General features: G+C 32.1%; 7 protein-coding genes across 7 annotated transcripts; 4 read left to right on the plus strand and 3 right to left on the minus strand.

The window, feature by feature from the left end:
• The first annotated feature begins 16,706 nt into the window (after positions 1–16,706).
• Positions 16,707–17,749, plus strand: LOC133704093 (ethylene-responsive transcription factor ERF098-like). Its single transcript, XM_062128835.1, has one exon. It carries the CDS (start codon positions 16,935–16,937, stop codon positions 17,379–17,381), a length of 447 nt encoding a protein of 148 aa, XP_061984819.1. The 5' UTR covers positions 16,707–16,934; the 3' UTR covers positions 17,382–17,749.
• Positions 17,750–19,876: 2,127 nt separating this feature from the next.
• LOC133704314 (ethylene-responsive transcription factor ERF096-like) lies at positions 19,877–20,497 on the minus strand. Its single transcript, XM_062129112.1, has one exon. The coding sequence runs from the start codon at positions 20,428–20,430 to the stop codon at positions 20,014–20,016; it is 417 nt and encodes a 138-aa protein (XP_061985096.1). The 5' UTR covers positions 20,431–20,497; the 3' UTR covers positions 19,877–20,013.
• Positions 20,498–32,248: 11,751 nt separating this feature from the next.
• Positions 32,249–33,778, plus strand: LOC133706037 (RING-H2 finger protein ATL16-like). Its single transcript, XM_062131548.1, has one exon. It carries the CDS (start codon positions 32,555–32,557, stop codon positions 33,620–33,622), a length of 1,068 nt encoding a protein of 355 aa, XP_061987532.1. The 5' UTR covers positions 32,249–32,554; the 3' UTR covers positions 33,623–33,778.
• Positions 33,779–36,882: 3,104 nt separating this feature from the next.
• On the plus strand, positions 36,883–40,059 carry LOC133706038 (electron transfer flavoprotein subunit beta, mitochondrial). The gene is made up of 5 exons (XM_062131550.1): positions 36,883–37,055; positions 37,155–37,439; positions 37,534–37,614; positions 39,175–39,269; positions 39,774–40,059. The coding sequence occupies exons 1-5, from the start codon at positions 36,987–36,989 to the stop codon at positions 39,997–39,999; spliced, it is 756 nt and encodes a 251-aa protein (XP_061987534.1). The 5' UTR covers positions 36,883–36,986; the 3' UTR covers positions 40,000–40,059.
• A 655-nt stretch (positions 40,060–40,714) lies between these two features.
• LOC133704204 (transcription factor bHLH104-like) lies at positions 40,715–43,970 on the plus strand. The gene is made up of 5 exons (XM_062128985.1): positions 40,715–40,970; positions 41,261–41,338; positions 42,205–42,282; positions 42,568–42,730; positions 43,449–43,970. The coding sequence occupies exons 1-5, from the start codon at positions 40,882–40,884 to the stop codon at positions 43,695–43,697; spliced, it is 657 nt and encodes a 218-aa protein (XP_061984969.1). The 5' UTR covers positions 40,715–40,881; the 3' UTR covers positions 43,698–43,970.
• A 194-nt stretch (positions 43,971–44,164) lies between these two features.
• On the minus strand, positions 44,165–46,422 carry LOC133704203 (WAT1-related protein At5g07050-like). Its single transcript, XM_062128984.1, has 7 exons — positions 46,164–46,422; positions 46,019–46,081; positions 45,771–45,887; positions 45,413–45,647; positions 45,127–45,285; positions 44,876–45,027; positions 44,165–44,618 (listed from the first exon to the last, which is right to left on the minus strand). Exons 1-7 carry the CDS (start codon positions 46,367–46,369, stop codon positions 44,438–44,440), a joined length of 1,113 nt encoding a protein of 370 aa, XP_061984968.1. The 5' UTR covers positions 46,370–46,422; the 3' UTR covers positions 44,165–44,437.
• A 4,726-nt stretch (positions 46,423–51,148) lies between these two features.
• Positions 51,149–53,796, minus strand: LOC133704710 (CASP-like protein 5B3). Its single transcript, XM_062129633.1, has 3 exons — positions 53,123–53,796; positions 51,568–51,700; positions 51,149–51,449 (listed from the first exon to the last, which is right to left on the minus strand). The coding sequence occupies exons 1-3, from the start codon at positions 53,251–53,253 to the stop codon at positions 51,255–51,257; spliced, it is 459 nt and encodes a 152-aa protein (XP_061985617.1). The 5' UTR covers positions 53,254–53,796; the 3' UTR covers positions 51,149–51,254.
• Positions 53,797–55,109: the final 1,313 nt, after the last annotated feature.

Raw genomic sequence — 55,109 nt, forward strand, 5'->3', positions numbered from 1 at the left:
ACAGCTCAGGTGGCTGCTGCGTTTCCCTCCAAATGCTCTGCTCCGCTCGAGGAACCACTCTTTCCTTTGGTTTGTTTTCACTACAATGACTTGAGGAAACGAGTGGTTTTTCTCACTTGTAAGGTACCACAATGTGAATAAACCTTAATTTTAACAAAAATAATAATAATAAAATTACCATAATCAGAGTCGATTTAAGGTAAATGTAAGTCTCAATAAAACTATAAATGTATTCTTTTAAAATATTTAAGAAATATTTATTATTATTATATATATATATATATCTAATAAATAGGATCTTGGATAATTTTTATTATGAACTTGGGATTTTTTTTATTAACTGATAATAATTTTCATTTCATAAAGTATAATTAATAAATATATCTTTAAACATTGCTGAAGCAACCCTTAGCTTAAGCTACTTCTACCTTAAGCAACTTCTCACCATAGATGTGCTTTTCCATTTTATGAATTGTAGAGATTTCGGATTGTACTAAAAAAAAGTCAAAAAATCGTTATCGTTAGGGTTGTTGACCATTCTAAAGAATTATCGCTAGGGTTTAATTAATGACTCTCAACTAAGTTAGGTTTGAATGTGATGAAATTATTTATCAAACAAACGATAAAATTATTCCCCTTTAATTTTCTTGTCTAAAAAACATAAGATTAGGAATGAGTATTCTTGTGCATGTGCAGTGTTCTTTATAGTGAATTTGTGTTTGTGTGTGTGTGTGTGTGTGTGTGTGTGTGTGTGTGTGTGTGTGTGTGTGTGTGTGTGTGTGTGTAGTAACTTCCTTTTCTTTTCTTTTTTAAGATTTTAGACCTTTGATCTCGGTACTCTTTTATTGACACCTTTCTTTCTCTCTCTCCTCTCTCTAGTTTTTCTTTTTACTAATAATCCCAAATATAATGATTTATAATGAATTTGATGGTGTTTGGAGTTCAAGTTGTCAAAAAATCATTTCAACCCAATAGATTAAATTGTTAGGTGAGGTTTCAGAATACAATTTATATTATTCTCTAACACGTCCCTTCAAATGAAAACCCTTTAGGCTTGAAAGTTGCACAGACTCACATTACCTTGTGCTTAATTTTTATCAAATAAATGGGGGGTGATGAGATTCAAACTCGTGACCGCTTGGTCATCAAGGCTCTGATATCATGTCAAAGAATCATCTCAATCCAATAGCTTAAGCTGTTAGGTGGGGTTCCAGGCTCACAGCTTAAGCTGTTAGATAAGGTTTTAGGATATAATTTATATTATTCTCTAACACAAGTAATCACCCATAAATATCTTTTTATAAAAAAAATATTGATTCTAACCACTACTAGAAAATTGATAAATACAAACAAAAATACCGACAGAAATATTCTCTCGATATATACCGAGGGAATTACAGTAAGAAAAAAATAATTAAAATAAAACCAAAAAATACGATAACGTGTCATTTATACCAACGGAATTACCGATGGAATAAATTATTCCGTTTGTAAAATCATTGGTAAACTGTTAACATTGTTCATCATGTCAATTACAAAGAGAATCACTAACAGAAAATTCCATCGGCATTTTCCAGAGAACTTTAATTGGAATTGTTCACTTCCCAAACACACTGTTAATTATTATTCTTTACAGATAAAAATCACCAATAAATTAAAAGTCATTGGCGTTATTTGGTAGGTTTCTACAAATTTTGATTAAATAAAAAATTTAAATTAAACATTACAGACAGAATCACCAACAGATTGAAAAGTAGTCGATGATATTTGGCAGTTTCTAAATTTTTTTTTATTAAATTTAAAAATTAAATTAAATATTACAGACAAAATCACCGACAGAATAATTAAAAATATTAATATTTAATTATCCCTCAGTAAAAGTATTAGTAAAACACCCTAATAAAAAACCTAGAATCCTTAATTTCACAACAGACAAACCTTCTTTTTTATTATTATTCTTTTTCTTCCCCATATGTAAAAAAATCAACATCCCTTTCTTCCTCTTCTTTTCTCTTTTCTCGTCAACTCTTTCTCTTCTCTTCCATGCTGAGGTATGTCTTCTTCTCCTTTCTTCTTTTCTCTTCTCAATTTTTTTAATTAAAATACTTTATGAATTTTTTTTTTCTCTTCACAGCTTCTTTTGCAACTACATTAAGGTAAGATTTCTTTTTATCTTCTTTTTTCATGTTTTGTTTCACTATATTTGTTTTTTTATTTTATTTATAACTTTTTTTGTTCTTAATAACTGTATTAATGTTGTTGTAGGATTTTTTTTTCATATGAGATCAATTTTTGGTTGATTTATTTAAATTTTTAGCAATCGCAACTTCATTTTTTCCTATGAATTGTTTTTAGTTGAATTTATTTTTTTGTGTTATTTATTTATTGTAAATTTGTTTGGGTTGATTTTCTTCTTCTTTTCCCAGACAACTCAATTTTGAGTATTATAGAGTGTTAATTTATATTAATTTAATTATTTTATAGTTTCGTAAAATAGATTTTTAAAAAATATTTTTAAGCATCAATGGAATTACATATGGTATTTTTCCGAGAAAAATACCAATGGAATGATGCAGCAATTTTTTTTCATGCTCTTTCCGTCAATAAATCCATTGGTAATAATATTTTTGTATTACCAACGGACTTTTCGATGAATAAAAAGTTACGAATGAAAGATTTACCGGCGGAGCATTTTCGTCTGTGATTCTATTAGTAAATTAATTACCAACAGAATGATAGTACAAATACCGACAGAAAATTCTGTTTGTAAATATAAAGATTGTGATAGTAAACGTGATGTCGTTAGCTGGTAAAGTTTTAGTCCCAAATGTTGATTAGACTTAGCTGCACTTAGGCTCAGTAAGTAGTTGAACTAAAAAATGTTAAGTATGGTAGCTCGGTAGACATATATATATTTGGACTCAACACATAACAACTTACTATAATCACATCGGCTTGGGCTCAGCTTATAACTGACCCAAGAATATTGGATTTAGTGGTTCATCTCTAATATCTACTTAAACTCAACAAATAGTTGAAACCAATGATATTGGATATGACAGCTCACCATACCTATGACCGCTTAGATTCGGCTCGTAGCCAAGCCTAATTAAAAATATTGAGCTAGGAAGCGAGTTGCACGTAACTATTTAGATAAAATCAAATATATATCCATCATATTTGAATACCATTATAACCAATATCAATGATGGTAAAATAAATAAATATATATTAAATAAAATAGTATATCATTTAAAAAATAATTATCATCTCTTATTCTTGCTCCCATCTTTTTTTGTAGAAATGGAATTATGTTTAATTTCTATTTTTATTCTCATTCTTTACTATGATTTAAAAACAACATGCGTATTCTTATTTTCATAATAGCATTCATTGTTACTAGAGAATACTCAAAATCAAATGAAAGAAATCTCAAAATTGGAAGACCACTATCTCTGTATCTTTAATAATTGTACCACATGTAATAAAAGTGATTTCTTTAAAATTTCATTAAAAATTATAATGCTAATAGTATTGATGAATCTAAATTTAAGGGTCCAAAACCCCCCTCAATAACTTTTTTTTTTTGGATTCGGGGAAACCCCACCCCCAGAAAGCGGACTTTGTGGGCCCATGTGAGTGAGTAAAACCCCGGCTGTCTTAGGCTCTTACAAGAGGTGCACGTTCTGATTCGAACTCAAGACCTATTGTACAGATCTCAAGCCCTTTGTCATCATGCTACGGCCCTTGGGGACCCCCCTTCAATAACCTTCATTGGGCTTAACTAAAAAATTAATCTCATTTTCTTTGGGCTCAATATAAAAAAAAAAAGACATTTCTTCATTAGGTTTAACTAAGAAAAAAACTCGTCTTTCCTTAGACACGACTACATTTTAGATTATACTCTTCCTACACCTATTAGATATATAAAAATCCTCCAATGATCCATCTTATTTCCATAAACATTAATACATGCCAAAGATTTTTCTATTAACATTAATTCATATGTCTAAGTTATTTTTTTTTAATATTATCAAGTTAATATTACACTTTAGCTTCTCTTGTCCATATGAAAAAAAAACCATGGTTTATAAATAGATCAAGAATCCTTTAAATAAAGGGTTCAGAATCTTTATTCTCTATTGTATATTTATTTTCAAAGTACCTCTATATAATATTATTGCATTTTTATCTCAAAAGGTCATTAACTTAACTATCGAAGACTTCATAAATTCACTAAATTGAATCTTTTTATAAGTATCGGGTACCTGTTACTGGTCACCTTAAAGAAAGAATGGATTGGATTTCTGAAAAAAAAAAATGATGTCTCCTTTAAAAAAACAAAATGGTTAAACAAACACTAGGGAGTAATTTTATATTTTCATATTTTTATTACACAATATAATTATTTATATCACCTTGAAAAAAGAAAAAACATAGCTAATGTCCAAGAGGTTTTTTCAAAATTTCATAATTGTGGTACAGTCTAATTACCCATAACGCCTGCTGTCAACTTTTTTTTGTCTGAAATAAAAGGGTATTTTTTATTTTTAACCTTAGTATTTTTGCAATTATCACATGGAATTAAGAATATTATAATTTTTTTATATATTAAAAAAGAAAAAGTAACTAGTACACGCAGGACATGTATGAGCAAACAAGAGCCGTCTGCGACCGCACCTTTCAAGTGGCAAAGCCTCCACACGCGCCGTCATAATTTTTATGGAGCTCCCACACGCCTGATCTAAATCATTTAAATAAATATTATATATAGAGTAATCAACAGTGTTTTGATCTATATCAAAAGTAAAAAGCTGATACTCTAAGGTTTTTTTTTTCATGTATGATGATTTTGATGTATTTTAATTAATAAACTGTACAAAAGGTATGTCTAGAAACTCCAACCAGTAAAGACAAACCCATTTAAATATTAGTCTCGAATAATTAATTACACACAGGGAATTTCCTAGTAACTTCCGAGTTCATGTTGTTGCATTTCGTCACTCTACGTATCGGGATTCATGTGAAATGATTTTGCGATCCAATCATAAACTTGTGCCAACTTCGGATGAAAATGACTTCTTCCGATACGTAGAATGGTGCATTTTATTTCCCAAAATGCTAAAAAATTGTTCACCGCCGGTTGGTGATCCACAGAAATGTGTAGCCATCATCATCCTAGCTAGACATAGAGCCTATGGATCATAATCTTGAAAATCTTGTGACTGGAAATGGTCCAGATACACGGCCCCCTTGAAACCGAGGAAGTAATTCCAATTCGCCGAAACTCGGAGATAATAGTTGAATGCTTGAAAGTCCTCCAAAAAGAATGGATACTATGACGTGGACAGTGACCACCACCTATTTTTTTTTTTAGTGCTGTTTGGTAGGAATTATTTTTGAAAGTTTTTTTATTAAAAAAATATATTAAAATAATTTTTTTTATTTTTTAAAATTTGATTTTCATATAACTATATATAAAAAAATATATTAAAGTAAAAATATATAAAAAATACGTCCAACATCAAACGTAAACACCCTCACGGACAAGACGTTGTAATGTTATGTAGGTTCCATTTGTTTTTCATATGTAGCTTCGAGGAAAGCGGTTTCAGGAGAGCCCCCTCTTTTTCAGGTTTCTCATAAGACAAAATTCATACGTTTAAATGAGAACACCGTTAAAATCTTGAAGTCCCATATCCGCCCCTGTGTATTTTCGAGGACTCAAGTCTCTCAACCCTTGGTTTTTTTTCTTTTCATTTTTGTGTATCTAGCTATTAATCATCTCCCACAACGGGACAAGGGTGCGCATACCTTCTTCTCTAGAAGTTCTTCCCATTTTTACAGCATACATCTTTCTGCGTGTAATTAATTGAGAATCTCCTTCTTGATAATAAAAAAAGGAAAAAACCCCGATATTAAATGTTATATAAAACGTGTCTCTATAGCGACTAGCTAGAACAAAAACAAGTGTAAAAGGACTATATACCCAAAGGTTCTTCATACAATATTATCAAAGAAAAGTCTACTTTCCACTCTCCATTTTCTTTCCAAAACCTCACTTGATCAGATAGAGAGAGTAACATGTTAATATATGTGTGTGTACACACACACAGAGACAGACACACAGAACGTCAGTAGCATGTTTCGTTACCACAGATAGTATTAAAAAAGGGGCCCAAATCAATTTAGGCATGAGTGACTACTACTACATGACTGATTGGTTAGGCAAGCCATGATGCCAACAGATTCATGGTACATAGTCGATTGATAGATGTTTCACGATTCTCTTTGCATCCATGGCGAGGCCCCACTGCCCGTGCTCTTTCCACTAAGCCGACGTCCTATTTTCGAGCCATCCCAAGAACCTGTCCGGCAGGCTAGAAATTGCAGGGCTACCTCTGTTCCCATCTATGTTCTCTCTCGTTTCTTACTAAATATACGTGCATTTTCTTAATTATCTCCAGGGGAATTTGACAAAACACAAACTATTATTTCGGTTTGCAATAAGAGATGGAGCAGGGAGAGAGTGGTGTGAAAGAAAATAACAATTTCAAAAGATGTGGATGCCACGTAACTTTGCCGTGGATTTACTATATCATGATCTCACCATGGAAATTGATCCCACCCTCTCGTAAATCTTAAATTATATCAATTTTAATTATTTTTATAAAAACAACTTGCTGTCCCCTGTGTTTATGGCAATTCATCGTCTTCCCCCTTGTATTTCAAAAGAATATTGGTTAATTTGCCTCAATTAATATACAAGGACTAAATTGTTTTTTTACAAACAAAGAGACTAAATCAAGCTCTTGTTTTTTTTAAAAAAAAAAACCATTCTTGTGAGCTATTGTTCACCACTGATTCACTGCAATTCCATAACAGTAAATCACCTTATTAACTAAAACAATCCTTTAAACCTCCCAAATGACATTAAGACATAAAAAAAAGAATACTTGAATCAGAGTTCAATCCATTCCTTATATTTCTAAAAAAAATGCAATTTGGCCCTTTTTAAGTAACAATCACTAACTAGAGTCACTTGACCAGCATTTTGTCAATTTTGATGTCAAGCAATCAAAATTTGAAATACTTCAGGTAAAGACAATCAGTTACCATAAAAATATAAATGGCAAAAAGTAGAGGTCTTTTTTTTATTTTCATATAATTGTCAATGATTAATATTGTTTATTTTAAGTAAATTAAATGCGAGAAATAACAATTTTATTTATTAAGGTGGTGTTTGACATTCTAGTCCAATTATATTTTTTAAAATATTAAGAATTTTCTTTTTATTTTTAAATTATTATTTTTTACCTTTTAACATAAAAATAATTTTTTTAAATAAAAATATTTTAAAAAATAATATCCTTAAGCCATTTCTATTCCACTGTTTAAGATATGCTAAAAATATCTTAATTTCACAATCATCATCATTATAGTGGAGGTCTTTCTTTTCTTCTTCTTCTTCTTTCCATGATCTTATTACGTAGATCGGTGGCAATGATGGGGTAACAACTAACAAGACTTGCTAAACAGAATTGCTAGAATGCATGCACTTTGCAAATGGATATCTGACATCTATGACATCAGACGTCATTTCTGTCGGAAAAAGAACCAGATCGGTAACAGTAAAAGTGTTTACCGATTGCTTTCGTAAGACTAACAACAATATATGAACACCGATCTGGCACGTATCCCATGGTTAACAGAGAATTCAAAATATTCCTAACATAATAAAAATAATTATTATAAATTACGAAAGATCCAACCAGCAAAAAGATAAGATTGGAAAAGTCCTGCATTAATTACAGCTTAAAGATTCAAAAACCCACTGTTTCAGGATGTAACTGGTACATGAACCGATGCCAAATCCTTCTCCAACCAAGCCTGTAAAACGTATATAAATAATGCCAGTAACTGGAAAAAAACTCACAGTAGCTAACATTTCAAGGCTGTAATCAAAAGTTTAGCTTTAATGGAGTCAAAACCATAGTGCAGAAAAACTAGTTGTGAGGTGCGTGTCCATTCCTGTGACGAGTTCATGATGAGTTCAATCTTGAAACCTCTGTCCAGCCCCATCAACCTCAAACCCTTTATGTTGTTCACATGATAAACAAGCCAGAAGAAAGATGTTACAACACTACGACCTCTATTTTTCATTGTCTTGTGACGATGAAACAAAAACACTTTTCATTTTTTATGGCTGGGATCAATGCACCTAATATGAATTAGGCGATCAGTGCGGAATCATATCTTTTATCTTATCAGGGTTGATTGTCTATAATTTTGTATACCAGTAGAAATGCACAGGTACTCAAACTGCTAATCATCAATCTTGGAAAATTAATCGATTGGATTACCGTGACGAGGTGAAGAACTATATTAAATGCCCCGCCGCCTCTAGGTGTAGCAATTTTCTTTAATATGCACGTGGACTAATTAAAGATTTGGAGCCACCAGTCATAACACGTCTTACTTTTCTCTGTACAGAGTTGATTATTAGTCAAGTCTTGTTAAAAAACAAAGGGGGGCTAGTCAAGTCCAAGTTTTGTTTTTAAATTTGATCAAATTCTTGAGTAGTATAGTTCAATTTACATTGTTCTAGAAAAGAGTTGGGAACACTAGTAGCTTTATTCTCAACCCTTCTCCCATTTGCCTACTTCGTGCTCATAAACCACATATGTCGACAGTAAATTGGCACGGAATTCTCGAATTCTTGTTCATGTAATTTTTTCAAGTTGTGTCGAGAAAAAAAATGCTCCCTGGAATAAATAAAGTAGTGGTTAGGAGGACCGGTCATCAGATTTGAGAGGGTGGAAAAAGACGAGATTTGGTTGGGTTGGGCTGGCCCAGCACTCATCGTTCTATTTCTTAATCTTCACCTCTGAATGGTCTTCGATCGCCTCTTTGCCTTGTTACTTCCATGCGAAATTGACTCTTTTTTTTACTTGGAAAATTATATCATTTCAAATTGGAATATTGAGGAAACCTTTCGGTAGTAGCGCCAAGAGATCCGTCGAGGTGCCAGTGAGAGAGATCATTCGACTTTAGGCTAGCTTGAGTGTATCCAAATCTGATTAATCGTATATATTACAAGGAAGCATCATCCTAGATCTCGGATAGGAGTTATTTCAAACGTGTATAGATATAAAAACAACACTATTATTCCCTTATAATTGTTCAGAAACAACAAAAAGAAGAGGGAAGAATCATTATTGTGTTCATCAAACTTATTTTTACTAGTGTTGGCAGTCAAGATATGGTTATGATTTGTGTCAATTCTTTCAAGGTGATGCTGCTACGTACTAATTGTGAAATGGAATTAGAATGACTAGATTCGAAGCTCCCACTTCTTTTTCACTAGTGACCTTCATAAATTATTATTCATGGAGTCCAACTAACAAATTGGTTTCCATCTTTCTTGTATTTGCTATCTTACCTGTGTATTGGCTACTATTTTGAAGAAGAGTATCTCTCATATAGAATTACATATATATATATATATATATATAATGCTTATTTTCTTTCCTAAAATATATTATTTAACATCCTTGCAATATAATTAAAAAGAAAAAACAGCCATAAAACATAAATGAGGGATGAATCCAGCTCATGGCTCATGAAAATATAAATAACATATTACCAGCATTTTTTCCCTCTAAAAAATAAGATATTTATATTAACTTAAAATACGCAATATTTTCATCCCTTTGAAAGAAAACAAATGTATAATATTTGCGTTGTTTTTTCTCACTAATTAATAGCTTACGAATTTGTTTTTAAAAAATATATCCAATTATCTTTAGTCCTATATCTTCCAAGAAAATATGCCACAATCATATTCAGCTAAGAAAATTAAAGAAAAGTGGTAGATAAAAAAAATCATTATTTCACTTCACTAGGTTTTAGCTGTTAACCGCTTATAATTAACAGATAAAAATAATTTGATCAATCACTAGGTTTTAAAATTTAAATGTACATCGTAATCTTATATGTTGTGTTATAGAATAATATAAATTATATCATGAAATCTCATCTAATAATTTAAGTTTTTTTGATTAAAATGGTCTCTTGATATAATATTAGAATATTTGAGATCAAATATTCACAATTTCAAATCCCATCACCCTCATTCTAATTGATAAAACATACATGATCCAAGTTCTTATAGCTTTTAATTTTACCATTCAAATCAAATCTATGGTTGTTTTTCAATATTAATAATATTTTTTTCAAATTTATCAATTATTATATTAGCAATATTCATTATAATAAAAATAATAATATTTTTAATACAAATAATAATATTTTTAATATTAATAATAATATTAAACTTGCATGACCCAGTTTAAGTGAGTTGTCTACAACGCTAGGCCCAAAAGCTTTAAAAGTGGGTCTTGCTGCAAGGCTGTATTATGAAATTGTAATGACTAAATAAAAAACAATTTAATATTAAAGAATAAAATTAAAAAAAAAGATTAATTGAAATGAAGAAAACAAAGAAAAGCACTATTCCAATGAATAGTGCTTTGAGAGGAGAGGTACAATAAAATTCCCTTCTAAGATCACGATAATCTAATGAAAAGTAAACAAAACAAATCATGAAATTTAATTCTCAATCAAATTGATATTAAAAGATGAAATTGAAAGAAAAAAATAAATTAAAAAAAATCTGAATCAACTGAGTTAACCCATCAAACCAGGTCAACCCGTCAAACCCGAGATCTATGTCATAAGAGTGTGATAACTAAATAAAAAAATTAATAATAAAGAACTAAATAAAAAAAGATTAATTAAAAATAAAAAAGCAAAAAAAATATAACTAATAATATTTTTTTCATATTTATTAATTATTATATTTGCAATATTCATTATAATAAAATTAATAATATTTTTAATACAAATAATAATATTAAACTTGCAAGACTCAAGTTTAAGTGGATCTGATTGGAATTCCAGGCTCAAGAGCCTTGGGTCTGGCTGCAACACCAGACTTAAGAGCAGCTCTTGGGTCTGGTTGCAAGGTCGTATCATGAAAGTGTAATAACTAAATAAAAAAATTAATATTAAAGAATAAAATTAAACAAACAAAAAAATTTAATTAAAAAAAGAAAAACAAAGCAAAGTACTATTCCAATGAATAGTGCTTTACGATGAGGGGTACTGTAAAATCACTTTATGAGATCACGATAATCTAATGAAAAGTCGTTATTAAAAGATGAAATTGAAAACAAAACTAATTGAGAAAAAAAAGAATCAACCGGGTTAACTCGTCAAACCAAGTTAATTCGTCAAATCTAAAATCTGTGTCATGAGAGTGTGATAACTAAATAGAAAAAAAAATTAGTATTAACAAACTAAATCAAACAAAAAAAAGATTAATTAAAAAGAAAAAAGCAAAAAAAAACTATAACTAAAAGACACCTGCCTTTTACTGTGTATTTGCACAATGCAATCCACAGTGAAAAATAAGAACAAAAAACCTATAAATAATAATATTTTTTTCATATTTGTTTAATTATTATATTAGCAATATTAATAATAATAATAATAATAATAATGATATTTTTAATACAAATAATAATATTTTTAATATTAGTAATAATATTAAACTTGCATGATCGAAATTTAAGTGGGTGTGGCTGCAACGCCAGGCTCAGTAGCCTTGGGTCTAATTGAAATACCAGACCCAAGAGCCTTAGATGTGAGTTTAACTACAAGGTCGTATCATAAAAGTGTGATAACTAAATAGAAAAAAAATTTAATATTAAATAATAAAATTTTAAAAAAAGCAAAGCAAAACACTATTCCAATGAATAGTGCTTTGCAAAGAGGGGTACAGTAAAATCCCTTTATGAGATCACGATAATCTAATGAAAAGTAAACAAAATAAATCATGAAGTTTAATTCTCAATCAAATCGATATTAAAAGATGAAATTGAAAGGACAAAATTAAGAAAAAGAAAAAAATTTTGAATCAACTGGATTAACTCGTCAAACCCAGGATCCGTGTCATGAGAGTGTAATAACTAAATAGAAAAAAATTTAATATTAAGGAACTAAATCAAACCAAAAAAATTAATTAAAAAAAACAAAAAAAAATTATTACTAAAAGCATAATCCTTTTTAACTTATAATTAATAAATAAGAAAGGGAATTAAATCCTTAATATCCCAACCACTGGCATCAATCCTATTGTCAATTTAAGACTAGTTATTAGATCTTATAAAAAAAGAAATCTATTCATTAGAACTTTTATTTGGTAAAGAGATTCAAACCCAGCCTAGCAAGAAACAGGGACAGTAAACAATATCATACGGATTAAGCTACGATTCAAGTACTTCATTTTATTTAGAAAATTCCATTTAAAATATTTTTTTCTTAGGATTTAAACTATTTCATTTAAACCCAGTCTAGCAAGAGACAGGGACAGTAGAAAATAATTTTAAAATAAATTTTTATCATTATAGAAATAACAAAAAGACAATCTGGACTATCTTTATGTTTACTGTTCTCATAGTGACAAAATGGAGATAAACACTCTAAAATCACAAAAAAAATTCGTAAAGGTCTTCTACCATGAGGTTATATAAATTTAAATAGAGATTTAAAGCCCTGATAATACCTAGGATCGAAAGCAATAATATAAAATAAAGATAACCATATAATAGATGGTACAATGATAAGAACTTAAAATTAAAAAATTTATTTTCTCTTTTGTCTTAGGTTCGAGCCATGTGACTGCTAATATGATGGTCATTGGAGGCTTATATGATTATTAACTTCAGGGCCCGTGAGATTAGTCGAGATATGCATAAGCTGACCCAGACATTCATGTTAATAAAAAAAAATTATAATATAAAATAAAGATCCTAATAGATGGGTTTGGCAAAATAGATGCATGAATGGGGCTATTGGTATCTTTTATATATATATATATATATATATATATATATTGACATTAATACTATTAAAAAAATAAAAAGTAAATATTAATTTGATATTTTTTTCAAATAAAATACACTAAAATACAGAGGCTACCGCGCTCCTATATACTTATTTAACATTGCAACCACCCAAGTTTTTTTCCATGGCAAATTTGGTCCCTAGCTCTTGTATTTCCCTTCCCTACTAGAAATTAATGGTTTGTATATTTATAAAAATCGACCTTTCAGTAGCCCAGAGGTCGGCAGTCTCTCTGTAATAAATAAAATATTGGCATGAGACAGTGGAACAATAATATGGCATGATCTCCTTGTAATCTCATTTCAGTCATAGAAATATTGCAATCTTGTCTGTCTTTTAGTTTATTGTCATACTTTAACCCTAGCTCCTATATCAAATTCACACCCTGCATTCTTATCCGATACAGTAAATCCAAATCTAACTTATAAATCTCGTATTTATTCACGATATTATTCCCATGAGCTTCCTGTTCGATCCTTTTTTCTCTAAAGGCGTTCATCATCAACCCATTTTCTTGAAAAACAAATTAGCTCCCGATGTATTTTCATTGACGTGGGACACATATTACATGATTTTTGCTTTAAATTTTTTCATTGGAGTTCTTTAACTGTAAAGATTTTTCATAAGCTGTTAGCACTTAAGTAATTATCCAGGATTATATTTTATTTTAATGGAGATTTGAGCACCGAGAACTCATAGATTGGCTTGCTGATGATTATAACAGAGGGAGTTTGAGGTGAGAGATCGGCAGAGAAGGAGAAGAAACATGTGGTGGAGATCAAATTAAATGGAAGATCATTCTCGTGGTTGTCACAAATCATTACAAGGGAATGTTCAGATTTGGTTTCATATAAAACAAACCATGAGGGGATAGATTTATTCTTTTAGATTATAATGTCGAATATATAAATTATAAAGTTATTGTTGACACTAACATGTTTAAAGATTCCTCCTCTGTAGGATGTCTTGAGCCAATTGAATATGTGGTGATTAAGAAGCATCTCACCCTGTGCGCAATTCTGACAATTCTAGGAGATTAGTGAAGTTATGGGTGCTGACCTAACAAAACAATAATATTGTACTTGCCTTTAAGGACACGGATGAGAAGCTGAATAGTAGTTGTTTCCTAAACTATCAGTAGCACCAAGGAAGTTCATTAGATTAAATTTAATGGTTCTAAACAAATTTTTGAATGTTCAAAAACTCATAGTCTTGGATAATATGTTTGGATTCAATCGTTTGTGTAATCAGTTTAGAAAAAGAGTTCATTACCATACCCTCAACCTAATAGACTTAACCAAGAAAAAAAATCTAGCCCTCATCAGTTCAATATTAAAGAAAAGCTTAATATTATGGACTCAAGCTAAGAAAAAAAACACAATTCTAAAAGGTTTAGCTTTAAGAATAGCATAATGTCATGGACTTAGCTAAAAAAAAAAAGCTCGATCATTATGAGCTCAGCTTAAAGGATAGCTCAACTCCGATAGGTTTAACAACATTTTAAATCATACTTTCCTTACATTCTAGGTGTATAAAAATTCTCTAAAAATCCTAATATATTTTCATCGTATTAATATTTGTGTAATAAATATTTATTTTTCATTAAATAATACTCCAACCACCTTGGCCTACCAGGCACTAGGTGTCGTGACGTGTACCTCGTCGAATGACGAACCTGCCACCTTGTCAATTTTTTTTTGGTTACTGTTTGGTCAAAACGATACCATTTCATTTAAGAACACACTATTTTATTTAAATGAAATGACATCGTTTTGGCTTCAAGGCTTTTAACTTAAGGATTTAATCAAAATTCAATTTAGTCTCTCCAGTCTCAACTTTTGATTTCTTTTAATTGCATCCCCAATTCACCCAAACTTTTAATTTTATGTAATTTTATCATTGTCAAACTTCAATATCAACCCTGAATTTCAACATCTTTTTCATTGTGGTCTTTGGTCTTGGATTTATGTAAATTGACCCTTAATTGACCATTAAAAATTTAATTTCTTGAATTTTACCTCTGTATTCAACCGAATTAAGTCCCCAAAGTTTTGCGCCTTTTTAAAATAGGTCATTGGCTGTGAATTTCTTCAATTTAACCCCTTAATCGACCCTAAACTTTCAATTTTCTTGTAATTTTACCCCTGATTTCAATCAATTGACTTTGTAAGAATTAATTTTGGTTCTCTAAAATTTTAATTTTCTCAATTAAGACCAAATTGGGCTCCCAATCTTAATTTTCACCAATTAAGTCCCTAATAAAATTAATTTGACCCATTAAAAGTATAATTAAATTCTTACACCTAATTAAATCTTTTAATTGGACCAAAATTAATTTTTAAATATAATTAAACTCTTAATTTGGCCATGATTAAATCAAACTGTCATATTAAAAATCTAATTATGTCCATGGAGTTAATTTTTTTATGCAGATACGTCCAAAAATCATTTAATTTAACATTTAATTTGCATTGTCTCTCTAGTTTTAGGTACAATGAGGTATGATTAGGCTTTAAATTTTATCCAAAACTCCATCTTGATTCTTCTGTATATATCTGGAACCTTAGTTACCTTTTATTAAATTGTCAGTCTTCTTGTTATTATTGTTTTTTCATTATTATTTTTACAAGAAAAAACAATAAATTTAAAGAATAATCTAAAAATAGGTTATGACATCAAGCACAAGTTACCAGCCACTCTAATTAAAAAGAAATGAATAGTATTGATGGAATAAAAAAATTAATTGATTATTTATAATATAAGCTTTACTTAGTAGGACTTTATTAGGAAATCATAAAAAGTAAAGGAATATATGATTATGATGTAACCATGGGAGAGCATGCGAAAGCAAGCAAGTCTGTCAAAAACGCGAACAAATTAGAAAGAACAAATTTATCCCATAATATAGAGGAACTCGGGCTTGTTTAATTTGTTTAATGAGGCTATAAATGAAATAGACTTAAACTTTGACATGTTTATAAAATCTCATAAAAAATCTTATAGACATAATATATTTCAAGGATTTTTTAAAACAAATTATATTCATACTTTAATTTTAAGTCCTTCATCTAACACATGCATGTGTAGCTATTAAATTTATTATTAAGTTTTATTTTATAAAATAATACTTTTTATTATATATTAAATAAATTTATTTTATGAAGATTTTATATAGATGTGTATGTGTATCCTTTCAATGGCTTTCAAATTAACATTTTTTTATATAAATTTAATTCATGAATATATTTAAGTCTTGTTCAATAGGTTTTTTTAACATAAATATCTGGGGTAATTTACATGTATCTCGACTAATCATGCAGGTTTTAAAATTAATAATTAAATAAATATTTAATAGCTCTTATATTTATAAAACTGAAATAATAAATTTAAAATTTGAGTAGCTAGACTCTGAATATTAATTTTTAAGTGGTCTTGTCATAAACCTTGTGGGACAGGTGAAGTTAATTTCCTAAAATATCACCTTGCGGAAAAATAATAATAAAACGCACGAACGACCTGCAGTGCTACTTTAGCCGTACACTGTGCATGGAAATTTTATTCTTGCAAACAAATCAGATTAAAGTCAAGAATCAGAACAACATTAAAAAAATGCTTATCTGTAGAAAGCGATTCATTAAACTTTTAGAATTCCATCAGAGGAAAGGTCGAACAATCGAATTTATAGAATTCTTGATGAGAGAACCTTCCTAGAAGCTGAGAGGTGTGTTTTATGTTTTTCCCTTTTCTTTTATTCTTAAAACTCTAAATATAGATCTGGTCAGTCCACGTCCTGGAAAATTCAAACGTCTGTAGTCAGATAGCACCTCAACTCCAAAATCCATATATAGGCATTCGGCAAATTATATGGCTCGTATACCACCAACATTGAAAGCAAACAAATTTGAAAGCAAAAGAAAGAAGGAAGGTAGTACAGTAACCCGCACGCACACAAAGCAAGCAAGGGCATGGAAGAGCCTAATAAAGGGAAGGGAAATGAGGAGAAAGGGAGAGGAGAGGTTCGATACCGGGGTGTTCGAAGGAGACCTTGGGGAAAATTTGCAGCGGAGATACGAGACCCATCAAGGCAAGGAGGAAGGTTATGGCTAGGGACATTTGATACGGCAGAAGAGGCAGCTCGTGCTTATGATAAAGCTGCATTTAACTTGAGACGTCATCTTGCAATCCTCAACTTTCCTAGTGATTATATCTCTCAAGTGACGGAGTTTTCTCCTCGTCCTCGATCATTTTCAGCATCTAGCAGTAATGTTGGCGCAACTGAGAGTTTTGAGAGGGGAAGCTCATCAAGTACCGGACAAGGAAAGCAAGTTATCGAGTTTGAGTACTTGGATGATAAGATTTTGGAGGAGCTTCTTGAAACAGAAGAGGAGAAGAAGAAGCGGCGGCAAGATTGAGTTTTAGTTATTTCTATGCTATGAACTTTCTTTTTTGTTCTTGCTTTAAGCTTTTTCAGAATTTTTTCAAGGAGAACCTCTATGATTTTCATATTACAAGTTCTCACTCACGCAAGACGGATAGGATTGTTAGGGATGTCCTGAGTTACCCAACTGTTAGGGAGAAATGACATACCTGAATTAGTTGGTGAGATTTTTGAACTTCACATGTATTCCTACGTACGTTGCCCTTCGATTCACAAATATGTTAAACTGCTCACTCATAGCTCCTGGCTCTTCTTCAGTTAAGGAAGACATCGCCCATGCATGGACCGTTTAGTCACGAGCCTACTTATTGTAATTTAAATTAATCGCATTGTTGTTTCTAACCTTATAGCCTTAGCTACATTTCCTTTCCTCTTTTTTTTAACAGAAGAAGTTATTTCATTCATACAAATTCTGAGGAATCCTATCAAACCGGGACCAAATTTGTATAGTATATTGGCAGCTGGTTAGTTTGACAGGTAAAGATCAATACTTGCTCATACATGGATGCGAAATTAAAGAGACGAAGCGACATTGCAACAGTTTAGCTTAGTTTCTATAATGAAACAAGATGGTGAAATTTATATTGATGCGGGTATGATGCAGAGAGAGCTAGGGGCCCAGGCCGAATTTGTATTTTGCTATATAAAAACTCTAGCAGATTTATTCAGAATCCGAATAAAGCAAATCTCTTCTTCTTTATATCAAATGTTATCTAGAATCGGAAAATAAGAATAAAGGATAAGATAAATTGCTGATTATATACGGATCATGCAACGATTTGTTTCAAGATGATATTAGCTTTGTGTAAAAGTACAAGCTCAATACAAAATATTGAAGCCATAAAGAATAGAATATACACTTAAGATTTTGTTGAAATTGCATGTATATAGTTGAAGAGATTTAGATTCAGGTTCGAGTTCCAGCTTGAAAAAGAAAATATTAATCTCAAAAGATGTTCTTATCAAATACATAAAATTTCAAGAGTACAAGTATAATTAGCTAAAAAATCATATTCTATAATCTCACCTAATAGTTTAAACTATTGAGTTGAAATAATTCTTTGGCATGGTATCAGAGCCTTGATGACCAAGCAGTCACGAATTTGAGTCTCATTATCCCCATTTATTTAATAAAAATTAAGCACAAGGTAATATGAGATTGTACAAGTTTCAAGCCCAAAGAGCTTTTATTTGAGGGGGTGTGTTAGAGAATAATATAAAATTATATCTTAGAACCTCACCTAACAATTTAAGCTATTGAATGCAAATTTCAAGCTTAAAGTGTTTTCACTTGATGGGATATGTTAAAAAATAATATAAAATTATATTTTATAATTTCATCTAACAATTTCAACTATTAAATTAAAATGATTCTTTAACAACCATTACTACAATGAATCATTATAAACATCATCATTAACTATGATGATAATATATTTTTTCAATGAAATATATTATTATTACTAGTATTACTTTTGCATCATTATTATCACCTAAAACCACCGTCCTTCCACTATTCTTGTAACTTTTTTTCCACCATCACCATCACCTTTAATGGTGGTGACATTAATTTTTTTTAAAAATATATTATTGTTATTACCCTATTACCATCTCACTATCTATTAGCTAGATCATGGATTGCTACCCTTTATGATTTTTAGTACCATTGGAATTATTTTGTAATTGTTTTTTTTATCTTGAAATTCATGTATTGAAATTTATGTTTTATTCTGATTTTTTTTTATTTTAAATATAATAATGATATTAAAATGTTATTATGATTTTGGATATTTTATTCGTGATATCAGACCGATCCCAGAAATAGAAAAAAACAAGAAGAAGCTATTGACAGGACACAAACATAAATTTCCCGCTGAGAGAATTTTCATCTTACCACTCGAAGTAACCTTTTGGATGTTAGATAACGGCAAATGTAAGATACCACGATCTGACAAAGTTGTGAATGCGAGGGCGTCTCCAACTTCGGTTTTCTTTCAGGCTTTTTATGTGGGCTAATTAACACTTAGTTAGCTGGAACATTTTGGGCCTTGTACTAATTATTATATGGGCTTATGCCTTAAGTTTAATTGAGCTCACGACTTATCCAGGGTAAAAAATGAGCTGCCGGAAAACCTTGGGAAGCTAGAATACGTTTTTTTATTTGACGGTGTATGCCTTCTAGAATGCTAGAATTTGCTAGCAATCTCTTCCCGAACGAATGCATATGCATATTTATTCCATTAATCAAATGTAATCAAGTAGGAACGATAAATGTTCAAGCCCATAAGCTTGTAAGGAGCCCGTTGGGAAATTGGAAAAAGCAAATAGATTAATTTGACAAGGAATCTGTTCTTAATCTTCACGTTTCTGCAGTAATTTCATATTGATCATTTGACCATCAACGTGATCAATGTTTATACTTTATTTCATGGTGTCTTATGCTATGATCTCCAGTCTCACAGATGGCTATATTGAACATAACTTCATAATTAGCAAGTCACAGGCAACATTTTATTTTCTGATTCTATCAGGGAACAGAGAGAAATGCAGTACTAAAGAGACTGCTCATGCCAGATAAAATACATACATATGTCAGCATCACATTTTTAATTTTTCTTACTCTTTTTCTCTTCTTGCTCAAGCATCTCCTCAAGCAACTTATCATCCAAGCATTCGAACTCAAAAACTTCTCGCAGCATTGATGGTGAAGAGGAAGAAGGACCTGAATAACCAGAAGAGAAATAAGGAGTGGAACCACTGGAACCAACACTTGCACGGCCGGCCATATTGGGATACTCGTTGGAAAAATTGAGAGTGGCCAAGTGCCCTCTCATTGCATAAGCTGCTCTGTCATATGCTCTTGCTGCCTCCTCCGCCGTGTTAAACGTCCCCAGCCACACCCTCGCTCCGTGCCTGGTTGAATCTCGTATCTCCGCCGCGAATTTACCCCATGGCCTCTTCCGGACACCTCTATACTTGACCTCTCCTCCTCCATCCTTGCTCTTTGTCCTGTCCCCATCCATGATCGATCGGTTATGTTGGTTATTTTTTGCTTTTGTTTCTGGTATGATCTGTGTTTTTTTGCATGGCTAAAGTTTTCCTGGAAATAGCATTTATACGGGTGGAAAAAAGCTAGGTTTGGAAGAGGACTTGGAGGTAAATAATATTTGCCCACGTGGATAATCTAATGGTTCATTTGTATTCACACGTGTAGACCACGAAGTTCTAATAGACAGTTTTCATCCAATGTACCTGGATGGTCAAGGTGATGGCTTTGGAGTTGAGGACGCCCTTTTCAATATTCTTTTTAACTTTTATAAGCTCGCTTGCTACTTGTCAGTGATGGAAATAAGCACACACAAAAAAAATAAAAATAAAAAATGAAAGGGGATTCTGTCACTGCTACATTGATGTCACAGGTTTGTGCATACCATTGATGAGGTCACTTGTTTCATCATTGCTCTTCTTTTTTGGCTTTGTTGATTCTGACTGGAGAAGAAATTGAATCTGATATGAATTTTTCTATCTATGCCACCAAGAAAGAATATTTAAGAGAATCTATGTATATAAATGAATATAAATTTCAATTTTCTTATATATTAATGTCTCTGTCTATGATTGTTATTTTTATTAAGAAGGTGATCAATGTGACATTCTCTACATTGCATGGAAAATATCCCAAATGTTAAAAAATCAATTTAATTTAAAAATTTAAGTTAGTAGATAAAATTTTAAATATAATTTATATTATTTTTTAATATCAAATAAGCATGACTTGGAATCCAGTTTTGTGCTTTCTTAAGAGTAAAAGAAAAAATATGAAAATAACTGCAATGAAAAACAAGGGACTTGAAAGAAATATTGGGTTTTTATGTTCTGAGTCGGGTTAAGCTTTTTTAAAATGTAAAAAATAAATAAAAACAATGGTGTTATTAACATATTTTTTTCAATTAAAAAAAGAAAAATACTATTCCAACAACCAATACTTTCTACACAGTGAACAATAAATTCAGCTTCTGCTTTAATTTTGTTAAGTAATGGCGTTCGATATTCTAGACAGATAATAGGAGAACGACCGCTTTAATTCGCTTCGTTAGGCATTGGTCGGCACAAGTGTGATGTCATGCTGTCGTAAGGTTGAGGGTCTCACACGGTCACACCTTCCTTCTCCTCCGCCGTCGATTCATTTATCGTCCACTTGCAAGAAGGTTTCAAGTTGAATTCCTTATCCGATCCAAAACTTCAAGTTGAATTTGAATAGTTAGACAAATCGATCTTTTAACTGGAAAAAAAAATTAAAATCAAATTTAATTTCTTGACCATAAAGGTTAGGGGATGTTTAAAAATGTGATAGTGGTAGTTTTTAAAATAATTTTTATTTAAAAATATATTAAAATTATATATATATATATTTAAAAAATTATTTTTAATATTAGCATATCAAAAATATAAAAATATCAATAAATATTAATTTAAAATAAAAAAATAAAATAAAATAAAATTTAATATTTTTTAAAAAACTTTTGAAATACAAAAATAAAAAAATTTAAATTAAAAAATATCATGTTTCATTCACTAAAATGGTGTCAGTGGCCTTGGTAGAGGCACGATGCACGATCCAAAATGTTAACTTTAACTCTAGTTACAAGGATATTCAAAATTTTAGCCATAACATAATTTTGTTATCTCTTATTTATGATTCGCGGTATGAATCGTTGCTCTTTTTTGATACAATATTTTGTATATTTTTAAATAAAAGCATCAATACTTGTAGCATATATATACTTTGATTCCTGGATTATAAAAAACACAGGTTAATTATCCGATTTCCGTAAGGAAAGATGGATATACAAAGAACTTTTCAAATCTCAGGGAAGGCTGTGACGCTCGAGGAGTGAGATCAAATGGAATCTAATCTAATCTTAAATCATTAAATCAACATTACATGCATAATTTAAGTAATTAATTAAAATTTTAGAATATAATATTATTTTTAACATATCTTTTTAAGTGAAAGTATATTATTTTATATTTAATTTTTATCAAATAAATAAAAATTATAAGATTCAAATTTATAACCGCCTGTTTATTAAAACTCTAAAACATGTCAATAATCTAAAAATTTAAATTATTAAATAAAATTTTATATATAATTTATATTATTCATCCATGATGTTGTTGTGCCCTACATAAAAAAAAATGGATTTTCGATTTGATTCGAGATAGTGTAAGAATCGGAATGCCAGAAAGTTCTCAGCTAGCTAGTAAGCTAACGCACTAAACCCCTGGAGTGGTCATGGAAGGAAAGCTCCATCTGGATTTGAATATCATGGCTCTGCATCTTGGTTCGTCGAATTCTCCCAGCTAGCAGGGCTGATCTAGTCCATTGTATGCAGCCGCGCGAATCGATTGACTTAATCGAAATGATTCAGTGCAGAACGAATTGCAGATTCTCGCTTTTGCCAAATCTCCGGCTTTCCGGTGATGATATTATTGTTTTATGGTATTCTGTTTTGACATGCAGGGGCTGGAAAAAGAAGGAAATTTAATCTATTCACTTTTGCGAGATCTCCAGTTTCCTTTAACTAGTGCTTCTAAACGTTAATGATTCTGATACACCGTAATTGTTTTGGGTTTTCAAGCTACCACTAATGGATGGCATTAGGTATTGACAGTATCGCCCGACTGGGGCCCGTCCAACCCTATCAAGGGACTCTAAAGAATTATTGAATGTAAGAACAGAATAAACTGAGTTCAATGGACGTGGAAATTACAGGCAAAACGTACACTTTTTTAGGAAACTTTGTTCAATATGTAGTTTTGTGTTATCTTGCGGTTAAAATTAATTTTTTTTAATGTAAAAGAATATATAAAGGTTTTTCAAGTTTTTCGGTTTAAATAAATTTTATGAAACTTTATCGACTTGATGATTTAAAAACAATCAGATAACTGATTAAAATATAATTTAACTTAAAAATTTTAGATAATATATTTTTTAAAATATTAAGACTGTAATATATTGAGTCGATTTAGATCAATTTCAATTAATTTATCAAAACCATGATCCGGGTAACTCCAATTAAAATGTTTTTTTATTGAAAATAATATATATCAATTTAAAAAAATTAGTGTAATTAGGTGACAAATTTTTCATCTGAATTACCCAAAGGTTGATCAAAAGTTAGATGATGGTAGAATTGTCTAATCACCAAGAAAAAAAAAAGTGATTAGACAATTCTGAGGGTTTATGTTTTTTTTTTTTTTGTCAATATTTTAACCACCGAGCACATTTGGGCTTTCGAAAAAAAACACACATTTGGGCCAGCTGTGAAACCTGGCAAACAATGAAATAGTTTCAAGTAAAACTTACTTTTCTGAGTCTCTCGGAATCTTTGCGACTGTGAAAAGCATGAATATCGAGATGACCACATGCGCGGCGTTGATCTTGAACCAGGTATGCATGTGTACTAGCCAAGGCTCGACGATTTTCAATGTCAGTGGTGTCAACAAAGCAAAGAAGAATAATTTTGATAAGGTGGTTAAAAGATCCAAATCATTTAGCTGAGTAATTTCGTCACATATATCATGACTATAGCAGCACTTTATGCCAATTTCTACATGTAACAGATCATCTTGCTTGACTTTCTGGCTACTTGAATCGTAAACTGCCAGCATTGCACCGCATGCTGTCTATATATTATCTACAGTGATCTCACTTCTGAAAGGAGTATCTGTTTGGGATGTTTTTTACTTAAAAATATATTAAAATAATATTTTAAAAAATATATATTAACATCAGTATATTAAAACAATTTAAAAATATAAAAAAATATTAATTTTAAATATTTAAAAGATATAATTTCAACCAAAACATCCTCCTGTTTAGCGGATGACCATTTTTAAAATATACTATGCCAATGTTTGCACCGCCCCTATGTTTCTCCACTTTATTAACAATATTCTAAAAGACAGAAAAGTAGTATAGCTTTTCCCACACCTTTTATTTTCCCTGTAGATAAAATCAAAACTGGCACTATCCGGTTTGCTTAGGGTGCAAGTATTGCCAGTCATCCATTTATTCCATGAAAAAGAAGAAGAAGAAGGGGGCAATCCAGCTTTTTTATTTATCTCGATGTTTCTATTATTAGGAGAGCATGAACTGCCATGTTTGACCTCTACAGTATCCTGCACGTGTAAGGCTCTGCTGACACTGAACCATCGACCTGGATAACCATGAAAATTTCTGATCTCCACGGACCCTCCGACCCAGATTGAATACATAGTAGATACCATGCGGGCAGCGCGATGCTACGGGCTCATTACACGCTTATGTGTGTGTTTTTATCGGTTTGTGGAAAGAATTATTAAAAACATTATATGAAAAAATATTGTTGATACATGATGTTTTTAAGAAAAAAACTATAAAATTAAATTTTTAACTAATTTAATATTAAAAATATAAAATTAACAAAAATAATATTAGAAAAAATTATTAAAAAAATGAATGGAAAAAAAAACCACACATGTAAACACTGTAGCAATTTATAGTGTTTCATGAGAAAATTTATAGTTGTAATTGTCAACCAGCTCAATATTAAAAATAATAAAATCTATCAATATAATTTAAAAAATGAAGAAACACTTAGCAATTCATAATTATTTTTAAAAATATATAAAACTAAATTTTCAAACACCATAATTAATATCCATGTCCAGGATTGCTGCGAGCTTATACCTTGCTTGTTTGTCATAATGGGTGCATAATTGTCAGTACGAGGGTTTACTTTTCTCATCAATGACCATGCCTACTTTATCCAGATCACTATTAATTTACATTTTTTTAAAAAAAATACCCTATGGTTTGGCATCTATTTTCGAAATTAAAAGGAAATTATTGAGTAGAAAAATAAAATTTAACTAAAGAAATGCATTTTTCTGTTCCCTAATTGAAATCACTTGAGTTTCGGAATATATTTATTTTAATTTCCATAAGCTTTTATTAGTAAAAAAATATTGCTCCATCAAAATAACAAAAACACTAGTAATAAAAAGGATTTTGACAAGAAAAATATATTTTTTTTCTTAGAATTTAGATCATTGAATTTTTTTTATGAAAATTTATTATGGATAAAATATTCAAAATAAATATCATCGCATAATCAGATAAAAACATATTTGAAGAATTATTACAAAATATCGCACGAGCATAATACTACTTAGCTCTCAAGCTAACAAATTAAAAATGAAAATGTATGTTTCAAATAGAATTGTTGCTTTCCAAATTTTCTTAATTAATTTTTTGGGAACATTATTAAAAATGGTAGAGGAACTGGTGGGCTTTCTTTAGTGAGATTTTGCAAAAATAAATAAATTTAAATGAGATAAAAAGAAAAAATAATTTTAATATGAATATTCAAGTTACCTTACGTATATCATGATTAATCTTATAAATCTGAAAATTAATAATCATATAAATATCAACATATTAAAAAAAATTCTTGTTAAATAGCATTGCTGAGTTCGCTATCAACATCTTCAGAATTATGAATGGCGTATGAATCTAAAATAATACTTGCAAAATGGATGATTGCACGGAGCAAACAGTTGAATGGTCAGATAGCTTGCCACGTGCTTCTTTGGATAGCTTGCCACGTGGTGCTTCGGATAGCTTGCCACGTGGCTATGGACTTCTTACCCCGGGGACTGTTCTTTAACGTCCAGCCACGCTGGCTTTTAAGTTGCTTCTTTCCTCGAGCGGCTTGTGGTTATTTTGCACTATGGGCCGGTCCATTCGCTAACCACTCTATGTTTTTTATGGACCTCAAACACTTAATCATGTACTTGCTTCTTTAAAGGTCTTTTTTATCCGGTTTAGTGGGTTTATATCCAGTCCAATTATAACTTGATAAAATTTGTGTGTAAGCCTGGGATCCACAATTCTTTTCACGCTTAGAATAATTATGATTTATTTTAAAAAATATAATCTTTTCGATTCATAAGATTTTAAAAGTATATAATTCTTATGGAAAGAATATATTTTATAATTGAAAAAATAATCTATCATTTTATTCAATTATTACTTAATCTGGGATGGAAGAAGTATTTGTTTATATGAAAATATCTGTTCATTTCATTACCAAGACGACGTGTCAATATTTTAGTGCCACCTCGTTACATTACAATTACAATATTTGATTAATAAGTGGGAGAATTTTTTACATTATCATCTAAGATTTTCATCCTTTTAAATACGGTAATAAATTTTTTTTTAAAAAAAAAATCAAGGGTTTTTCCAAACATGTTGAACCTGAGACTATTTTATTTTTTTGGATCGGAAATGTAATTTTGAAGGATATAATTTAACTGGTCAGATTCTAGATTTGCTTCCTAAAGATCACTAGCTTAATTAAAAAAAATTTAATTCCAGTTATTTTCCAACACATAAGATGCACAAACTTAATCTCTCACTCTATATATATGCTAGCACACTTAAAAAAATCAAACCAATTAATTCGCATATATAATCGTAAATATAGTTCAAACGTCACTCACATAAGCAATTAATAAAAAAGAAGGTAATAATAGACGATCGGATTAAGAGTTGGAGTGGTAAGAGCCATTGTTTACTTTAAACTTGTTTAGGTCAAAGAAAGAAAATACAGGAGATTTCAACCAAAGAATCAATTGTCCTCAATTTGTCAACCTTTGAATTTTGACGGAGTTGACTGATCTGTGAGAATTGAGATCCACTCGTGTAACGATTGCTTGGACGGCTTCTATGCAGAGCACGTGTAACCACGTGCCATACCATCCTTCTGTGGTAAAGTGGTAAAATTCGAGAACTAGCAGAACCGAAAGAAGGAAGGACTGGAAGCGTTACCGCTAGCTTGCAAAAATAATCTTGCTTGCAATCACGTGACTGCAACGTAAGCACCCACGTGATATGATCCCCGGGATTTTGTCCATGGTGGTAAACAAAGGGCACTGATTCTCTGGCTACATAATTATATTTTGTGAGCACCATTTTCAGTCACAAGAAAATAAATATTTTTCGATTTTAGAAGAAGAAATATAACAGACAGGAAGAGTCAACTGGCACATATAACTTCAGAGCTCTATTATAAATAAATAAAAAAAAAAAAGAAAAAACCTGACAAATTGGGTACCGCCTCATTGAAAAAACAGGATTTTTCCTTTTTGGGTCTTCGGGCTGGCCTTGCATCCAGCGAATTCCAAGGGACTGACTTGCAGAACAAGGTTAACTGAAATTACCAAACATGCACAAATTCCCAGCGGTGTTGAATGCGCTTCCACTGTCACAACAAAGAGAGAAAACCATCAAGAAATTAATCAGGAAATTCTAACCAAGAATCTATATATATATAGACATGAATTTGAACTCTTGCAGCCACATGAAGAAAAAACATGTCACGCAAGGGGACTCATCTGCACAAGGTCTTATCCGCCCCACCATCAAGCATAATCAAATCTGCTTGGTTACCGAGGAAAACATTCCTTTCTTAAACAAAAAGGAGCCTTTATCGTTTGGTTTTCTACAGAGACGGCCAGGTTGATACGAACAAAACGTTGGAAAGAACTAGAAAAAGGTAGCCGAAGTTTCTTTCGTCAGGGGCTGCAAACTTTGACTATAGAATTCACATTCTTTGAAGTTGCAGACTGACTTTATGACTGACCTTTGTGATCTTTCTACAATTGTCAATACGCAAGCATGGATTGTTGACTTCCCTAGCTCACTGGTGATGATATCATCAGCCCTTTAATTTGTTGACAAAAAGGTCCTGTCTTTGTGACCCCCTCGAAAATCTAAAGATCCCCCAGGATTCGAATTGGAGTGGAGGGAAAGATTTTAATGTGTAATGTTTGGGAGGAGGCCCTGTGGAAGTAAATGCAATCTTAGATATACGTGTAATCTGTATGTATTTTGCAGTCAAGGGAAGGTGAACAATATTGTTCATGATGGTGGCTTGCATGTGGGCTATGGAGACCTTTTGCTTTAAGAAGATTGAGAATGGATGATGAGTGTATGAAAAGTCAAGTTTCTTTTGAATTATTACCATTCAAAAAGGAAAGCTCGTGTACTGCCCACGATTCTTGTTACTCGTTAATTGGTTCATTCGTTTGATTAAATAACGTTGCTGTGATTAGAATATGAGCTGATATAATTCACCGAGTTCTCTTGTTAACTCATCACCATAGGCATGATGAGAATTCTCGAAAGAACAGGAAAAAAAAAGAAGAAACAAATGATCATGTTTCTAGCTGGTGGACAGTTGATGAAGTGTGTTCAAGATAAAAGTTAACTAGCACCAAAGAATAGAAACCGGATTACTAGAGTAAGATGAAAAAAACATTCATTTTTCATTTGAAAATTAAAAATAAAACTAAAAACGATCAACAAATCATTACGACCTTAAAAGCATTGCATTGCGGATTGAAATAATATAATAATTATTTTTTTTATTCTCAAACAAAATCAACTACCTATTAGAGATAATATGATCCTTTTCATATGATGAAAAAACAACGAAAAAAACATTAATTTTTCATTTGAAAATATAAAAAAACTAAAAATGATCAATAAATTATTGTGACCTTAGACGTATTGTATAATGGATTGGAATAGTGTAATGATTATTTTCCATTCTCAAACAAAATCAACTAGTTATTAGAGGCAATACGATCTTTTATATATGATTCATTGATTATTATCAAATTGACTTGGACAAATTGATCTTCTCACATTTTTTAAATATAATGAAATGACTAAACTACCCTTCAAATAAATTTTTTTGAAATTTATAGGTTTTTTTGTATTTTTAACTTGTTTTTTTTGTTATAATCAAATGAGTGAAAGGTAATTTGCCATTTTAATAAATATTAAATATATATTTTTTTTTAAATAGCTCATGAGTATTGGAATGTCATCGCCATTTACATGGCGTATAAGATGTCGTCTAGCAGCCAAACAATGGCTTCTGATATGACATTTGAATGGTCTCGGCAATGTCTTCATTCTCAGGAGGTTTGTGTGACAAACATACATTCATTTGACACTAACAATTTTTTTTCTTTTTTTTTTTCTCTCTTCTCCTTGAGTTTAGCGCATGACCCTTTAATTTTTCAAAGTAATCCTTCAATTTGTTTTTTAAATTTCATTTGGCGATTACTATTTTTTTTTTGAAATAATTTATAAAATTAAATTTTGTTTATAATTTCATCATTCTTAATTTTTTTTTCATTTATAAGAATTAGTCCATATTTTTTTTATTGTTATCTATTTTGTTAGAATAATTTTGAAATTTTATTTTTTTACGATTTCATCATCCTTTGATTTTTTTTTCCTATAAGATTTTTTTCTCATTCTTTTGATTTTTTTAACCTATAATATTTTTTAAATTGATATTTTTTTTAGATTGAGAATTAAGCTTATTGATTGAGTCCATGGCTAAGATTTCATGTGTTGTAAATTTAGAAAATTAACCTTGGTTTAGGAGATAAAATCCTTCTACATTTTATTTTTTAAAATTTATTTTTTTATTTTAATTTCATTATTCAACATTTGATTGATTGAGAATTGATTTTCATGTTTTTCTTTTTTCGTTTTCCTTTCTATGGGATTAACAGATTAACCTGATTTGACTCAAGTTTTTTTTATTGCTTTTATTTTTTTTCAATTTCACCCTTCAACAATATTGAGTTGTTTGATAATTGAATTTAATGATTTTATTTAATTTAGTTTTGACAGGGTCATCTTAGTGTCACAACCAAGTCGTGTATTCGACGTGCTAACCCGAAAGGGCTCAAGTCAGGCTTTTTTGATATTTTTTTTGTCAAATTTTTTAATATTTATTTAATATTGTTATAATTTTTTATTTGTGCTATTAAATTACCCAGACTTATTAATCTCAATCTAGTTATTAATTCGAGTTTTAGATTCTTTTTTTTTGCTTTTTAAAAAATTCTTGGATTTATTTTAGCATTTTTTTATATTGTAAAAATTTTTAAATAAACTCATGGTATAACAAAGATTATCTATTTAGGGAGTGTTTGGAAGCGCAGTCCAACCCGCGTTTTAAAAAAATTAATTTTTTTTTTATATTTTTTATATTTTTCGATCGTTTTGATATGCTGATATAAAAAATAATTTTTTAAAATTAAAAAAGTATTATTTTAATGTATTTCTAAGTAAAAAACACTCTAAACCGTAACTGCAAATATAATTTGAAATAGGCTTTTAAAATGTAGTTGAGAATGAAGCATAAGTTGAGATTGAGGTTAGGTTTAAGAAATTTATGCAGTTTCACCTACATAAACTATTACACACACACATATATGTATATATATGTATATATATGTATATGTTTTCATGTTTTTTTTTTTTTATAGACTTCATGTACCAACCCCAATCTCTATCACATTCATATACCCACTCTTAGTAGATAACTAATCTAGAACGAATCAATGGCGCAACTATACTCCTTTCCTCGCCAACCTATTACCAACAACATTATTTGCATCGCATCTTTGACAGTGACTTGTCACTTACATTTCACATGACCTTTTTGTGTCATATCATATTATTTTTAATATGTGTTTTTTTTTTTAATTTATTTTTTATATTAAAATAATATAAATATAAAAAAATAATTTTAAATAAAAAATAAATTAAAATTTAGCTAATTTTTACTTAGACTACACTCCCAAATAATAACTATTCATGTATTTGCAATCGCGATACATGTATTGTTCTCTCTTACATGTTGTCAATCTCCTTAAAATAAAAACATGATTAATCATTTCATAGAACTCACATTCACTCGGTCACAGACTGGAAACAATTAAAAAAAAAAAAACAGTTGTTGAAAAAATGAAATTAATTAAGGATAATGTTTTTTTCCACTTGCATGAGAGGCTTAGGTGTGTTGGTAATATGTTCTAAGTGTTTTTGTAAAATTATGTTTTTGATAAAAAAAAACCATCTTTGATTCTAATCTCTAATATTTTTATATTAAAATCATTCAAAAAAATATAAAAAATTTAAATATAATGTTTCAACCTTAAAATATATTTCAAACTTGGTACATGTTTAAGAATGTGATAAAAATTATTTTTTAAAGTATTTTTTGTTTAGAAATGTATTAAAATAATATATATTTTTAATTTTTAATTTTTTTTTGATATTAACACATAAAAATAATTAAAAAACAAAAATAATAATAATTAAAACTAATTAAAAAAAAACAATCGAACCACTCAACCACAATACTCCTTTTAATATGAGACGTAGTGTGAAATCATTTACTATTTTTAATTCTCATCCATATTTTGTAAGGTTCAACTCTTACGTATTTTAGATAAAATCCTAGGATCTTATTAACGACTTTGTTTTTCTTCGGAACAAAATGAAATAAAAGATAATTAAATAACAAGACTTGAGTAAATAAAAATAAAAAATTACTGGTCTTGGTGGCTTGGCCATCCTGAACAGATTCAGATGTGGTGTGGTATTTATATTCATTTTCAACTGCAAGTTCAAGTATGGCCAGGAATAGTGTTTGTTAGGCCCCCCCACCAGATCACTTGGACGGTGGATAGCTGCCCATTCTTTACAGCCTCCACTCTCATCTCATCTTTTATTATTTACATTAGATTTATTAATTAATTAGCTCACCAGACATTATGGTTACTAATAACTAATGGTCCAATAATCGAGACACTCTCTCCCGTGGGAACAAGAGAGAAATTCACCAACTACGTACTCTTGGCTCAGACTTGCTGTTTTAAAATAAAAAAATATAATAATTTCAGGCACAATTTCATTGAATTTCAAGGCTTTCATGTCCCCATGTAACACCTTCCCTCATTTATACCACTTATAACACCTTCATTTTCTCTCCCATGTCCCTCTTCTCCATGTTCTTCCATCTTTCCTGAGACCACACGTCTTAATGTCCCTTTTCAAATCTTTGTTCTTTATCACCTTGAATATCTTTGGGTTTCAAGTTCACAAATTAAGTTTGGTTCGACCCTTTTCATTACGATAACTAATTTGAATGTTGTTGTGAATCATATTCAAGATCTAAACGAGCCAGTTGGTTTGCTATCTCTGCTTAGCGCATCCATTTCATGGATCTTGTAAGCAAAAGCTTTGGCTCTCAATCTCTTCCACCAATGACAAGTCCTGGTGGCTCATCAATTTTTGGACCTCGTACTCATTCTTCAGATACAAGCTTCCCAATTATAGCCATTGCCATAATAGGAATTTTGGCCACGGCTTTCTTGCTAGTAAGCTATTACATCTTTGTCATCAAATGCTGTCTGAATTGGCACCGTATCGATCTTCTAAGGCGATTCTCCCTATCAAGAAACGGAAATCACGAAGACCGTTTGATGGCCTACTCTCCTGCTGCAATAGTGTCGCGTGGACTTGACCAGTCAGTGATAAGGTCAATCCCAGTATTTAAGTTCAAGAAAGAAGGGAGCAGTTTTAGTAGCCTCGGCGAAAGAAGCTTCTGCGAGTGTGCAGTTTGCTTGAACGAGTTTCAAGAAGCCGAGAAGCTAAGAAATTTACCAAATTGTAACCATGTTTTTCATATTGATTGCATTGATGTTTGGCTTCAAAGCAATGCTAATTGCCCACTCTGCAGAACAAGCATTTCGAGCACCACAAGATTCCCAATTGATTATGTTATTGCTCCAAGCTCTTCACCCCAAGATCCAAATCCTTACAGTGGAAGTCTCATGGGCGGAGATGAAGATTACGTTGTCATTGAGTTAAGTAATCACAGCTCTACAGATCAAACATTGCTTGCAGCACATGAAAGATTGAATTCAGGAGAGTTATCAGCACGTTCAGTTAGTCCTTCGCAGAAGACGATAGAGCAGAGAGTTGGTCACAAGAAATCAAGGAAGTTTAATAAGGTTACCAGCATGGGAGATGAATGCATTGATACTAGAGGCAAAGATGATCAATTCGGATTGATTCAACCCATCAGAAGGTCTTTTTCAATGGACTCGTCAGCAGATTGGCAGCTTTATTTATCTATTCAAGAGATAGTGCAGCAGAGCAGGCAAGCAACCGAGGTCAGTCCGGTTGAAGGTTGTAGCGGTAGAGCAAGAAGAACTTTCTTTTCTTTTGGTCATGTTAGAGGATCCAGAAGCAATACAGTCTTACCTGTTTATTTGCAGTCGTAAAGTCAAAGTATTTTAGATTGATTATTTTCCTTGTAGTTTTTGGTTTTTCATTTTAAAGATATAGGGATTTTAATTACATGTGTTAAAAGGCATAGGATTTGTGACATAAAAAAGTATTCAATTGAAATATCAAATTCTAATTTTATTTGATTTTTAGTGCCTTTGCCCAGTGTTTTTTGAAGGGCTCCAATAACAGCCATGACTAATAAGCATCATTGCTTAAACTACCTCTTTTTTTATGCTCGTATTATGTTCTGTCCTTTCTTTTTTTAAATAATTTTTTAATTAAAAACACTTTAAAAATAGACAATAATCACAATATCAAACACCTCTTAAATATCGGAGCGGAATTGGCATTATAGCATCTGAGAACAACAATGGTAAAGTATGGGTTGTCTCAAGTAGAGGGAGAGCTCTTTACAAATATTTAGAAGAATAAAAAAGGCTGCAAAAGTGAGGGAGAGGTGGGAGGTCCCCTTGCATTGAATTAGGAGTTAGCTAGGGAGGGTCCTCTTCGATCGAGAGAATCACAGAGGGCATCGATCATATTATGACAATAGCCACCAACTTCTCGAGTCATTAATATTTCGAATATTGGTGAAGGGGGGAAGCTACGCTCTTTGGTCATTGTTCTTGTTGCTTCTCAACAACACTCACTTCCAACCTGTAGGAATCATCTGCTTATGTGCATGTCTCCAATAATGTTAAGCAAATGTAGAGGTGAATTTATATTAAAAAAAAATGTCGAGAGGTTGGTTGAATGAATATTTTGAATGCTCAAGCCTTCACCATAAACTCGACTTCTCCATTTCTTGTTTTTTGAATGCGTATCCTACTTTTATCATATTCTTCCCAAATCATTTCTCCAAAATTACCATGTAGAATAATGCATCCTGCTAATGTATTTGATAATTTCTCGGAAGTAACAGAGAATCTTTCTGCGCGATTAGCATTAGTTTTCTCGAATTCAAACAGCTGGATTTTGAAGTTGTGCAGAAAATCTAAAGATACATAACATCGATGCACTTCATTTCAAGATAAGAGACAACAATTTGATGCATTGTTTGAATAGGCTTAGGCTTTCGTTACAGGGAAAACTGTCATAGTGCTGGGTTATTTCAGCCTAAGTATTCATACCAACTAGGGTTGGCAAGATCTTGAAACATAAGGATATGCAGGAAAGTCATATGGATTGTGAGAGCTTCCACTAGTCCATCCCCAAGTGACAAAGAAGTTGCAGCAACTTCAAGGTATCAGAAACATGATCCATGTCTCGCTAGTTGCAGAAATGTGCATCATATTCTAAAGCCAGGGCCATAGATTGGTCCCTGATTTCTCTGACAGTCTAACTACAAAACCCACATCTTCATTTCTTGTTTTTCTCTGGTTTTATTCTCAGCAGACACAATCACTGACTTGATAAATATTACAATAACATTGGTTCTCTTCTATCTGATGATATTATGGCCTTCGATTTTCCTGAGCCATGTGCTTCTATGTATGGGCAAAGATAGCATATCTTTGACACTCTTGAGGCACCCGTGGGATGTTGCGAAATCTAATGAATATGAAATTGACATTGCAGTTTTATAGTAATTATTAAATTATTGACCGCCCGCGCAGATTATATTAAAACTTTTTTAATATATAAAAAAATATTTAGATATTATTAACATGTTTTTTAATAAAAAAAAATAAAATTAAATCATACAAGAATTAATTTGATGTGACCTGGTTGGCTTTATAGATCTAAAAACAACATGAATGACTAATAAAAATATAATCTGACTATAACAAATATTTAAAAAATATTTTTTAAAAAATTATTGAGACGAGAACATATTGAATTGATTTAGATCAATTCAGGATAACCTGTTAAATCTACGACTTAAGTTATGAGATTGAGATAGCTTGAATCATAAAAAGTTTGAAGGGTTAATTGACCAAACACGGGATCCGGGTCATTAGGCAATGATAAACTCATAAAAAGTAAATCAAAATAATTTATGAAGCCCAACCCAAAGTAAGAGGATGAAATTCAAAAAGAAATAATTAAAAAAAAGATAAAAAATAGCCCAAGTCAACTGTTTAGCCTACCAAATTTTCGATTCGGGTTATGAGACTATAATAACTTTATAAAAAAAATCAATAAAACTTATTTCTCAATCAATCGTTAAATGATGAAATACAAAAAAAAATTAATTAAAAAAGACAAAAAAAACTAAAGTTAGTCGAGTTAATTCATCAAATCTACAACTAAAATCATGATACTAAAATAATTTGATAAGAAAAAATCAAATTAAATTAAAAAAACTCAATCCTTAATAAATTAGGTGATAAATAATAAAAGTAAAAAGTAAAAAAAATAATAAAACAATGATATCTAAGGAGGGGAGAAGTTATTTCCCCAACCCTCCTCGTTGTTAATATTTCAAACTATCTTTTATACATCATAATTAGGTTTTGCATTTTCCATTCGCCCAGAAGAAAGTTGTCTATATGAGATAAGAAATTTATTAGAATTTTACTTCTCAACCTGATGTCATACTTTAATGGCTGAATATTTGACCAGAATCCCATTTCCCTTTCTGCTTTCTCTTGCAGACTCGGCGGGGAAGAGGGGAAATGTCCACCAGAAAAAACCCAACCCACCTGGACAGAGAGCCCAGTCTGGCTCAATTCTACGAACTAAAATTTATTCGGGCTACTTTCAATACAGGGATTGGCCTCCAGGAATAGATTTAGAGCCCCGCCCATAAATAAAGAAGGGCCCAAGTTCATAAATTATTTGTTTGATATATATCTAATCTCAAAATTAAAAAAAAAGAAATTAATTAGACCCTCGTATTTCAGAAATTATAAATTAGTCTTTATTTACTTTTATTTCACCAACATTTTTTATATATATACAATATATCCTAATTTTTATTTAATTCCTAGCGTGCTCTTTGATCTAAACTTTAACAAAATAATAATAATAATAATAATAGGAGTGATTATTTTTTAAAATAATTTTTACTTAAAAATATCTTTAAATAATTTTATTTTATTTTATTTTGAATATTAATATATTAAAAAAATAAGTAATAAAATATTTTGGTTAGACTAAAGGTATTTATGTAGCATGATTTTCTATATAACTTATCAAAATATCGAAATTAATTTTATAATTTTCTTAAATCAAAAGGTTTAATTAATTAATTGCATTAAACTACAAGGACTAAGTTGCAACTCAGAAATTCTAAGAGTGCCACCTCACACCATCCTATCCATTTCCGAAGGCTTAAGCCTGAGCTTATTGCCTGCATCTCAATCTGCAGGGCACATCGATCCCGGAGAGAGGACGGCGAAGAAAACACCCACCATGAAGATAATGGTAGCAATAAAGAGAGTCGTTGACTACGCCGTGAAGATCAGAGTCAAATCAGACAAGGTTAGAAAACAAAACCACCATGGCAATCACTATCATTAACCAGCAGTAAATTTAATTTAAGATAACTCGAAAACAAATTCCTTTTAATTTTGGAAATAGAGTGGAGTTGAGACCCAAAATGTGAAGATGTCGATGAACCCATTTTGCGAGATAGCTTTAGAGGAGGCGCTTCGAATCAAGCAGTCTGGATTGGCATCCGAGGTTGTAGCTGTAAGTATGGGCCCAACCCAGTGCGTTGATACGCTGCGGACAGGTCTTGCTATGGGGGCTGATAGAGGGATTCATGTGGAGTCCACAGCTGCTTTGTTTCCTCTTACCGTGGCTAAGCTTTTGAAGGCTCTAGTGGAGGTCGAGAAGCCTGGACTCATTATTTTGGGCAAACAGGTTGCTTCTTTTATCCGGGTTTTGAAATATTCTGATGGCTTTTCTGTTTTCTGGGCTCGTTTTTTGTTTTTCTTTTAACTAAGATTTTGTGTAGGCTATTGATGATGATTGCAACCAAACGGGTCAAATGGTGGCAGGGTTGCTAGGTTGGCCTCAGGGAACATTTGCTTCAAAGGTTAGTTAAATTGATGTCATCACAATCCAATTAAGATCCCTTAATGTAAGTAATTCTGTTTTTTTTTTTTTTTGAACTAATGAGGTCCCATATGCAGTGTATATTGATGTTTCTAGTAATTGGACGTAGGAGGCAAGACTCTCAAAGCTCAAGAAACTTAGAATAGTGAATTTCTGCTTAGTGAGCTGGTTAGCATTAGAGTTTATGTTTTGGATGTAGGGGTTACATGCTGACCTGTTAACAAAAAGTTTCCAGAATAGCGTGGTTCAGTATCTCTAAATATGATTAGTTGAGATGAATTCCTTTCAGAGGTTTACATTTACATAGGTTTAACACAGGATGCATCTGTGATGCAATATAGGTATATGAATGAGTAGAATAAGTTCAATAACAAGAGTCAAGCATGTATCTCTTATTTTGATTGACACAAGACGTTTAAGCAAATAGTGAAAGAACGAGCTATGTATGTTATTCTTCAGAGGAAATGCTTACGAGGAGGAAATGGTTGAGAAGGCATCACTCTAATTGCTAAGATAAGATTTTGAAGCATCTAATGTGACTTTATTCATTGGCACTGCAAATAGTGAAACAGTAAGTGAGGCATATCATAGTTCAGAGGCAATGCTTATGAGGAGAAAATGGTTGAGAAGGCACTGAGCTATAGAGTTAAGACAAGATTTTGAAGCATACCTCTTTGACTTTATTAATTGGTATTCAGATTCGACAGTTAGTGTATTGATTGTTGAAACCTCTGACAACAGAAGTGTCATCTTAGATCTTATACAAAACCACTAACATGCAATCGGAGAAATTTGTGATACTTGGTAAATTATGTTGATCACAGTCCAACATTCTAAGAAATTAAGGATTCTAAACTTTCTGCAAGCCATTGGCAAGGTACTTTGCGTGCTTGAAATAATGTCTTTGACTAGGTTTTTGAAGCATTAGTTGTCTTGATCTAAAAACACTTCTCACTTTATTTGTCCATTTCTATGTAGGATGCATAAATGCACCAAAATCTAAATTACATCTTGCTAAATTAATTATGACTTTGGCTGTTGACTGCTATCTTTGTTCCATTCAGCTGTTAAATTTGTTTTCCTGTGAATTAAGATCACGGTTAAGAATTATTGCTGCGTAATGTATACAGATGGCCTCAGCCTTTTAAGTTAGGATTCAAGTCCTTTTGTGTGCTTCATTTTACTGGTGGAACCCTCGTTCTGTTCTGTATCATTTTCATATTGTTCTACGCGACCTTGCGTGGATTTGAAGAGAAACAAATCATTTGAATTTCTGTGCATTCAAGCAGCTTCTTGACTTTCTTTTTTCCTGTTCTCTTCATAAGGCTTCATATGTCTTGAGCCGCCTGTTGAGGCCTAGGTGGTAGAAGGGTGGGGTCGAATAGGTCATAAATATGGATTTTGTATTCCAAAGCTGAGGGGCTTACATATTTTGTTATGATTGCTTGTTGTTGGTTAATTTTGTACAATCAATCTTCTGTTCCTATTCTGGTACTCTCTCGCATCATTTTTCATGTGACTTACTGCTGTTATCTGGCAGGTCTTGCTCGACACGGAGAAACAGGTAGCTACTGTAGAAAGAGAAGTGGATGGTGGTCTTGAGACTTTATGCTTAGACCTACCTGCAGTGATTACGTGAGTTCATATTCATTCAATCGTTCACTTGTTTCATGTGATTGAGTTTGTATTTACTATGAATGTCTTATCGAGATAGTTTAGTGGTTGCTGAAGCAAGGGGGAAATTGTCAACTGATCAACTTACAACCCTAAAAAACTAATGATACTACTTCCTAGTTAAACTAACTACAAAAATGCTAAATAATTCTCATAAACTACTACACAAGACTAAGAGGGCCAAAATTTTCACATCTGATTTAGTAGCATCAAGCAGTTTGCTGCTCTTGAGTTTGTCAGCTTTAACCCCTCTTGCGGCGTAAGAACGTGGTTAGTAACTTGAATGTTTGTCCAACCTTATAGTAATGATGCCATTTATCTTCGCAGAGCCCGCTAGCGTCACTTTTTTGTGTCGAAGTTGGGATTTTTTTTAGCATTTCGGTAATGGGCTGTGTGTTTTATCTGAATGCCTTATCGGTGATGAGATGGTTTCGGATTCAACTGTTGTTTGTTCCTTTCATGCAGCACTGATTTGAGACTGAACCAACCAAGGTACGCGACACTGCCCAACATCATGAAAGCAAAATCAAAGGTCATCAAGAAGTACACTCCACAAGAATTGAACGTGGAGGTTAAATCTGATATAGAGGTTGTTGAAGTCACGGAACCTCCAAAGAGAAAAGCAGGGGTTATTATTTCTTCTGTAGATGAGTTGATTGATAAGCTTCGAAACGAGGCTCATGTCATTTAACATTGTACACAAAAACTATAAATTTCTCCCACTTCAATAAATTCGAGCTTGGTGGGGCAACTGGTCTTCATTTCCTTTTCTTCTTCCCTTCTGGACTTCACACCAAGTGAACATGTATTATGCACAAATCAGCCCCTTTCCAGTTTTTCATGGCCAGCTTGAAGAATCAATTCTGGCAGTCTTACAAGTTGAGTTTCCATCCATGTATCGTTCTTTTGAGCATCATGGATGGGTGGATTGATTAGCTAAGCACAGCATTCTCACTACTAGCTAACCTTATCTATTTTCAAGGAGTGGAAAATAAGTGGTGCTAATCTGTAAATAATCGGGTAGGGGCATTAAGGGACATGGTTGGAGAAAAACATGTGTATAGAAATGTGTTTCAATTTTAAAAAATATTAAATTGGTAATTTTAAAATGTTAATATAAAAAATAAAATATAATTTAAAAAAAATACTTAAAAAACCTTAAACATACGTAATTAGAATATAATAGTGTGTTTGGTATTGTAATGGATTTTAATTTTTAAAAGTGATTTTTGTTTGAAAATATATTGAATTATTTTTTTAATACTAGTATATTAAAATAAATAAATTTAATACTTTTTATACCAAATATATTTTTAAAATACAACCGAATACAAGTCTAAACCATAATGACAAACGACCATTAAAAAGGACGCGGCGGCGTGCAGACCCATTATGACTGATGACACCTTCCACGCGGTACAAATCTACTGGACGTTCACTAACCATAAGTCCCTGATCATCGAGATTCTTTAAATCCTAACAGACTAGTACTAATTTTTTTAAGAAGTCATAATTTCCCTCTCTTGCATTTTTTTTTATCGTTAAACACAAAAATAAATAAAGAAAAAGGGGGATGGAAACAATAGATGAGATTGAGGGAGACGAAAGTTACTTGGATCTTCTGGGTATATTACTGGGCCCTGATAATTCTCTCACCAACAGGTATTTTTCATCCATCTTTTTTTTTTAATTATTTCATTTTTTTATTTTGTCAATTTCAAGTTTCTATGCAAAGCTTTTTTTATCACAAAATTTTATGAGGGTGCATTTGGGCTTGCATTTTTCTTTTCGGAAAAAAAATAATTGGGGGTTTTATAATATGAATGAATCTGCTAGGGATTTTGCCAGTGCTGAAAAAAGTTAGTAATTTCTGCAGTTAAAGGTGTGAAATTGTATAGAAAGGAGATGTGTAATAGCTGCTGGATTCTGATGTTTTATTATGGTATTTGCAGCGGTTATGGTGGTGTTGTGGATAATGATTTTTTATCCAGCGCTCTTGTCACACAAGAAAGAGAATGTTCGCGGAAGAGGTATTGATTTGCTTGCGTGTTCTTAAATTTGAAGTTCCACTCATACTCGGAATTGAAATTGAATGCAATGCTTTTGAATAGGTCATGGAGCATCTTTTTGTTGTTTTGCTGATTTATGTATAACATATTCATCCTGAATAAAGTTATACAAATGTGGGCTACTTCTAATGCGTGTCTTAGAGGAATTATTTCAGCTAGAGATGTTTGGCTGATGAAATGAACACCGCACATTTGACATTTCTTTCTTCTTTTGGGACTGCTGAATTGATTAGGTTGAAACTCAATTTTGCTGAGGGAGTACCTTAAACTATCTCGACAATAGGAATAGCCTGCTCTCATGTCTTTGATGATCCCCTTTCTTTAAATTTTGATATGCTTTCTAACTTATTTATCCACTGCCAAAATCTTTAAAAATTGGCTTCTAACTAATCAGATATTGAGAATGGAAGAAATAAAATTCTTGGAAATTTTGGCACTTGTTTACTTGTGCTTGTATCAATCTGTGGTTGCTCAAAAACTTTTCTTCTTAACCTCGTGGAGCCTGTAGTTCTAGTGGTTAAAGTGCAATCATCTAGCTGTATTACTTATTTTCCTCATTGTGATATTCTTGTTTTTGTCTAAAGCACTATAATATTAGTCAATGTAGATATATTACTTCATTTCCCACAGCACTTTTGTTTGTTGATCTAAAATGTTGCGATAATAAAAATCTGAAGGTATATGACACTGTGCTTTAGGATTGGGTGTTCTTAATTTAACCAACAGATTAGTACATGTGTCTTCCATTTTCTTGTTTGGTATTTTCTACTTCTGTAGGAACGAGATGTTCTTTTCATTTTATCCTGTTTCTTTCAAATAATATATAGGGGACGCAGTGATTCATGTAGCAGAGCAGGGACCAAAGCTTGCCGCGAGAAGTTGCGGAGGGATAGATTGAATGACAGGCATGCATCTTGTTCAATCAGATATATGTTTATGCTGTGAATTTATTGGGTTCTGAATTTATCAGTTTAAGCTACTGCATTAGAAAATGCAACTCACATCCGAAAGAGCAAACTATTGAAATGTTTTCAATTTGTTGAATTGGATACTACTGATGTACTGCTGTTGTCAGAGCTTTCACAACAAATATTCTCCTTTTTGTAGAATGGAGATAACAGTATGTAATATTTTGAATGGAGATAACAGTAAGTAATATTTTGAAGAACAGATTTTCCTCATGATTGCAGGTTTCAAGATTTGAGCTCTATTTTGGAACCTGGAAGACAAGCCAAAACTGACAAACCAGCCATACTAGATGATGCTATTAGAGTTTTGAACCAGCTTAAAGCTGAGGCTCAGGAGCTCAAAGAAACTAATGAAAAGCTTCTAGAAGAAATCAAAAGTCTGAAGGTAGTCACTTTCAACACGCATTCAACTACAACCACTATTATTCCTTCTGCAGTTTCTGCATTGAATGGGAGTATGATCCCTTTATTTGAATATAATATGATAGTTCAGAAACCTGAAGAATCTGATGCTATTGGATTATCTATTCCTAGTATTGTTTGCAGAATTTTCTTTTGATTCTTTTAAGTCTTAGTAATTGAAATGTATTTATTTCCAAATTCTATATTCTCTGGGAGTGGCAGCCCTATGAGTAGGTTAGTTATATCAATGATCCACTGAGGATTATGAAATATTGGCAGAATTCAGTTAGTTCTATATTTTCTTCTTATTAGAAGCTGCTAATGTTTTATGTAGTTTCTCCTTTTAAATTGCTGGCTTTGCATTGTAAACTCTGAAGGGGCAGTTGGCTGAAATGTCTCTTTCTATTAATCACCTGCTGAAAGTAGTCCATTGGAAACTGGAGTCTAGTCATTCTGATATGAAATTTCCATTACGGTCGATAATCTAGCTGCTTCTTTTTGTAATAATAAAGGAAATGGTTGCCAAAAGAGGCACACGCTAGATATAGTTGCTAATTCTTAATACTTGTCTGTATATTCTTGGTTTTTAAGTTGAATTTATATTTAAGGTGAATGATGCATTTGAATCTTCTTCGCATCACACCTGAAATTTATTCCTATAGATCTTCTGAGAATGGCTTTCTAATTTTCCCCTGCAACAGGCTGAAAAGATTGAACTCCGTGAAGAGAAACTGACGCTAAAGGCGGATAAAGAAAAGATGGAGCAACAATCGAGAGCTGTGGCTGTTCCACCTCCTAGGTTCATGCCAACCTATCCAGCAGCCTATCATGCTGCAGCAAACAAGATGCCAGTCTTTCCCAGTTATGGTCTGATGCCAATGTGGCGATATTTACCTCCAGCTGCTTGCGATACATCGCGTGATCATGAGCTCCGGCCACCTGCTGCATAATTCTTTTTCGCTCATCAATATCCTGATGACTTTCAGATGCTATATGCTAGAATTTTCTTAACATGTTGTCGCACATGTAAATATAACTTGCTATGCATTATACCTGATTTTGATAATTCAAATTATTGGCAAGTGTATTGCTGGAGATTGTTAGGAAGGTAGTTAGATTGCAAGTATTTTCTTGAGTAAATCATTTTATCACCACCGTGTAATTGTATGTTAGCATTTTGATTTTTCCAGGAGCTATTAATTATCTTTCCTACGGTTTGCCAATCTTGGTAATGCTCCTGCCACAGAAGCTTGAGATATACTAAACATTTCGTTTTCTTGCACCGACCTTTCTATTAATGAACCGGTATTTAAGAGCTTCCTGCTGAGGAGCTCGTCTTTGCGCACTGATTTATTTTATGGTTTGGAACTTTTATAGACGAATTCGGGAATATTCTGTTGTCATGCCCGCAAGAAGATACACATTTTAACATGGCAATATTATTAATATTACAATCAGATCCTCTGTTATATCTGAAGGAGAGGTCGATAATGAGTACATATACTGGAAATTATTTTTTTTTTCAATTTGCATTTCATTTAAATACAAGGAAACATGTCTAAAATTTCCGTGTGGACTCGATTTTAACATGTTCTTACACTTAAGCATTTCTCTTTATGCCACAACACACTGGAATTTGAAAGGGGCTATGCATAACAAAGGTCCTTGTGTAAGATAATCAATTTGGAGCTTAAGGTCCGCCTGGTGATACTTTACTTTCAGTTGAAGTAACTACCTGTATCGTAAGTTCCTTTTGCTCATCGTAAGCCAACCCGGAATGTTCTTCTTCTTTACTGTGAACTTGTTCATCTTCTTCTTTGCCCCACAATAGCAAATACAAGCCAATGATGACAATAACAGCGCCCAGTATGCTGTACAAGCCACATAAACATCTAGGTCATCTTTCCAGTCATTTAATATGATTCAGTTCATTTAAATCTGCTTTCCTTTGCCCCCTTTTATTACTAAGACTTGAAACTTCATAACTGCGTGCTGGTTAGGTTTATGGGAAATAATATAATGCATTTCAGGAATTCGTCAGACATGACACAAAAATAAATACCCCAAATGGATTATAGTATCAGTTTGAGTTTTATATGTAAAGGGATGTAACTTTCAAGTTAATTACCTGCCCAAGTAAAGTTTTTCACCCAGAACAAAGTATGCCAGGATTGCCACTAAGATTGTAGAGAGGGGATTGAACATGGTCACAAAGACTGGTCCTTTTTCTTCCGTGCACCACAGTTGAAAGAAGATTATTAAACCAGAGACCACTATTCCCTGCCGTGTATGATCCACAATAAGAATACTGTCAGGAATATTCTAACATAAGCACGTAACTACTGTTGACCAACTCTGATGCACATATATGGCACTTACACCATAGACAATTGACCAGAAGTCGATATCAAATCCGATTGTCCAAGCAGCTCTCTTATGTTGTACAATCGCTGTGAAGACGGCTGATTGAGCAGCCCCCACAAAGCTCATCCATGTAGTCAGTGAAAGTTGTGCAGGATACCTTTTCAAAGTAAAAGCCTGCGTTTTAAAGGAAAATTAGCCACTCATTCAGGATAAAACACCCCATATTCTTCAATAGGAAATTATATGTTTCTTTTCTGACTTATAATTACTTAGTGAACTGCAGGTTGAGTTTGCGTCAGACCTGCATAATATACCAAATGGACCATGTTATGCAGCTTGCAACAGTAAGAATTGAACCCTTTAACCAGCTCTCATGGTTATTTCCAGTCGTTCCTTGAATATGGATTAGAGGATGCCATAGTTGTTTCATGATAGGACCTCTGTATAATGTCATAGTCGTTACACCAGCCAAGGAAACCAGAGTCCCAAGAACTTTTGCTATCCCACGAGGATTTCGAAGATCAAGAACCTCCAACCTGCTTAAAGTTCACTAATATTTAGAGTAACTCACTATATATAGTACTAGCTGGATTTCTTACGAAGAGTAACTGTTCAGGTACTTTCAGCTTTCTAAATTATAGTTGTACTCTGCTACTTACCTGAGTACAACTGCAATTACGAATGTCAAAGAAGCGATGGTGTTGACCATTGACGCAACGAAAGTTGGAGAGGTGTATCTCATACTTACAAAATACATGTTCAGAGTTAAACCCACCCTGCAATCATCAAAAGTCACTTTGCTCAAGTTTCTATAATTCTTATTCTTTGTTTTAATTTTTTTTTTTTTAACTTCCTTCATTTGTTATACAGATGCTTTTATAAGTCTTACATGTATGTCTGTTCTTACCCCAGGAGAGAGAGAATGAATATCTCTACGAAAAGAGCTATCGTCAACTTCGGCCTTTGTTTTCTGCAGGAGAGACAGATTAGTATTCATGCAAGCGAAACGTTCATACAAGTCAATCATAACTATCAACATTTAAATTAAGTACCTTTCAAGGAAATAGGCAAAAGGAAACATCACCACACCGGATACAATGTGTCGGTAAGTTATGTACACATTAGGATTCATTCCATGGTTGAAGGATGCTTCAGTGATAAAGTATAGGAAAGTATAGCCAATCTGTGCAAGAACCATCAGAATATGTGGCTTGAACGTTGTGCAGAAGCCCCCATTATTGCTTGCAGTCGATGCCATTGGCTTTCTTTCCGAGCCGTCTTCTTCTTCTTCTTCCTCTTCTTCTTCACAAGCTGAAGTGTGAAAGAACACATTACACGTAGATATAGAAGATAATGGGAGTGTTTGTTTTAATTTGATTCTTGTCGCATGTTGCTGTTAGTATCATGTTCTTGATTAAATGCTCTCTGGTGTACTGGTGATTCCCTGATTTCATGTTTTGGATTTGGAAGATAAAGAAGGAATATTCTCTTGCATGGTTGCTCATTTCAGAGATTAGTTACACGGAACTCATTGATTTGTGTCATGTACTTTGGTTGGTTAAATGTCATTTCAGTTGCTTATTGAAATTAATAAAACATCCTGAGGAGTCTTCTGTTAGCTTTTGTAATGGTAATTAACCTAATCCTAGAGAACATTTTTTAAGTCCTTTACAGAATTTATGCTTTTCCTTGCCCTTGCCCTTTCTTTTTCGTTTTCTTCTTTATGCATAGCATATTGCATTGATCCGGATATACAATTACATTTACAGGAACTTTATTTTGTCAGTAAACAAAATCATATAGCAAGACAAATATTGTAAACTTCATGTTGATTAACACTTAAAATTATTTGCAAACCTCCCTTTTTATTTTCTATATGAACTGGACTTGTTAATCAATAAACTAATCTTATAGCAAGACGACACTTTGCATCCAAACTAACTTTACAACCCGAACAAATTAAACACAAAAAGCTTCGCATGATATTGGTTCTAATTATCTTTCTATGAGTGGTACAATAAAAAAATCGTCTCTGCCCCTAGTAAGTAAAATCTTTATGAGAAGAGGATAAAAAGATGTAGCATTTCTTATTCCTTTCGCTCTTAAAATTAAGCAAATTGGTCACTAGTCAGATATTCATACTACTTGGGAAATCATTCATGTTATTATACCAAATTAGAAGGGTTGCGCCATAGAATGATTCTGCATGCAATGGGAAAAAAAGGACGTTGTGGAATGTTAGAACAAAGTGAAAGCTTTAATTTGGTTCTTGATAGCATTTGTAATATTCTTGTTTGCTTACGCCTTTTTTCTTGCTTGCCTACTATATGCCATCAACTAAAATTCTGCTTACGATTACCTGGTGCATAAATACCAACAATTGCTAATTGATATTTACCTATATTCCATGTTAGTTAGAAGTAGAGGATCTAAGCAGTTTATAAATCCAATATACCACCACCTCTTAAGATAGATACCTAATTGCCTCCTTTTCTTAAGAGACGCATTTTCAAGACAAGATCCATCTTAGGGCTATGAGTACAAGCGTAGAACAATAATCCGTGAAGGGCCAGTCATATAAAGGATTTGAGCTAACATCATAATCGGCATCGTCTGTGAAAACATGGGTTATGTGCTCTCACCTTCAAAACCTATTTGACTATGGGGTTTTCATTAGTTAGGAGTCCAAGGCCTAGATGGTATAGAAGTTCTAAGTATCATCTCTAGAGGCTTATTTTAAAAACAAAGCTTTAGACATGTACGTGTTTCACAAGCTAGTCAAATAATAGATTTGAAATAACATCATCACTACCATTTTCTTGTGTTAAAATCCCGAGGATGTCAACAATTATAGCTCAAATATATTCACTCTTGAATGCCTTGATGGTCTCATCAGCCATAAATACTTTTATTTTATTTCCCCCCCGTCCCTTTGATAGATATTAGTCAATACCCTCGCAGTTGGGTGGGTTACATGAAAACAAAATCTTTAGTTACTGCAAGTGAAATTTTTATGTCAAGTTTATTTTTGTATTTTAAAAAAATATAATTTTTTTTGTTTTAAATTAATATTTTTTTTGATGTTTTAAGATTATTTTTATATATTAATATCAAAATAATTTTTTTAAAATAAATAAAATATTATTTTAAAATATTTTTAAAGAAAAAATAATTTTAAAAAAATTATTGCTACTCTCACAAATACCTTCCGAACCGCTTAATTTCTCGAAACTTGGCCATAGATGGATTTGGGGCTTTATGATATCTGGACCGGACTCATAAACACTCTTACATATCGGACGGGATGCCCCCCTAGCCATGTAGCTCCCGAATGCATCCTCGGAGGTCATATTCTACGCCTCTCTAAGAAACATGCATGTCTCTTTCTCTCTACAATCAGTGATGACTCCTTCAGCTTTTTTTTTCCTTTTTTTTTCTATATGCTTCTTTAATATTAAAATCAATAGAATTCATGATCTTCTGGTTTTTTTTTTCAATTCAATTTAATTAGAGTTTTCTTTTCTTTCTAACAAATTAAGAAAATACTGTCCAACTATCAATTTAATACTTAGGCTCCCTTGGAAAAAAGGTTCGAATCCAGCCATTAACTGTACTTACAGTACACTATTGCAGGGTGTGAGGGTAGAGGAGGATGATGCTCCTTGTAGACGTTCAACAGCTATAATCTTGGATGTAAAATCTACAAAAAAAACCCAACAATAACATCAGAAAGACATCGTAAAAGTTGCAAAAAGGGCGAAAAACTAGAAAATAGCGTACCTTGAAAAGAATCAAGACTACTATTACCTTGGATTGAGTTGGAAAGAGGAGTGAAAACTAGACAAGAAGCCTGTGTACATTTATATAGGAAAATAGTTGGTGCAAAAAGCAACAAGAAGCAAAGCGGTGGTGCTGGTTACTGTGTGTCATCTATGGATGGCCATCATGTGCCAAAAAGCTGAAATGTTGTGGTCGTCACTGTTTCTCATAGTTCAAGATACATCTGATTGATGTGCATCATCTTTATTCTTGTTTTTTTTAAAAAAAAAATATTTTAAAAAAAATTTAAATTTTTTTTATTTAAATTAATATTTTTAAATATTTTTAGATATTTTTTATACGTTGATATCAAAAATAATTTTTAAAAAATAATTATTTTAATATATTTTTAAATAAAAAATACTTTAAAAAACAACCCAAATCATAATCTCTAAAAAAAAAAAAAAAAAAAAAAAAGAAGAAAAAGAAGACTCCTGATAGACTAATCACTAAGATTTGCTCTTGGTGAGGTATACTTGTAACTGAAAACAGTTCCATAAATTCCGAAAAGTCGGAGAGCCTTTCTTCTTTCTTCTTCCATCGACAGCTCATCCCGGAGAAAGAGGGCCATCAAAACCGTTTGATGGTAAAATATTGGAGAAGGCAAGCAACTGGCATTGTTTCTTGCTAGTCATGCACAATAAGCACGTGTCAACGTAATTAATTTGGAATTTTTTTTTTCTTAGGCCTTGTTTGGTTATTTAAATAAATAAATGTTAATGGGTAATACCGACATAGTCACGGTGCTTGACTTTTACATACTTATCAGACCATCTTTAAAGTTTAAATATTTACCAAATATATATTTTTTATAAAAAAATAAAATTTTGGTATCATAAAAGAAATATTACACCCTTCAACTTCTTCTCTCTCTCACACTCTTAACGCTCTATTGCTTAATGTTTACACCCTTAATGTTTAATCGTATCTTTTTATCTTTATTTTTTTGGTTAAATCCCAAACAAATTAAGACAATCCTGCAAAAGGGGTTGGGCATTCCTAGAAGATCAGAAAACGAATTGTTGTAATTATGATACCTGCAGGAAGAGAATACATGAAAGTGGGGTTCGTAAAAAAAACTCAAAAAACGAAGAAAGGACGACTAAAAATAAGAATACGACCAGCAATTATGCTGCCGCAACTGTCCTCATGACCACAAACTTTTAATGCCACCAATTCGCTGCGTCACTATCCTGAAGATTTTGGGAATAGCGAGTTTCAGTAATGGCCGATGGGTGAGGTAGGAGGAGGTCCCCGGACGTCTCTGCATAAATCAAGCATCCAGGATACAATTCTATCGCCACCAAGCATCCAGGTTAGGGCACAAAGTCAGGAATGTCAAAGATCCTGGAGACTCTTGTTTGGATATGCCTCCTCAGTTGTCCTAGCTAGTTGCCTAGTTGACATTGCTTAGCTTTTTCTTTTTCTTTTTTTTTATTGTGATTTGAAGAAGAAAAAAGTTTATAATTTTTTTTATAATTATGGTTTTAATTAATAAAAAAATAAAAAGATTTAAGATAAACTATAAAGTGCATAACACTTTCAAAATTATAATTGAAACAAAACATAATTTTAACTCTACAACCTAACAGAACCTAAAGATCTAGTTGTTCAATGCTACATAGTTGCAGGCGGGATCTCCTGTCAGTATGATGACTCCATATTCTTTCTCCTTGTAATACATATGGCACGTGCTAGTTTACAGTTGCACATGTTTTCCAGGCTTAAATCACCAATACAGTATATACACTGAGAACCCTAGCTGCCCATTGCAAACTAGTTGCTGGAACGAGGTGCGTCGAATTTAACTTTATAGTAAAAATATATATTAAATTAGTTTATTAAGTTAATTTAAAAATATATAAAAAATAATTTTAAATGAAAAAAATAAATTTTATAAAAACACCGCGTTTATTTTCTTGAGTCTCACCATACATTAAAATAATTTTTCATATATAAATTATTTTTAATATCAATATATTAAATCAATTTAAAAATATATAAAAAGTAGTTTTCAATAAAAAATTAAATTTTTAAAAAACACCATGTTTATTTTCTTTTATCATCAGTAAACTTGGACGAGGAGCGGGCGGACAGATGAGGAAATTCAGTGAGTTGATTGACAATGAAGACGTTTCTCAAACTCACTGTCAATCTCTCCACAATTTCTTTTTGCGCTGGGCATGCAGGCGATTTCACTTGGTAAAGAAAATCAAAGTGAGTTTTGAAAATCATTACGGTATTCTTCTTGTTTTCTTTTGTATTGACACGGTAAAGAAATCAAAATTTCTATGAGCAGGAAACAAATGTATATACACTACAGTCTAACCTGCAGCCAATAGCCAAAGCATAATTAGAGATGATACTGCAATAGTTATCCAGCTAAAAAATGCCAAGGCAACTGACATTTGGTATTTTTGGCACTCCCCCACAAAACCACAATTCCCCAAGTCATGGAAGTAGAGCACTGTGATGCCTGCCGAAGCTGAAGCGGCCGCAAGAGACAATATTGCCGTCACCTGTATGCAAAAGTTCACAAATTTGCACTGTCAGATGACAATCATACGAGGACGGGACTGATCTAGAATTAGTGATGTAAGCTTTCAAGAACAATAAAAAGGTTATATAGAGGCTGACCCAGTCTCCAACGACAAAAAGGCTGAGCAAGACAGTGTTGTGGAGGGCCTTCTTTTTCACCAAAGCATATGCATCCAATAGTGCTAGTCCAAAGCTCCAGATGACTTGCAGACCCATTGAAGCGATGAGGTAGCTGCATGAACAAGGAGAAAACACTGGTAATCGCCAACAAGTTAAGCCCTGTGCGTCAAGTGAATGATCAGATTATCAAACCAAAAATACATAATATATATGTTGTTTAACCATTTTCCTCGCAGAAGATGCTGTTATTACAGAGAGTTCAAAAATAATCCATGGCTTAAGGCTAATCATAACACAGATTGGCCTAAATATTGTTGAACAACTGGTAGGGCATAGAGACAAATTCATAGTGGGAACTTAGAAATAGCAGGTGACAAGTTTATGTAAAGACAGCACCAGTAAGAAGTAAACTAAGCACCATAGAAAATATGTTATTGAAATAACACAAGGCAAGTAAAACTCGAAAGCATTGCAAGAACAAAGGAACAGCAGAGAAGGAACGAGGGCTCTCAAGGTGTTTTATATAAGGTAAACTGAGAGGGGCCAATAGGAGTCAACTATAACATATGCAGTCACAAACGAAGGCCTCTTCACAAAGAGCACCATCAATTCTCTGACTAAATTTCAACGCTGTGGAGTATGTATTTTAAGTCGGAGCACTGATCTGTCACTAAAATTATTCATTTAAATTTCTGAAAATCATGGCTACTCACTGTTTGAATCAAAATCTTTTGCTCCAAGTCCAAAACAGTTCAATAAAAAATTATAGCTCTTCACAATCCATTTTCAATTTTTGCTACATAAGTTCGATGTGATGCTTGCAACACCAAGCCAACAAGTCCAAAGAAGCATTTCACTATGAAATGTAGCCTCTACCTTTTTCTTCAGAGTCTTATCATCATCATATCATTGTCAGGACCGTGTGAACCATTAAGCTTACGTTCAAGAATGCAAAATGATGTAGCTTAGGCATGTTTCAAGAATTCAATAATTTCCAAAGGCAGTGATAGATGCAGCTAACTTTTCTTTAGGGAAATAAATCACCAGCATGGAATTTTCAAACTAGGTTTTGAGACTTTCACCCAGAGCTTCAGTACAGCATCCAATTCATTCGTTTTGTTAACGGTAAACAGGAAAGGAGGTTTACTCTCCAGCAGAAGCCATTGATAACAAACAAACAATGAATTCGATGCTAGTCTGATATTCAATTCATAACTATCAGAACAAACATCTTGCAGACAATTAGCAACAAAAGATCATCAAGAGAACAGCGTTGTCTTAAATCACGCCAAATTATAGATGCAAAGGCAATTAATTAAATCACAGAATCCTGGATTTTTGCTACATATGGAATGCATCAAGCTCTTCCAATGCAATCATTTATTTTCTTGAAAAATCTCAAATGCGAAATGGTAAATTCCAATCCTAATTAATTAAAACCTACACGTACTGAAAAGATATCAAATCGCAACTCAAAAATAAAGTCACGGAAAGAACGATCTGAATTGGGAAAGAGCGAATAATGATATAATACCAGAAAGCAGTGAAATCGAAGAACCTAGTGGTGGTGGTCATGGCAGTAATGGAGCCAGCTGCAAAAATACACTGCGAAAGCCTCAAAGCAAGCCCAGTCAAAGTCCCTGGAGTCCCAGCAAAATCCCTCATTATTTTTTGTTTGCCCACCAATTTCAACAAATTTCTAACCTCTTGACGGGTAAACGGAAACACCCATCTCCTCAAACCATCAAGAAACCAACGAAAGAAAGGACCTTTAAAACTTTACAGAGGAGAGGAGATCAAGAAAGAAAATGTAAAATATCTGATACCCAGAAACTGAAATTGAGGAGTAAAGAATTGGGTGGGAGAGTAAAAAGGACGGTGAAAATACGGTGCAGGAAACGGATGGGGAACAAAAGGAGAGAGGGAAAGATCGCAGAGGACATGGAACAAAAGAGATTATTAAATGGGAACAGGTATAGAAGAACGGGCATTGGAGGCTTGACATGTTATGATGATGATCATCACGGTCATAAAATGTTAATTACTAAAAAAACCGCTACTCGATTCCCACACCAAGTCAAACTTGATTTGCTTGCTTGCTTCAGCTACCGGCAGGATGATTGTACGCTTTTCTTTATGAATTAACTACCAAAAAACTACCCTTCATTTTTAGGATCCCCGTCAATGTTGTCCTTTATCAATATGTTATTCAACGTTTTCAATTCTACACTTTGCGCGAGTTTGGAATTCTAACTAGTATTCTATCTTTAAAATATTTTTTTATTTTAAAAAAATATTATTTTTATAAAAAAAAAATTAAAATTTTTTTTTAAAAAAACGCAACTCCAAACTCCAAAAATTATTTGAAAATTAAATTATTGCAAAAAAAAAAATTATCACCTAAGCTATCATTAAGGTTTAACTTTTTTTTGAATCATTAGAAGATAAAGATAACATATCTTGAATTACAAGAGAAGCAATGGACAGAGGAGGGCCTCTTCCATAAATAGTCTCTCCTCTTTATTCCTGCAGCCTTTTCTTTTTCTTTTTCTTTTTTTCAATTGCAGAGTCTTAAGTAGTGATGTACGGTCATGAAGATTTTAGAGGAGTGATTAATTAGTGATCGTAATCCCTATATTTTTTACGTGCCTTTATTTTATTTATTTATTTATTTTTATATTTTTTTTTCTGCGAGGATTTACGTGCCTTAAGCATCCTTTTTAGTTGATCGGTTTGCATTTTCATAGACATTTCCTACGTCCCTGTCAGTCAAGACATTCTGAAGATGACAATTACTGAAAAAATACCAACCACCTCAATTTTCCACTTATGCCAGGCAAATGGTTCAACGTATCGACCAAGTGAAGGAAACCTAGCAAACGGTTCTAATTGTTTGGCAAGCCCAACACAAACTTCCAACTAAAATGTTCTTTTTTTACGAAGAATAACTATGAAATTTGATATATTTATATGAAAGTTTGGCTGGATTCCTAAGATGTATAAAAAATAGTTGAAAACAGATTTTGAAGAGTCTATGAAAAGGGCAGCGTTGACTTCACCTCAAAGAAAAACCATGTAAAAATACACAAAAAAAAAAAATCAACAAGTACTTCCAATCATCTATCAATATCTAGATGATGTCACTTTTGAGATGATGACTAATGCAACCACTATCAAGCAAGCATAAGAAATTTTGCAACAATTAAACAAAGAAGCTGATAATGTAAGAAAGATATCCCTAAAAAAGTTACGAGGTGACTTTGAAAAATTGTGTATGCTTAAATTATAGAGTATTTTAGATTACTTTGCTAGAGTATTGGTCATATACAATCAAATGAAGAGATTTGGAAAGAAGATGAAAGAAACACGCGTGGTAGAAAAGATCTTACACTAATTGCAAAAAAAATTCCACTATATGGTGATCGCAATATAGCAATCACATAATATGATTTTTTTGATAATTTAAAGTCTCATGGGAAAACTACAAGTTCATAAAAAAAGAGTTCACAAAATTCAAGAAA

The sequence above is a fragment of the Populus nigra genome, chromosome 10 (genome assembly GCF_951802175.1).
Source record: "Populus nigra chromosome 10, ddPopNigr1.1, whole genome shotgun sequence".
NCBI lineage: Eukaryota > Viridiplantae > Streptophyta > Magnoliopsida > Malpighiales > Salicaceae > Populus > Populus nigra.

Bases quoted from the DNA above. Each gene is read 5' to 3' on its own strand.
- LOC133704093 (XM_062128835.1), top strand. From the start codon at position 16,935: ATGGAAGAGCCTAATAAAGGGAAGGGAAATGAGGAGAAAGGGAGAGGA.
- LOC133704314 (XM_062129112.1), bottom strand. From the start codon at position 20,430: ATGGATGGGGACAGGACAAAGAGCAAGGATGGAGGAGGAGAGGTCAAG.
- LOC133706037 (XM_062131548.1), top strand. From the start codon at position 32,555: ATGGATCTTGTAAGCAAAAGCTTTGGCTCTCAATCTCTTCCACCAATG.
- LOC133706038 (XM_062131550.1), top strand. From the start codon at position 36,987: ATGAAGATAATGGTAGCAATAAAGAGAGTCGTTGACTACGCCGTGAAG. The intron at 37,440-37,533 runs GTTGCTTCTTTT...GATTTTGTGTAG, and splicing joins TCATTATTTTGGGCAAACAG to GCTATTGATGATGATTGCAA. The intron at 37,615-39,174 runs GTTAGTTAAATT...GTTATCTGGCAG, and splicing joins AGGGAACATTTGCTTCAAAG to GTCTTGCTCGACACGGAGAA.
- LOC133704204 (XM_062128985.1), top strand. From the start codon at position 40,882: ATGGAAACAATAGATGAGATTGAGGGAGACGAAAGTTACTTGGATCTT. The intron at 42,283-42,567 runs GCATGCATCTTG...TCATGATTGCAG, and splicing joins AGGGATAGATTGAATGACAG to GTTTCAAGATTTGAGCTCTA. The intron at 42,731-43,448 runs GTAGTCACTTTC...CCCCTGCAACAG, and splicing joins AAGAAATCAAAAGTCTGAAG to GCTGAAAAGATTGAACTCCG.
- LOC133704203 (XM_062128984.1), bottom strand. From the start codon at position 46,369: ATGGCATCGACTGCAAGCAATAATGGGGGCTTCTGCACAACGTTCAAG. The intron at 45,888-46,018 runs GTAAGAACAGAC...TGATGATTGCAG, and splicing joins TTCATTCTCTCTCTCCTGGG to GGTGGGTTTAACTCTGAACA. The intron at 45,028-45,126 runs GTAAGTGCCATA...CATACACGGCAG, and splicing joins TCTGGTCAATTGTCTATGGT to GGAATAGTGGTCTCTGGTTT.
- LOC133704710 (XM_062129633.1), bottom strand. From the start codon at position 53,253: ATGAGGGATTTTGCTGGGACTCCAGGGACTTTGACTGGGCTTGCTTTG. The intron at 51,701-53,122 runs GTATTATATCAT...TTGTTCATGCAG, and splicing joins TTCGATTTCACTGCTTTCTG to CTACCTCATCGCTTCAATGG. The intron at 51,450-51,567 runs GTCAGCCTCTAT...TTTTGCATACAG, and splicing joins TTTTTGTCGTTGGAGACTGG to GTGACGGCAATATTGTCTCT.